General features: G+C 40.3%; 1 protein-coding gene across 1 annotated transcript; it reads right to left on the reverse strand.

The window, feature by feature from the left end:
• Window positions 1–7,879: 7,879 nt before the first annotated feature.
• DCP2 (decapping mRNA 2) lies at window positions 7,880–54,980 on the reverse strand. The gene is made up of 11 exons (XM_069595256.1): window positions 54,723–54,980; window positions 42,308–42,459; window positions 35,822–35,949; window positions 35,314–35,412; window positions 17,887–18,039; window positions 17,666–17,778; window positions 17,464–17,571; window positions 14,531–14,669; window positions 11,965–12,075; window positions 9,908–9,959; window positions 7,880–8,293 (listed from the first exon to the last, which is right to left on the reverse strand). The coding sequence occupies exons 1-11, from the start codon at window positions 54,773–54,775 to the stop codon at window positions 8,130–8,132; spliced, it is 1,272 nt and encodes a 423-aa protein (XP_069451357.1). The 5' UTR covers window positions 54,776–54,980; the 3' UTR covers window positions 7,880–8,129.
• Window positions 54,981–72,089: the final 17,109 nt, after the last annotated feature.

The following is a 72,089-nucleotide window of genomic DNA, read 5'->3' on the forward strand; positions in this document are numbered from 1 at the left end:
GTATTGTTCTACTGTATTAAAATCTCACGTTAAGGTTGACACTTAACACTGTACCATACCTTGTAATTTTTTAGATTCTTCACTTGTATGCTTTAAATGTTTCCAGATGCCTTTAGTTTTAGCTGCTGTAAAACAGCTTTGTCTTATTTGATATAAAATTGTTTTTTAAATAAAAACTCCATTTATTTATAGAGACATTTATAATATTTTACAAACATTCTTATATTCTGAATAAATAATTCTAATTCCATAATGTACTTTGACCTGTATTCATTGAAGGGTATGACTCTCCTTCTGCAATACTAACATTTAATGTCAAACATCACAGGTTTGGTAGTTACATCGAGAGCCCTCATCAGAGCAGGAAACTAGACAGACTGTACTGGTCAAGACAGCCAAGAGCCAAAGAAATCATCACCATCTGTCACTGATTTCTATGGGCCACCTTTCCAGACCTGGACTGAATAGGGAGTTAGTACCTCTCAAAGGATCCAGATCTTTTTTCCTTTTTAAAAAATGACTGAAAGAGGAAATCTAACTGTGAGCTGGAAGGTCATCCATGACTATAAAGAAGGGTGGTGAGCAGCTCTGCATGGTGTTTGTCAGATGTCAGTTCTCATCGTCAAAGCAAAGTACCTTTGACAGTTAAGAGTGTGACACACCTTGGTAACTTTCCTCTTTTACTTCTTTTGGCTGCGGCATGCAGAACGTCCCTGACCAGGGATAGAATCTGCAGCCCCTGCACAACAGGGAAGTCCTTTCTTAAAAAAAATTTTTTAAACTGCTATCATATATCTGAGATCTTTAGCAGAGAAGAATGGTATTTCTTTGACCCCTGAGATCCAAGGACTGGAAAGCATTACATTCAGAAAACCTGACTCTAATACAAATTTAAGAAATACTGGATTTTATGTATTTAGCTCACAATATAAACTTGCTTTCAAAGTCAACAACCAAACCATAAATTGAGATGGAGAATACATACCAGTTACTTTCATTTTTTGCAGAGACATTCTACCTTTTAATATTTCTTCCTATCATATAAATATCTCACATTTGTCATTTTTTATTGGTCCAAAGAGATGCAGCCAAAATATCAGCAACTTGCAACCTACAAGTATCAGTAGCAGAAGCCAGGTTAAGGTAGTAATTAAAACTGCCCAAGCAGGCAAAATTTATTGATATTGCACTACAAAGGCTCTAAATGTAACAATGTTTTTACAGAAAGCCAATATTTGAACAATCAACTGTAAAAATGTTTTAAAATACAAAGGAAACCCTCCATCATTCAAACTGCATTTTTTAAGATAAAAGGTTTCTCACTTCTCAACTGGTGTTATTTACATCACAAACTTTCAAAAGAGCACAAATGTAATGAGAGAGGACTTAGTTCATTTTCTCAGCGGAGAGTACAGCTGGCATTTCTAGTCGAAATCAAAGTGCAGTAATCCTGCAAACATTTAAACTTCCGATTTATAAACATGAGTCGTTGAAAATCCTTTACTTATGATAGATAAACTCAAGGTAAATGAAAATCAGTCCTAATCTTTTCATTGAAACTGAGGGGAAAAGAGGAAAACTACTATTCAGTCAGAAAGTAAAACTACAAGGTGTACAACAGTGTTTTGGGGTTCCTTTTCTGCTTTTCCTAAATGTTTGACAATTAATCAAACCAAGCACCAAGAACTTTATTACTACTAACAGAATTACTCCAATGGTTTACCTACACAGCCTGTCTAAACAGTAAAATGCCCTAGAAGCTAAAGTAATAAAAACAGTTTCAATTAAGGTAAAAATTAAGTGTTTCATCAATTTTTTTCTACCAAATTTTGCAGCTTCCAATTTGTTCAACATAACTTAGTCTGCTAAAACCAACTCCCAAGGGAACTGTTTGAAGACTCCATATCTTCCATGAACATTACCTAGTCTCCACAGCACCAAAGACACTTCAATTCTTGTTTTGGAACTAGACCAGGAACATGATGAAATCAATTCTTATTTCTTTTCCCATCCAAACTAATTTTGATGGTCACTTAAGTTAGTTAATACATGAACCATAATTTCATTTGACTCATCATTTTATTCTGAAAGAAGACTCTTAAATTTTCAATGACGTCAACAGGTAAAATTTAAAAAACCGAGTTGTGTGAATCAATACTCAGCAAACATTAATTTTTAAGTATAAGCTAATAAGCAAACTTTAAAAACAATTAGAAAAAATATCTATATTGTGTGTATATATACACACCAATATATGCATATGCAAAATAGTTCATTCTCCTTCCCTCTTACTAAAGAAAAAATATCACTGACTCAGACAACAACAGCAAACTCTGGGAGATGGTGAAGGACAAGGAAGCCTGGTGTGCTGTAGTCCATGGGGTCGCAAAGAGTCAGACACAACTGAGTGACTGAACAACAACATTTATAAAACGAGAGAGTTAGGTTAGCGGTCTCCCATCCTAAATTTGAAATAAAATGAACGAAAAGTAAAAGAATCAGTTCTTTGGGCTCTTGCATTTGAAATTAAAAGGTACGATCCAAACACGAACCTAAAATGACCACTAGAGACAGCAGTGCCCTAGGACAGTAGCAAAGCGCACAAAGAGGCTCTGCAGATGCTTCTGTGCTTTTGTATCAGTGCATGTCATCCGAGTAAGACAGGAAGAGCGCAAGTCCACTGCTGGTCATCTGTCGCAAAGGCATTAAAAGCATCAAACTAACCAGAATGCTGAGTAGTTACGACCTTTCTCAACTTCAGTAACAACCGACTGTGCTTTCATTTCCTGTCATCCAGTCTATTCCTAAATATCACAAAAAACACACTAAGCAATCATTTTACAAAGACCTAGCTAATCCCGTCAATTGTGAGAAATGACTAACAATGAAGATTTGTGCCCCAAATGTTCCACACCATAGCTTAAGATTGTTTTAGAACGTCAGATTCAATGAATTATAAGCACATTAAATGAAAAGGTTACATCTTACCTCCAAAAGCCCACACTTAAGAATGTTAACTAAGACCAGTCAAAGACCAGAACACTGCTCAGTTTGCCCTAGAACTACACAAAAGTTTCCTCTGTTCCCAAACCAATTTAACAGCTGTGAAATTAAAATAAACAAGCCCAGGTGTCCACAGCCCCTCCTAACTGCTCATGACCCAAGGGAATGACACGAAGGGACACTCAATGGCCTCTTTAAGGACTCAGGAACAACAGGTCTTCAAAGAACACTCACCAGATAGAGGCTAATCACCACAAGAACACCCCAACACCAAACAAGCAGCAAGTGACTATTCAGAGCCGCCTTCTTCCACTGGACAAACGGATCAAAGGCTAACAAGGGTCCACATGAAACAAAGCACAGGCCACTGCCCTCTGCATTCCATCCCTGTCCCCGGAAGGCACCTGACCGGCAACTACAGAGCCGACATGAGCGCCTCGTTGAGGCCAGATCCTCTCAGACTGTGCCACCACGCTGCCGCCCTAACTCACCCACCCGACTGCTAAGCACAGGAGACCCAAGGCAAAGGGATTTCTTTGCCGGTGATTTCCTACGGAACCCAGATTAAAGAGTCAGTTATGAACATGTTTCTCAACATTAAACTTGAATACTTCATCAGTTTTTTATTTACACTTCTCTGTACTTTTATGATAAAGTCTGAGCAACAAAACTGGTGGAAGCCAGCCCTTCATGTCCACTCCCAGGCAGGGGAGGTAGCTTTACTCTGCTCCCCAGCTACAGCCCACCATTTCAGTAATAAGCAGTGTCACGGGAAACTAGGTGGGAAGGACCCCCATCTGGGACAAGTGTACTTTCTGTCCCGTGGGTCACTGAGTGACTGTGACACGTGGCCGAGGGTGGCTGGGTGTGCTCTGGGCTGTGTCCCTGGAAGAAAGCAGTGTGTCAGCACTGCAGTGTGGCTGGAGTCCTGAAGCAGCATCAGCAGGGGCAGGACCAGAGTCTCAAACACCGACTATGAAAGTGAGAAAAATCCCTTCAGATTTTCTGGACCCCTTGGCAACCATACTTAGAACAAAATTAAACCCCGAGCCAGAAAATGCTTGGTAATGGCCACACATGAGACTCTGCTTGGGCTAGGCAATGGTCACATTTCCGGCCTCATGCCTCATGCAGCACTTGAGAATTGATTTCATCTTCTAAAATCTCTGCCTTCTGTTTTCCTTGCCCAGTAACTATAGCTATCTTCTTCCTTCAGGGCACTGTTTACTCTATAATAATAAACCTATCATGTTTTTTGAAACTGATATCCAGAATTGCTTCAAAAGCACGAGACAGAGCCTGTACTGTCCATTTGTGATCTGCCTTCTTCACGACAGAGGTGCACAAACTTCAAAAACAACTCAGTTCTAAGAAGAAAAAGATGCTGAGAAAGCCCATCATAATCCCATTTTTACAATTTTCAGCAATTGTACAAATTGACTTTAAAGTCTAGTACAAAATGAGGGACTCAAGGCTTCACCAAACTACCAAGAACAAAGTTTAACAAAACTTATTTTACTAAAACCCATTTACCTAGAGACAGGTACTTAAAACATAAAGTAGACTGATACCTTCAGACAGAATGAGTTTGTCTTGTTTATCTTTAACGTTACAGGAATACATGCAAGCCCCTTCCCCAGGCTAGAAAATACCTAATTCAAAATTGCTAGGTAACACCTAATTTTTCTTCAGTCAAAAAATGTTAATTAATCCGACCTCCTAACTATGATTAATACGCAAAGAAAATACTGTACTGCCTCAGAGAAAACAAAGACACAATAGATGTCAATCAAAACAAAAATCTCTGAACACGTAGCTCAGAGGGCCACTGGTACAAAAATAAAGATAAAAGGCCAAGAGATATTATCATAGTAAGAAAAATAACTCTGCAAAAAGCCTAATTTTTTAACTGACTTTGCTCCTTACTGTTCAAGTTAACTGTTGGAAACAAAACAAATAGCAAGGGAAATGGTAATGAAATGTTAATTTTTTTTAATGCATACATGCACTCAGACCTGAAATTTTCTAAGACTACTACAATGTATTAAGTTTTATAGAAGAATTTAATCCTCCTTATGGAGGGATGCCATTCACTTAGACTTGAGGAGTATTTTTATATTAACACACAAAATCACTAACGACTTAAAAGACAATACCAACCCAATCTCATAGCATAAAATTAATATTGCTATACATCTTCATTTGATACTTAATGGAAAAATAATCCAAGTTCAAAGCAGCGAGCAGTGACCACCATTCCTTTACAGCATAGGAAACTCACCTTTTCATAACCATGAAAATCCAACTTCACTTTCAAAAATCTTCAACCAAATTTCACCCATGCTACAAAGGCTCAAGTAGGTTCTCAGATATCTCCAAATGCTCATGTCTCAGGAGAACACCACTTCGAAATCTTAAAACCATTCATTTGCTAGTGCTGAACAAAAATATGTGACAGCATATGAAACCATACCCCTATCTTCTAGATTATAATGGTTAAGTACAAAAACAATTCATTGAACATCTTACAAATCATTACAGTATACATAAAAGCACCTAGGAAATTTTTAAAAAATAAAAAGATTCACAGTACACTGAACCTTGGAACTAAGAATACTGAAAAAATGGATTCAAAAGACCTATTTCTCTCAAAGACATAATCTATAATGGAAGCCAACACAACTGCTATTCTCATCTAGCTTCTTAAAATGCAGCACACAGAAGTAACGTATTGCATATTCAGCACACTCCCTTATCACTGGATTTCTTCAAACCATGCTAAAATTTCTCAATCAAGAAATCTAGTTCTGTGCTAAGCACGGCTCTTTCCCAGGTGACCTGAACACTGAGAATCTAACACACAGGTTCGAGGGGAGAAGTGCAGCAGACGTACATGAAACAGGTACATCCAGCTTACACACTTTCTGCATAGTTCAGTCACATCACACACAAATTTTAACTCACCTTTTAACATTTTTTAAATCTCAAACTGTTACGAGAGCTAAAAGCCTCAATACCAAAATTACCATCCCAACAATACCCTTATTTTGTCCCACCCACAGTGCATTAACTGAAGCAGCCCAATAGCAATATTTAACCAGTCAAACTACCATAACTGAAAAGAGATAATCTGTTGGTTCTTGAAAAGGCTCAACTCCGTCAGAGGCCATATTTCTGGTAACTAATCTCTTCTGCTTTAGTGTCGAGAGCTGAAAATTCCAACTCAAGGCACCAGAAAGACTGACCAAAGCACTCACTTAAACAGAAAAACACACATTCAAAATCACAAAAAATTAAATGGTTTCCAGATGGCAATAAATGAGTGAAAACAACTCACCTGCCAGACAAACTAAGTTTTCACTCCATTAAGAACAGAAACCTGGAATGCTGGGACCAACTATAAATATGGCTCAAGGAGACCCAAGCAAAGCTGCTGTACTCTTAGAAAGAGCAGTGAAGAGCTTCCAAAGCAATCTTACAATGCGTTCTTAAAAGGTCACAGAAGCATTCACCAATTTGTCACATTAAAAGATGCAGGACACCGGATAACCTAATTCTAACACACTGCTATAACTGAATTATCCTGCTTAGCACCAAGAGGGTGACACTTTTATTAATAAATAGATTTTCTCCTTTAAAATGAAGCCATTGAAAATCTAAAGTAAAGAAATACCAAGTGAACTCCTTACAAAAAAAGTCCCACAGGGTTAAATAGAAACCCTATTAAATAGACTATCTATACAGAATCAAGATTTCCACAATAAACTTTACAAGCAGAGATATATTTTGTGGATACCACATGTAAAATAGATTTTTTAAACCCATATGACAGACGCGTACACACGCATATGCTAACACTCTTCCCCCCACCCCCAAAGAAACCCCTTCAGTGAGGTCAGAAGCAGCCCAAACACTAAAGCCCCCTTAAAGCCTTGGTGATTGTCCATAGCTTTACATAGCTAAACTCCTTCTCTAAATGGGCACTGCCATCCTTATTTGGATTTAAGAATCCTAAAGGAGCAAAATACATTCTATGAGTGAATTATACATGTTGCTTCCATGTTCTGCTCCTCCCCTAGTGATGATTTATCAGTACTTAGGTAAACTGCATATCCTTCCCTTTTCAGTTCATGGTCCAGAGGCTTCAATATGCTACTAAGTTTGTCAGTCTCTGCTACTGCTGCAAATGGGAACCTAACATAGCATCAGTTTCCAGAGATCAACACTGACATGCAATGTGAAACCCAGTAATGTCAGCATTCCACACATATTTACACAGCTGTAACACAGAAGCAAGTTGCACGAGAACAAAATCATACGCTCCCCAGGGGCTGGCGGTGGGGTGCTGCAGTTGTGACAGCACGGTCTCGGGGTCCCGGGCCTGTGCTCTCCCCGCTGTCCTCTCCCCACAACCTCCCAGGCCCACTGAGAGCACTCGGCGCAACTGGAACTGGAGCCGCAGCTCTGCACCACCAGCTCAAGCCCCTCTCCAGGCTGAGGGCTTTGTCCTTTCACGAAGTGCCGTGAGTTCATTTTGAACATGAACATTATATAGCAGATTCTGACTCTAAGCAAAACCTTTCAACAGAACTCCTAGCAAGGAGGGTAAGAGAACCTCAGCGGTTAGAAGCGGAGCAAGGTGCAAAATGCCACCAGAGCAGATGCCCTGCAATCTTGACTTCTGTGACATTTCGGGTCTTGTATTCATTTAATAATTGTGTATTTTAAGTTTAAAATTTTCAGTATAAGGAAACTAGTATTACAATCACTGTAGTGGGAAGATGGCATATTCCCATTAACCTGGCTACTTAATGATGACTCAAACACTATTTCTGTGACCAGAAAACAAGATAAAAACCACAATCACAGAAAAAAATGCCCGCATAAAAAGCAACTTAAATTCATTAGCCAAACACTGAAAAGGTACATGTGTATAAAAGTTATAACCACATTTACAGTGCAAATTCATGTTTCTTTCTACTCTCTCTTCTGCACAGAGAACATCTGTTCAGAAACATCATCGTCTCCCTGCATTTCTTTACAACACCTGAGAAAGGTAAGGCTCAAAGAGACACCCACTCAAATGCAACACGCCTCTGATCTGGGGACTTCCACATGTGCTGCTATCAGAGGTCCAAGATTTTCATTATAGCATTATGGTCAAACTTGAAACTCAAAAAAGCTCGGGATGAAAAGGGGAATTTGCAGTGTCCGTTACATGCCACAGCCTGGCCCTCAGCATGTTCGAGCAACTGGTCTTCACCGGAGTGAGGCGAGTCATACACAGCATCTGCTTAGAAAGCAAAACAAATAAGCTCAGCTAAGAAATCAAATCCTGCCCTTTACCTTTTGTTAAGAAGGAATTCACATGCAGTATAATTCACCTTCCCACACTCTAAATCTAACCTAAGTAGAACCACCAAAATATTTTCCTTTCCCTAAGCTGATATTCAAAGTGAATTTCCAATCTATTCTTATTCCACATAAACATTCAAGATCTGTCTTTAAGATCCTTAATATTCACCTGCTTTCAAAAATGGGCATACCTTTATTCACCACCTATATTTATATTTTGTCAACATGAGAGCTTCTCCAGAGATCAAAATGTAAACATTATAAAGACTGTAATTACAATATAAGATCTGTACAGATTCCAATTCAGAAAAATAGAGCTGAAGGTTACCACATCTTCAGAGAATAAATCAACCTAAAGAAAAATCCAGATTTTCAAACTCACTGTGCAACAAAACTCCAACTTACCATAGCTTGCCCCACCCCATCCCTGCCCCCGCCCTTGCCTAAGTAGAACAGGAGCCTGATTGGTTTGGAACAGCAGGGTCTGGAATAGACACCAGAAGGCTGAGGTAGAAATGAAGTCTGATGTGAGGTTTCCCAAGACAATAACTCCTTTTATACTTCTCTCTCAAGACAACTCAAAATCTCTGTGTCACGCCCAACTGAGCTGGGTATGCATTCTAATGTGCCTTCTTTAATGTTCCTAAACATATGGCTTTTTAAAGGTTTTGTGAAATAATTGGTTTCTGAAGTTATATTAATTCAACTATCAGCCTATCATGTCCACACCACCTACGGTGGCCAGAGAAGTCCTACTAAGAGGACATCCTTAATTTCCCAGAACAGGGTTAAAGCATCTCATTTTTAAAGAGCTTCCATCTTGCTTACATCATAAACAGTAATGCAAGGAAGCGAGTATGATTATAATGCTGCTCAATTATTAAAGAGCTTTCTAGATGAAACCCTTAAATCTAGATGGTAAATAAATGCTTATCTACTACATGAGGAATTTCATACCATACAAAATAGCACCTAAGAAAAAAACAGTCTACTGTACTTCCGAATGACACCTATGAAATCAGAATTTACAAAGCGCTTTCTACATTCCTCACCGTTACTTTCAAATCAAATCACACACCTCCTCCTTTTCATAACTGAGGATGGAGAAGAGCCAAACGTCGTATTAGTGAAGACTATCCTTGGTACCACCTTAACGAGGGGGAGACCATTCCCTTCTGAAGTGAGCTCTCCCCTCACATATGTGTGAGGGTGAGGTCTCCTCACTATTACTTGGGTCTACTAACCGTCTAACCATTAAGCAACTATTTATTTGTTTACAATATTCACACACAGCATCAACGCCTGACAGTCACTAAAGTAACAGTATACTGAAAAGGCAAATAATTTCATCTTGATCATTTAAATAATTTTTTTTATTTTTAGCCAGTTTCCTATTTAGAGAACTTGACCGCATGCGTGAACTCTCTATAGACCATGTGCAACTCTTTCAGCTCATCTATCACAGTTCGTCACACACTACTTAAATCAAGTTTACTTCAAAACCAAGCTGAATCCCAACTGGAAGAAATTTTTTAAAAAAATGACTTGCCTGTTTCAAAAGTATCCTGAAGTTTTCGTGGATGAAGTTTCTTTTCACATTTCTATTAAAAAACACAAACATACAACATACCGTATCCAGTTATTTCACTTATTGTTGATATAAATAAGGAGATACATTATCAAATTTCTCAGGAAGAAAATTAAACCAAGAATATAATCACCATCCCCACTCGGCATTGGCATTTTAAAGTAATTTTTTTAAGCCTAAAACTGTTTTTAATTCTTCATTATATGTACAATATAGAAACACCAGGGAAAAAAAGAAAATTATTTATTAAATTTCTCAACTTGGAGATCATTAACATTACAGTACATCTTTCCAGCTTTTTTTCTATGAAGATATGTGTGAATGTACTTTCATATAATTATGTAACAGAATTATCCAGTATATGCTATTCTATAACTCCCTTTTTAAATGTAATACACTATGAACATACCCCTTTTTCAATAAACACAAATAAAAAATTAATACAAATCTACACCAACACTTTTAATGACTACAGGGTAGTCTATGGCACATATCTATGATATTACAGTTAATATCTTCTTAGATATTTAGATTGTTTCCATGTTTTCATAATGTAGAGCAATGTGGTGAACACTCTATCTTTTAGGGAAACATGGTAAGGAAGTCACACTTTCAATACCACCAAACTACTCTCTAGAACGCTGAAAGTGTTCTCAATGTATTCAGCAATACATAACTGGATATCTGTTCATCTTTGCCAATCTAACAGGGAAATTTACTCTCTTGAACTACATATTTATATGTTAATCACTTATAGCTTTCCCTTTTAAGTTTTCATATACTTGTCCTCATCATTAACTTTAAGAACTTTTTTAAAAACTTATTCAAGTTCTTCCAAATATGAGTCATTTGTGAAGTTCCCCCAAAAAAATCCATAAGTATTTTGATTGGTACTGAATTAAATCTATATATTAATTTGAGAAGAATTAACATTTATACAATACTATCATTTTAATCTGTCCAGCTTTTGTTAGGGATAGATGTTGAATTAGATTAAAAGCTTTCTGACCATCTATTAAGACTGTCTTCTTTGTTCCTGTCACTATTTCTCCTAGAGTGGAGTGCAATAATAGAGAGCAAGCAGTCCAACATTAAACATTTAACTTGTGCTTGCTTGTGGAATCAAAACACTCCAGGTTAAGTCAACGGCACCCAGGAATTCAAGGAAAACACTCTTGCTAAATATCTGAAATTACTATTATTACCCACTGTTAAAGAAGGAAAAACAGGTGAAGCTACAATATAAGAAAATTCAACATAGAGATACCAAGACTTATGGAAAAGATAAGCAAGGAAGTTTATTAGTTATGAATTACTTTCTGGAACACAGACTGAAAGAATGGAAATAAATGTCTTAAAACGCTCACAGGTATCTGTCCTTCAGCCCAGTCTAATGACTATGGCATTGGCTGTGAGTGTTTTGTTTTCGTTTTCTGAATTCTATCAATTTGAAGAAAAATAAAACAGACTGTGAAGCTATTCCAAACTTTTAACTTCATTAAAATAATACAGACACAATTTAGAAAAATAGAATACCTAGGACTCATCTAGAAGGAGAGCTGACTAACACTGTTTCCAAACTATTAACGTAAGTCTAAATACCCACATATCAGTAATTACTAAGAACCTGCAGAACAGCACGGGAGCTCTCCTCAGCGCTCTGTAGTGACCTATACAGATACAGAATCTAGAGCGGACATACGCAGAACTGAGCCACTTCTTCACCTGAGACTAACACAACTTTGTGAATCAACTACACTCCAATAAAAATTAATGTTAAAAATCGTAAACAAGCAGATAAACAAATACCCACATAAAAAAGTAAAGATCAGATGCACAACTGAATCAACACGCCAAATCTATCATCGAGCGTAGGCAGAGATTTCTTAGTGGGTGACCAGCACACACACAGGTGCATAAAAATCCTGTCAATAAAGCAATTCAAAATGCCTTGACAATGCCCTTGCCCCATTCTGGAAAGCATGAACTGCCTTAGCATGAGCATTGTTAACTCTTACCACCAAGGGATTCTGCTGCTTGGCTGGCTGGCTGTGGATCCCATTTGCTCTTTTCTTTGGATTAGGTGAATCTTGATACTGTTTTCTGCCATTTCCCCTTATACTTTGATTCTGTTTTTCCAATAAGAAATAAAATGTAAACGTACAACACAATGTAATAGGATAAAATAATATACCCCATTAGCTGGTTCGATCAGAGGTCAGCAAAACCCTCCAAAATCTTCCTAAAACACCGAAGAACCACTATCAACATCTTTTATTATAGAGAGCTTCACAGAGCAAGAATCCTCGAAAGATACAAAACAGCAAATACAATGTTCCCTAGAAATAACTTTGAAAACCTTATGACTATCAAAGAAAATCTCTCTAGGAAGGAACACTGAGGCACCCTGACTTCACTCCTTAGAGCAGGAAACAAGCACCAGATGTGATCACTGTTACCCTAAAACCTGCTTTAAACTATTAATAAATAGGGATTTTAAAATTAATAATCTTTTTATATAAAATAAAAAATAAGACTGGTTTGGCTCAGATGGTAAAGAATCTGCTTGCAATGTGGGAGACCTGGGTTCAATCCTTGGGTTGGGAAGATTGCCTAGAGAAGGGAACAGCTACCCACTCCAGGATTCTGGCCTGGAGAATCCCTGTGGACAGTCCATGGGGTCACAAAGAGTTGGACACGACTGAGAGAATTTCACTTTCACTTTTAATCCCTAAATTTAGACCTAAAACCTAAACATGCAGTAGTCAACATCTTGCTATATTGCTTAAACATGAGTTAAATTAAGTTTAACTTAAAACAGTTTTTAAACATTAATTTGGCCTTAAAGGTCTTAAAAACAGTTATTTAAGAGAACTAGCTGAAACAGTGCAAAGAATAGTTTCATTATTATTTTACAATAAATACACTTATGTACATCCTATCTACCAACAGAAAAAATTTAGTTCTTTTAAAATAGCTTGAAAACAATAACTTAAAGGAAGGGAAATAGCTTTCAGAGGCTCATGTTAGCACATACCTTTAACCCATTTCATTCCATTCTTTTCGATATTTACCTTTTTACTGTGTACCATATACATAAAACTTACCACCTGAACCACTTTTAAATGGACAGCTCAGTGGCAGTAAGTACAGCTTCAGTGGCACTGAGTACAGTCACAAAGCTGTGCAACCACCACCAGTATCCATCTACAGAACTTTTTTATCACTGAAACCGAGACTTTGTCTATTAAATACTTCTGTTTTTTCCTGTGTCTCAGCTCCGGTAATCTCAAATTAATTAGTGGAGTCATATAGTATTTGTCCTTTTGTGTGTTAGGTTCATCCATGCTGCAGCACGTATGTATAATTTCATTCCTTTTAAAGGCCAAATAATATTCACTGTATGTTTACTTTGTTTATCGAGTAATCTTTTGACACACATGTAGGTTGTTTCCACCTTCTGGCAATCATGGACACTACTATGAACACTGGTACGTAAGTTATCTCTCTGAGTCCCTGCTTTCAATTCTTTTGAATATGAACCAAGGAGTGGAACCGCTGGGTCACATGGTAATTCTATGTGTACCTTTTTGAGGAAGCACCAAGCTATCCCATGGCAGCTGTACCATTTTACATTCCCACCTGCAATACACAAGGGTTCCAACTTTTTTACCTTCTTGTCAACTCATTATTTTCCATTTTTTACTACATTCTTATTACTTCCCAACTGAGCATCTTTTCATGTGCTTACTGACCATGTAAATGTTTTCTTTCAATAAATGTCTATTCAAGCTGTTGGGCACTCATTTTTTAAATTGTTTCTTCTTTGCTGTTGTTGAGCTATAGGAGGTCTCCATATATCCTGGATATAAACCCATTAGATATGTGATTTGCAAACTCTCCCATTTCATGGGTGTTTTTTCTCTTTTGACAGTGACCATTCAAGAACAGAAGTTTTAAATTCTGATGAACCCAGTATATTTGTAAAAGAAGAAAAGTAAAGACTGGTACCCAAATAGATGGTTAAAGTAACAGACAGGTAACACCAAAGATCAGTAAGGATATGGAACAAATGGAACTCTCAAATATTTTGCAGGGGATACAAATTATTTAGAACATAGTTTGCAATATATACTTAAGAACACAGGCATATCCACTGCTCCAACAATTCTATATACTCAAAAGAACTGTATATGTTCATCAAAATACATGTACAGAAACATTCCTAGCAGTGTGATGTGTAAAGCCCCCAAGTGGAAACAACAAACATGTCCACCAAGAGTAAAACGGATGAATCAACTATGATGCAACCATACACTGAAGAACACCACAGTGTGAGCCCTTCACTGGTAGCATATTTACCAAAATCAGATGTTAATTCATGTGCCTTACTACACCGGATTAATACCACAGCTGTAAAGGTTAGCAGTCTCATCCCAGCTTCAAATCACAAACCAGGAACACAGGCGCCTTGGATGAACAACCAAGAGCTCTACAACTGTTAATCTGCAAGGCCTCAACTCAGATGCATTTCAAAATCAAACGATCTTAAATTACGAAAATCTTAAATGTATTACCACTCACCTTTGCTTTTAAAAGATCAGACATTTCGGCGTGATGATTACTATACGGTTTATGCTGCAGTGGTTGCCGGTGCTTTACCCACTGGTCACCAGGAGAACCTTCAGGAAATAACTGCTGACTGTGCCGGAATTTGGTTCGACTATAACAAGATTTAAAAATAAAATCAGAAAATTTTAATGATACTTCTTCCCAAACCTTGAGAGTTTATCTAACAGACTATAAATGTTACTCTATTCACGATCTGTCTCCTCTCACTGGAGTTTAAATTCCACAAGGGCAGAGGATTCATGTCGACTCTGTCTACTGCTTTACTGCCAGAACCCAGAAGAATGCCTACCACTCCACATTTCTTGAATGGGGTGAAAATCTATTATTTTTAGTCCCAAACTTTTCTAAATTACTGATACCAACTCCTCCTAAAATGACTGTACTTTTAAAAATCTGGGGAATTTCCTGGCAGCCCAGTGGTTAGAACTCTGCATTTCTGCTGCAAGGAACACAGGTTCAAGCCATGGATGAAGAACTAAGATCCCACAAGCCTGGCAGCCCGGCCGAACAACAAAAAAGAATCTGAAGGAAATAATTCTTTCACAAATTTAATAAATTTAGTAATGAAGCCAATAAATAAAGCTACTCTAAATAAACATATATCAGTGGAATTTTATAACAGGACAGACAATTCAACTCTTTAAGAGAATGCTTACGTATGGAATTTGACCCTGCACAGGTCAGTATGGACCCCCCATACTGGAAGATCTGAAAAACTGAGCTACGTTGTTGCTGTTGCTCAGTGGCTAAGTCATGTCCAACTCAATGATGCCATCTAACCATCTCATCCTCTGTCGCTCCCTTCTCCTCTTTGCTCTCGATCTTTCCCAGCAGCAGGGTCTTTTCCAACGAGTCAGCTCCACACATTAGGTGGCCAAAATATTGGAGCTTTAGCATCAGTCCATCCAGTGAATATTCCTGGTTGATTTCCTTTAGAATGGACTGGTTGGATCTCCGTGCTATCCAAGTGACTCTCAAGAGTCTTCTCCAATACCACTATTCAAAAGCAACAAGTCTTCTGCACTCAGCCTTCTTTACAGTACAACTCTCATATCCATACATGACTACTGGAAAAACCATAGCTCTGACTATACAGACCTTTGTCCGCAAAGCGATGTCTCTGCTTTTTAATACTCTGTTTAGAGTTGTCACAGCTTTTCTTCCAAGGAAATTAAGGAGTTCAAAATGATAGATAAGCATATTAAATAAAGATCCAGTCTCAAATACTTAACACCAAAGAAATCAACTGTAATAGTTTGTAGTAAAGATAAATTGTATTCTATAGTACCACTTACATACATTAATATGGTCCAGAGTCACTGATCCCAAGATCCATATAATAGTAAGATTGTTTCTGAATATTTCAGAATCTGTCCCCTTTTCCATTTAAAAATTGTGATTAAATTGCAGGCTCTCTTTCTTTATAGACAAAATTCAAGTAATTCATCCAAAACGTCATTAGAGTTAGTCTATATGCTAGAGAGAGACATCATCCTGCCTGAGAAACCTGAAATTTGTTTGAGAAGTTGTTTTACTATCTCCTTATTCCATTATCTAGGATCACAAACCCTAATATCGACTGAAAGATGTGGGGATCGTATCATACCACTATGGCTGACAGATTCTTAAACAGTGACACGATTTCTTTTCAAACACTATCACTATTTCATAACTTTTTATTAGTGATTAGGTTTTTTAAATCATGACTACATTCCTGTTTTTTCTTTTTTCTTCTTCAGTTATATTTAGTGGTATGTACTTTGGTGATTATAGTCACAGATTCTGAAAGGCACAAATGAATTTGAAGGCATTTAGTCCAATCTCCTGTCCTCATAAAATCCAACTAAAATGGAATATTCCCTATGTATTTAAAAAATATTTAAATACAGTAGGTGTGATTTACTCCTATTGTTTTTTTAAAGCTCTAGGATAAAAACAAAGCATCTAACTTAGAGAAAATTTAGAAAGCAACTCTCTCCTAACCTAACAAGGCGAAGTTCTTCAAGTTGATTACAAATACATATACTTATTTCAGAAAATTATATTGGAAGGACGGATGTTGAAGGTAAAACTCCGATACTTTGGCCACCTGACACAAAGAGCTGACTCATTTGAAAAGACCCTGCTACTGGGAAAGACTGAAGGCAGGAGGAGAAGGGGAGGACAGTGGATGAGATGGCATCAATGACTCAATGGACATGAGTTTGAATAAACTGCGGGAGTTGGTGATGGACAGGGAGGCCTGGCATGCTGCAGTCCATGGGGTCACAAAGAGCCAGACAGGACTGAACAACTGAACTGAACTAATTTCAGAAAATTACTTAGCCTACTCTATAATTGTGATTTGGATACAATTAAGTCCCAAACAAGAAAATGCTCTTTGCAGTTCTTATCCATGTAATAATCACTCCTTATAATATACAGTCTAGGCTAGGGAAAGGAAAGGTGCAAGCCCAAGTCTTTACACTGCTATCTTTCTGAACAAATTATATGTCAGCATCCCTCATCTCCTCCTCACAAAAACAGACATTCAACCACATACAGAAACGCAATTATTTCTAAAGTAAAGATATGAGAACACAGAACAAGCACTATGAATATATACAAAGAGAAAAAATTTTCTTTTCCTCATACTCTAGCTATCCATCTTAAAAGCTGACACTCTCTTGTGTATACTATTTTAAAATATGCCTGAAGCTCCTTTATAACTTCAATTAACCTCTCATCCAAAGACCAGCCCTCTAAAATGTCTATTACCTGTGAGACTAGTAACAAAATAGTATCTATAAAAGGAAGCCAATACCTCTGCAAACTTTTTAAGCAAAAAGCTACTAATGTATTAAAAAAGACCAAAAAGTCAAAATCCAACACATCTGTTTCTTTACCTCAATTTTTCCACAGTAGGTTTAGCTGGTGTGCTACCAGCTGAGGAAAATCCATTGTCACTATCTGAGGAATCTCCAAATCGTCGAGAAAGCCAGTCCCTTAATGGTCTATGGAGACATTAAGAATTCACTTTTAAAACTTGGCTATGTAAAAAAACTATCAGAATTGTGAAGTTTCTTATTTTAAAAAATACAAATATACCTGATGAAAGGAATGGCCATAAAAAATTTGTTTGGTGCCAAACCAAGTTTGGATTTTGGGGTCATATCATTTCTATGGCAAGGCAATTTCTCAATGGAGAACCACTCAATATTCTGAAACACAAGAAAATTAGTTATTATCAAGGAGTTTCTAAAAGCAATGTCTTACATCATTTAATTAGATACCATCCAGCAACCTAAAAATTCTTCTCAATTACATACCCGGATTTCTCTTCTGGTTTTTGGGTTAAATTTTGTATCTTTTGGAATTCCTGGAATGATGTACAAACGAGCAAGCTGATCATTGATCCGAAGTTCAATGTAATCATCCTTACAAATATAATCTTTAATATCAAAACCAGTTTCTTCAAAGACCTGAAAATAATAAATCTGGATGATTTTCAAGTTTGGCTGTTAGACCTTCAGTCCATTAATATTTGCTTATTTCAAAGTCACAAATTTAGAAATATCCAGGCAATTAAATGCATAAAAACACTATATATATATTAAAAAAAAATCACGGTATTTCAGGGTCCAGTTCTTGCTGTGTCTCTATGGAAAAACCTCCTCACACATTTAAGCCTAAGTTTTTTCAGCTATTCAAAAAAAGGAAACATATGATACTGCAATTTACAATAATATATATTTGGTCACTGTCCCCTCTTCTGGTATAAGAGCTCCTAAAGCTGTTGGAATGTCTTAAATGTCAAAAGCAAAAGTATCTTTGCTGTTTATCTAGGTCTCTCGCATTGCAGGCAGATTCTTTACCAGCTGAGCCACAAGGGAAGCCCAAAAGTATCTTTACGTCCTGTCAATTATGTGACTTCTGGAGTCCACTTCGGGAATTAATTTGGTTGCCAGGTGATCAAGAGGGTTCAAACTTTCAATGGGCCCCTCCTCCCCCACCTCTAGGAAATAAACTCAGTCAACCCCATAAAAATCAAAAAGAATGTTTCTGGTTTGAAAAGCCCATGAAGATTTGGGGATAGTGGTGCCAAAGACAGCAAGAAAGTTCCTTGCTTTTTTCTGTACCTTGCACCCTAAGTATTTATGTCTTCCATCTAGTTATTCCTAAGTTACATCTTTTTATTACAATAAACTGGAAAACTTAATACGAAAAATGTTTCTCAATTCTATGATCACTCTAGCAAAAACTAATCAAAGCCAAAGAGGGGGATCAAAAGGCACAAGTGACAACCTGGACGTTGCAACTGGCATCTGAAGCCAAGCATGGTCTTATAGAACTGAGCCCTTCACCTCTGGAATGTGATGCTACCTCCAGACAGACAGTGTCAGAATTGAGCTGAATTGTAAACCATTCAGCTGATACCCAAAACCTGCTTACTGATGCGGGGAAATCAAGCCCCTGGGCGCATGCGCGCACACACACTCCATAACTGGGTCCAAAACCCTTATTATGTTAGGATACATCAGTGGTTCCCACTCCATGGGCATAATATGAACCTCATATGGATCTGATTCAGTGACCACAAATGTACATGTATAACCAAGCTACAGAATGAAAAATGTCTTACACAAAGAAAACCATTCTTCAAACACGAAAATTGAATTGGGACTAATACTAACATTTCAATGGAGAGATTCCAAGAAAACAGCTACAACCACCTTTGTACATAGGGTGTAGTTAGCTGCAGTCACCATCTGCAGTGATTTTGGAGCCCAAAAAAATAAAGTCTGCCATTGTTTCCACTGTTTCTCAATCTATTTGCCAGGAAGTGATGGGACCAGATGCCATGATCTTTTGTTTTCTGAATGTTAAGCTTTAAGCCAACTTTTTTACTCTCCTCTTTCACTTTCGTCAAGAGGCTCTTTAGTTCCTCTTCACTTTCTGCCATAAGGGTGGTGTCATCTGCATATCTGAGGTTATTAATATTTCTCACAGCAACCCTGACTGCAGCTTGTGCTTCATCCAGCCCAGCATTTCTCACGATGTACTCTGTATATAAGTTAAATAAGCAGGGTGACAAGATTCAGCCTTAAAGTACTCTTTTTCCTATTTGGAACCAGTCTATTGTTCCATATCCAGTTCTAACTGTTGCTTCCTGACCTGCATACAGATTTCTCAAGAGGCAGGTCAGGTGGTCTGGCATTCCCATCCCTTTCAGAATTTTCCACAGTTTATTGTGATCCACACAGTCCAAGGGCTTTGGCATAGTCAATAAAGCAGAAATAGATGTTTTTCTGGAATTCTCTTGCTTTTTTGATGATCCAGCGATGTTGGCAATTTGATCTCTGGTTCCTCTGCCTTTTCTAAAACCAGCTGGAACATCTGGAAGTTCACGATTCATGTATTGCTGAAGCCTGGCTTGGAGAATTTTAAGCATTCCTTTACTAGCATGTGAGATGAGTGCAATTGTGTGGTAGTTTGAGCATTCTTTGGCATTGCCTTTCTTAGGGATTGGAATGAAAACTGATCTTTACCAATCCTGTGGCCACTACTGAGTTTTCCAAATGTGCTGGCATATTGAGTGTAGCCCTTTCACAGCATCATCTTTCAGGATTTGAAAGAGCTCAGCTGGAATTCCATCACCTCCACTAGCTTTGTTTGAAGTGATGCTTCCTAAGGCCCACTTGACTTCACATTCCAGGATGTCTGGCTCTAGGTGAGTGATCACACCATCGTGATTGTCTGGGTTGTGAAGATACTTTTTGAACAGTTCTTCTGTGTATTCTTGCCACCTCTTCTTAGTATCTTCTGCTTCTGTTAGGTGGATACCATTTCTGTCCTTTATCGAGCCCATCTTTGCATGAAATGTCCCCTTGGTATCTCTAATTTTCTTGAAGACATCTCTAGTCTTTCCCATTCTGTTGTTTTCTCTATGTCCCTGCATTGATTGCTGAGGAAGACTTTCTTATCTCTCCTTGCTGCTCTTTGGAACTCTGCATCCAGATGCTTATATCTCTCCTTTTCTCCTTTGCTTTCTGCGTCTCTTCTTTTCACAGCTATTTGTAAGGCCTCCTCAGACAGCCATTTTGCTTTTTTGCATTTCTTTTCCATGGGGATGGTTTTGATCCCTGTCTCCTGTACAATGTCACAAACCTCTGTCCATAGTTCATCAAGCACTCTGTCTATCAGATCTAGTCCCTTAAATCTATTTCTCACTTCCACTGTATAATCGTAAGGGATTTGATTTAGGTCATACCTGAATGGTCTAGCGGTTTTCCCTACTTTCTTCAATTTAAGTCTGAATTTGGCAATAAGGAGTTTATGATCTGAGCCACAGTCAGCTCCCGGTCTTGTTTTTGCTGACTGTATAGAACTTCTCCATCACTGGGTGCAAAGAATATAATCAATCTGATTTCGGTGTTGGCCATCTGGTGATGCCCATGTGTAGAGTCTTCTCTTGTGTTGTTGGAAGAGGGTGTTTGCTATGACCAGTGCATTCCCTTGGCAAAACTCTACTAGCCTTTGCCCTGCTTCATTCTGCACTCCAAGGCCAAATTTGCCTGTTACTCCAGGTGTTTCTTGACTTCCTACTTTTGTATATCAGTCCCCTATAATGAAAAGGACATCTTTTTTGGATATTAGTTTAAAAGGTCTTGTAGGTCTTCATAGAACCATTCAACTTCAGCTTCTTCAGCATTACTGGTCAGGGCACAGACTTGGATTTCTGTAATACTGAATGGCTTGCTTTAGAAACAGAGATCATTCTGAACTTAGTTCAGATCTAAAACTGCCCTTCCTCATAGTGCCTCAAGGACTGCCAAGACATGGAACCCCAGTTCCTGGGAATAAAGTGTTACAGCTAACCCTCACCTTCTCCTTCAACCAGAAAAGCCATGCTTTTTAATCTATTAAAATCCTGGGCCTCTGCTTTAAAAACCACTAGTGAGGGGGGACGGATTCACTGCAAGACTGGACTGACGCAGACACACTGCTACACCTAAGAGAGGCAATAAGGAGCTACTGCAGAGCACAGTGAACTCTACTCAGTACCCTCTAACGGCCCACATGGGAAAAGGACCTGAAAGACTGGCCAGACAGTCATACAGCAGACTCACTTTGCTGTACACCTGAACGTCACAACACTGTAAATCAATTATACCCCAATAAAAATTAAAACCATTAGTCCCCTCTAGCCTTCAATGTTCTCCTTCAGATAACATTTATGTTCTCTGGCAAGTTCCTTTCCCACTTCACCCTCAAATGAAAAAGGCTTTGGTTCTTTACTGACTAGAAACCAGTGTGCGCCTTTTACGCTGGAATTCCTCCTCTTCCTCTAGCTTCAGCACCTACCCAATCGATGGCACAGAAGACGATAAAACATGCACAGGCCTGAACCTCCTACAAGGTAAGGATGTGGCGGAGTTATTTGTGTCCATTCCTTTTGTCTCTCCCCTCCTTCTCTTGTTGGTTTAGGTACATCTTTCTACCTCCTTCAATAAGGGCACATCTATATTTCTCTCAGATATGTATAGGCTGTAACTCATAATTTAAGCTCCTCCACAACACCTAACTCATTTCTGTATACTGCCAATTATGCTAAACCTTTTCCTAATTTTAAGTACTAGGTGAATATACTCACTTGAAACTGCTCTATGGAATACAGAAAAAAGAGACATTATTTGTATTTCCTACTTTCAGAAACGACAGAGTGGGAACAGAAATACCTATGTATTACCAAAAAAGAGCTTTCTTGTCCTAAACCAAAACTATACATCTTATCCAGAATAAAATCAGGAAGGCTCAGTGATACTTTGTATCTATCCCCAGAACTTAATTTAACATTTATATACATGTGGTGTGTGCTCAGTGTTGTCTGACCCAGTGTTGTCCAACTCTTTTATAACCCCAAGGACTTTAGCCCTCCAGGCTCCTCTGGCTGTGGAGATTCTCCAGGCTGGAGTGAGCTGCCCCTGGCCTCCTCCAGAGGATATTCCCTACCCAGGGAGCAAACCCCCGTCTCCCACATTGCAGACAAATTCTTTACCGTTTGAGCCACCAGGGAAGTCCACTGTATACATAACACAATATAATTAAACTGACAATCGTGGATTTATTCCACAACTCATGTATGTTATCTGAATGCTCCCATTAAAGTCCAGATGTTAATACTTTGGTTTTCCTTTTCTTTGAAAGTAAGTCTACCCTACTCTACTGCTTGAGACATAACTCAAAAATGGTTTTTATTACAGATCAATCTGGTTGGATATCAGAATTCTAACTTTAGAAATTAGAACTGATTTACCTAAAAGTTTACCTATCAGTGACATAAAATTGATTTTCTTCATCAAAGTCTCCATTAAGAAAGTCAAAAGGGAATACATAAACCAGAAGACATTCACAATATACTCAAATCCAGACTACATTAAGAAATCCTATATATCCACAAGACAAGTAAACCAACTTAGAAAAAAGGTAACATGTAAGTGGGTACTTACTAATAGAGGACATTCAAATGGCCAATAAGAATGTGACAATGTGGCCAACATCATTAAACTTCAGGGGAATATGAAAAACACAATGACAGACCATTATATTCCCCTAATAATGGCTAGTTTTTTGAAAATGAGATATAATTAATATATTACATTATATTAGCTTCAGATACACAACATAATAATGTTTTGCATATATTGAGAAATGACTATAAATTTTTTTCCCCCAGTTTTACTGAGATATAATTGACATATATCACCGCAAAAGTTTAAGGTATACAGCATGATGGTTTGACTTACCCATACTGTGAAATGGTTACTCTTAAGTTTAGCTAATACGGATCATCTCATAAGTACAATAAAAAGAATAAGAAAAAAATACACTTTTTTCTTGTAATGAGAACCCTTAAGATCTAGTCTCTGAACTTTTCATACGTATCACACAGCAGGGTTAACTATACTCATCATGCTGTACATTACATCCCTAGTGCTTATTTATCTTCTAACTCTAGACCATGAATCCGCGCTCTTGTGAGTTTTGCTTTTCAGATTCCACACAAAAGGGAGACCATACAAAATCTGTCTTTATCTGACTTATTCACTCTGCACAATGCCCTCAATGCCCATCCACAGTACAAATGGCAGGACTCCTTTTTTAACTACTGAAGTGTATTCCACTGTGTCCATACATATCACATCTTCTCCAGCCATTCATTTGTCAATGAACATTTCAGTTGTTTCCATGCCTTGGCTATTATAAACAATGCTATTATGAACGTAAGACTGTGGATATCTTTTCAAGTTAGTATTTTCATTTCCTCTGGATATATTCTCAGAAGTGGAATTGCTGAATCATACGGTTATTTTAATTTTTTGAGGATCCGCAATAGAATTTTCCATAGTGGCTGTATCAGTTTACAATCCTACCAACAGTGAACAGGGACCCCTTTCTCCACATTGATCTGTCTTTTTGAAGGCAGCCATTCTAAGAGGCATGAGAGATATCTCACTATGGTTTTGATTTGTATTTCCCTAACAATCATAAGATGGTCAACATCGAAATCAGACTGATTATATTAGCTGCACCCAGAGATGGAGAAGTTCTATACAGTCAACAAAAACAAGACCGGGAGCTGACTGTGGCTCAGATGATGAACTCCTTACTGCCAAATTCAGACTTAAATTGAAGAAAGTAGGGAAAACCGCTAGACCATTCAGGTATGACCTAAATCAAATCCCTTACGATTATATAGTGGAAGTGAGAAATAGATTTAAGGGACTAGATCTGATAGAGTGCTTGATGAACTATGGATGGAGGTTCGTGACATTGTACAGGAGACAGGGATCAAAACCATCCCCATGGAAAAGAAATGCAAAAAAGCAAAATGGCGGTCTGAGGAAGCCTTACAAATAGCTGTGAAAAGAAGAGACGCAAAAAGCAAAGGAGAAAAGGAAAGATATAAGCATCTGGATGCAGAGTTCCAAAGAACAGCAAGGAGAGATAAGAAAGTCTTCCTCAGCAATCAATGCAGGGACATAGAGAAAACAACAGAATGGGAAAGACTAGAGATGTCTTCAAGAAAATTAGAGATACCAAGGGAACATTTCATGCAAAGATGGGCTCGATAAAGGACAGAAATGGTATCCACCTAACAGAAGCGGAAGATATTAAGAAGAGGTGGCAAGCATACACAGAAGAACTGTTCAAAAAGTATCTTCACAACCCAGACAATCACGATGGTGTGATCACTCACCTAGAGCCAGACATCCTGGAATGTGAAGTCAAGTGGGCCTTAGGAAGCATCACTTCAAACAAAGCTAGTGGAGGTGATGGAATTCCAGCTGAGCTCTTTCAAATCCTGAAAGATGATGCTGTGAAAGGGCTACACTCAATATGCCAGCACATTTGGAAAACTCAGTAGTGGCCACAGGATTGGTAAAGATCAGTTTTCATTCCAATCCCTAAGAAAGGCAATGCCAAAGAATGCTCAAACTACCACACAATTGCACTCATCTCACATGCTAGTAAAGGAATGCTTAAAATTCTCCAAGCCAGGCTTCAGCAATACATGAATCATGAACTTCCAGATGTTCCAGCTGGTTTTAGAAAAGGCAGAGGAACCAGAGATCAAATTGCCAACATCGCTGGATCATCAAAAAAGCAAGAGAATTCCAGAAAAACATCTATTTCTGCTTTATTGACTATGCCAAAGCCCTTGGACTGTGTGGATCACAATAAACTGTGGAAAATTCTGAAAGAGATGGGAATGCCAGACCACCTGACCTGCCTCTTGAGAAATCTGTATGCAGGTCAGGAAGCAACAGTTAGAACTGGACATGGAACAACAGACTGGTTCCAAATAGGAAAAGGAGTACGTCAAGGCTGTATATTGTCACCCTGCTTATTTAACTTCTATGCAGAGTACATCATGAGAAACACTGGGCTAGAACAAGCACAAGCTGCAGTCAGGGTTGCCGTGAGAAATATTAATAACCTCAGATATGCAGATGACACCACCCTTATGGCAGAAAGTGAAGAGGAACTCAAAAGCCTCTTGATGAAAGTGAAAGAGGAGAGTGAAAAGTTGGCTTAAAACTCAACGTTCAGAAAACAAAGATCATGGCATCTGGTCCCATCACTTCATGGGAAATAGATGGGGAAACAGTGGAAACAGTGTCAGACTTTATTTTGGGGGGCTCCAAAATCACTGCAGATGGTGACTGCAGCCATGAAATTAAAAGACAAGTTATGACCAACCTAGATAGCATATTCAAAAGCAGAGACATTACTTTGCCAACAAAGGTCCATCTAGTCAAAGCTATGGTTTTTCCAGTGGTCATGTATGGATGTAAAAGTTGGACTGTGAAGAACGCTGAGCACCGAAGAACTGATGCTTTTGAACTGTGATGTTGGAGAAGATTCTTGAGAGTCCCTTGGACTGCAAGGAGATCCAACCAGTCCATTCTAAAGGAGATCAGTCCTGGGTGTTCCTTGGAAGAACTAATGCTGAAGCTGAAACTCTAATACTTTGGCCACCTCATGCGAAAAGTTGACTCACTGGAGAAGACCCTGATGCTGGGAGGGATTGGGGGCAGGAGGAGAAGGGGACAAAGAGGATGAGATGGCTGCATGGCATCACCGACTCGACAGATGTGAGTCTGAGTGAACTCCAGGAGTTGGTGATGGACAGGGAGGCCTGGCGTGCTGCGATTCACGGGGTCGCAGAGTCGGACACGACTGAGCGACTGAACTGAACTGAACTGAACTGAATAATCTAGTGATGCAAAGCATCTTTTCACATACTTATTAGCTATTTCTCTATCTTCTTTGGAAAAATGTATATTCAGGTCTTTTTCCCATTTTTTAATTGAATTATTTGCTACTGAGTATATAAGTTCTTATGACACATTAACTCCTTATCAACTATATGGTTTGCTTGTTATACATTTTTAGACATTAACTCCTTATTAACTATATGGTTTGCAAGTATTTTCTCCCATTCCATAGACTTTCTACTTAGTAGATTCATTAGTTTCTCATTTTGGGGTCGATAATAGATAATAGTCTCGCTTATTTTGGTGCTTGTGCTTTTGGAGTCACATTCAAAAAGTCATTGCCAAGAGCCACATTAAGGAGTTTTTATCTTGTTCTCTTCTAGAAGTTTCATGGTTTCAAGTCTTAGTCATGCACCCACTTCAAGCTAACTTCTGTGAGTGATGTAAGACAGGGGTCTAGTTTCATTCTTTTACATGGGAATATTCAATTTCCTCAGCATCATTAAGTGAAGAGACTCTCTTTTAACCATTCAGTTTTCTTGGCTCCCTCTTCAAATATTAGTTGACCATATATATGTGGGTTTGTTTCTGGGATCTCAATTGTTTGATCTGTTTCATTCATCTGTTTTTGTACCACTGCCATACCATTTAATGACTACAGCTTTATAGTATAGCATGAAAACAGGAAGTGTGATACCTTCCACTTTGTTCTTCTTTCTCAGCATTGCTTTGGTTACTCAGAGTCTTGTGTGGTTCTATATACACTTTAGATTTTTGTTTCTAATTCTGTAAAAATAAGGCCACTGAAATCTTGATAGGGATGACACTGAATCTAGAGATGGTTTTTGGCAGTAATGACATTTTAACAATATTAATTCTCATAATCCATGAACATGGGATAAAGATTTCAAAGTCGGTAATTCTACATGTAGGCAAGGACAACAAGAAGTCTCATATGCAGGTGGTAGGCATGTAAATGGGTTCAACCACCTGGAAAACCACTGGCAACTTCCCTATGACTCAGTAATTCCATTCCTAGAGAAATGCAGGCTTATTTTCCTCAAAGGACATGTACCAGCATATTTATACCAGTTTTATCCTTAACAGCCAAAAGCTGGATATAATCCAATACATAAGAGAATGGATAAACAACTGTGGTATATTTGTACACTGCAATATTACAAAGAGCAACTAAAAAGAACCAGCTGCTAATATACACAATAACACAGATGACTCTCACAAGCATTACACTGAGAGAGAGAGATAAAACACAAAGAACAGCTATTGCAAAATCCTAATTATATGAAGCTCAGAACAGGCAAAAATAATCGATGGTAATAGAAAAGTCAAAACAGTGGTTCCTTCCAGGAAATGTGGGAAAAGCAGGCACTGATCAGAAGGAGCAGGGCTTCCCTTGTGGTCCAGTGACTGGCGGCCTGCCTTCCAATGCAGGGGATGCGGGCTGGACCCCTGGTCAGGGAAGGTTCCACATGACATGCAGCAGCTGGGCCCATGTGCCACAACTACAGAGCTGGCACTGCAGAGCCCAGGAGCTGCAATCACCAAAGCCCGAAAGCCCCAGAGGCCGCACTCCGCAACAGGAGAAAGCCCTCACTCGCCTAACTAGAGAAAGCCCACGCACAGCAACCAGGAGCCTACGCCACAGCCACAATCCAGTGTAGCCAAAATTTTAAAAAGCAGGGGCAGCAAAGACTCTTCTGAGCTGCTGAAAACATTCTTTGACCTCGATGGTGGTTTCACAGGCATGTACAAACATAAAAATGAATAACCTGACAAGTTTATTTTATGCCTTTATCTGTCAATAAAAAAAGCTTAAAAATAACTTTTACATGGTTCTTAATTCTATTTTTACAGTTATTCTCTTTAACTCTCTTCTTTGAATATCTTATAATCAGAAATTAGAATACCTACCAGTCACATATGTCTGTATAATAATTAAAAGCTATGCTAAAAATAAACTGTATAATCTAAGTTCCTGTAAGCAGACCCTATTTGTTACAAACAGAATCTAACTGAATACATGCTTAACAAAACAAACACTGAAGGACTAAGAGACTGTTTCAGATTAAAGACTGCAAAACAACAATTAAATGTAAACACAGGGCATGAGCCTGAATAGGATCCTGTATGGAAGAAGGGGTGGAAAGTGCAGAAAAGGACTATAATGGATCAACTAGTAAATCTGAATATTGAATTATCTGTTAGATAAAAGAACCTATCAAACCCATTCCTGAATTTGATAATTACACTGTGATTATGTAAGAGAACTTTCTAGTTCTTTAAACTTACTGATACATGCAATAATAGTGGTTAAGGGGCATTATGTCTACAATTTACTCCTAAATTATTTAGCAATGACAATAAAAACCACACACCCATATGTATCAAAAGTAATACAGCAAACATGGCAAAATATTAACAGGTGGGTCTATTCTTTATATTATTCTTACTACAACATTGACACAATTTTAAAGAGTAACATGTAATTAATGGTAAGGTTGTTTTAGTGTATTCATTCAAATATATCCTGTGTGCTCAGGAAGTGACAGGTACTATCCTATCCTATGCACTGATTTCAGAAATGAATAAAGCAAGCACTGCTCTTTCAAGAGCTCCATCTTAGAAAGAAATGGTAACTGCAGTACGATATACATGCCAGAAAGTGGGTGGGTGCCACGGGAACACAGAATCAGGATGCCTACCTCAGCCTTGAGGGGCTTCCCAACTGCCCATGCAGGAGATGCCAGTTTGATCCCCAGTCCAGGAAGATGCCTGCAGAAGGAAATGGCAACCCACTCCAGTATTCTTGCCTGGAAAAATCCCAAGGACAGAGGAGCCTGGTGGGCGTCAGTCCATGGGGTAGCAAAAAGTTGGGACACGAGTGAGTGCCTGAACATCAACTCAGCCCTGGGCACAGCTGAGGTGTGAGGCGTGCGCTGGGGTGGCCACCTGGAAGGCTGTCATAGGCAGGGTCCTATCCTGTGGGTACATCTGGGCTAGGACTTGAAAGATGACTAGAAGTTTATAAGACCGACAGGAAGAAAAAGATATTCCAGATAGCTGAGAACGGCTATAGCTGAAGAATTATAATGAGAAGAAACGGTGCAACATGAGGCCATTAGTGTAATGTAACAAAGGCAGCTTTGAAACCCTGTACAACCATACTTAGAATAAACATAATACAATGCTAATGCTGCTGCTGCTGCTGCTGCTGCTGTTGCTGCTGCTGCCGCCGCTGCTAAGTCACTTCAGTCATGTCCGACTCTGTGCGACCCATGGACTGCAGCCTACCAGGCTCCTCCATCCATGGGATTTTCCAGGCAAGAGTACTGCAGTGGGTTGCCATTGCCTTCTCCGATAATACAATGCAAGACTTCTTAATTCTAAAAGTGATAAAGACTGGTTCACCTCTAAAATAAGGTACTCATTCTCAACAAGCATTTACCAGGAAAAAATTTTTAATAGCTCACTTTTATGTACAGATAACAAATGTAAAACCAATGAAGGGTTAATATCCAAAATATATAAACAGCTCATACAGTTCAATATAAAAAAAAAAAAATCAAAACAAATAGTCAAAAAATGGGCAGAACCCAAACAGCCATTTCTCCAAAGACACACAGATGGCCAGTAAACACACGAAGAGAGGCTCAATATCGCATATTATTAGAGAAATGCATATCAAAACCATGAGATTATCGCCTCACACCAGTCAGAATGTCCATCATCAAAAAAAATCTACCAAGAGTAAATGCTGGCGAGGGTGTGGAGAAAAGGGAGCCCTCCCGCACTGGTGGGAATGTAAACTGATACAGCCACTGTGGAAAACAGTACGGAGGTTCCTTAAAACACTAGAATAAAATCACCATATGACCCAGCAATCCCACTACTGGGCCACTCCTCCCCCTCGAGAGACCACAATGCCAGAACACACACGTGGCCCACGTTCACCGCAGCACTCCTGACAACAGCCAGGACACGGAAGCAACCGAGACGCCTGTCGACACGTGAACGGGTCAGGAAGCTGCGGCACGCTTCTACAGGGGAGGACTGCTCAGCCATACAGGAGTGAGCCTGAGCCAGCTGCAGTGAGGTGGACGGACCTAGACCCTGGTAGAGCCAAGTAAGTCAGAAAGAGAAGAACAAGTGTCGTATGTTAACACATATAGATGGAATCTAGAAAAACGGTACTAATGAACGCAGTAGAGAAGGGTCTATGGACACAGTGGGGGAACATGAGGCTGGGACAAATTATATACAACAGTGTAGTGTTAGTCGCTCAGCCATGTCCGACTCTCTGCCACCCTATGGAGTGCAGCCCGCCAGGCTCCTCTGTCCATGGGATTCTCTAGGCAAGAACACTGGAGTGGGTTGCCATCTCCTTCTCCAGGGGATCTTCCCGACCCGGGCAGGCGTCAAACCTGGGCCTCCTGCACTGCAGGCAGACTCTCTACCATCTGAGCTACCAGGGAAATCCTATATACATGATATCGTACATAAAACAGGTAGTAGGAAGTTGCTAAATAACACAGGAAGCCCCGCCTAGTGCTCTGTGATGACCTGGAGGGGTCACCTCATGGCTGGGGATGGGTGGGGAGGCTCAGGAGGAAAAGTATATATATACACACAAATACACACACACATAACTGACTTGCATTACTGTAGAGCAGAAACCAATTCAAAATTGTAATGCAATTTTCCACCAACTAAAAAAATAAAACTTAAAGCCAATTTTTAATACCAAACCTCTTCTGAATCAAATCCATTCCTGTATAATTCAGAGTTTAACGTTCCTGATACATGGAATAGGATTAACATCTCAAATGATATCAGATAAAAATCTCTACGTAAGAGTAAAAAAATGTGCTATCCAAAGAACACCAGCATAGACAATGAAATCTCCTGCCTAAAATCTATGTCCTATAAGCCTACAAGTGGTAGAATATACCAGTAATTCCTCTGTACAAATTCTATCAAGATTAAATCACATAAGGGCACATTAAAGTGTCATTATAATAAAACGCTGTTCTGCCAAATAATAAGTAGCAACATGAAATCTCGAAACCACGTGTGAACTGCCAAGTATTCCATGTTCTCAAAAACAGGTGTTGTTTCACCACAATTGACAAAAATACACGAAGATTATCTTAATATAGCTTTTCAATAAAACCTAGGGGACATTTTTCACATCTTTACCCTACATCTTCTTCACTACTGAATAAGTGTTCAGAAATAACCCAATTAACAAAGGGGAAGCAAGTGATCAAAGAAACTACTAACTAGGGCGGCCATGAGCCTTCTACTGACGATTCCTCACAGCTTCTCCCTGAGCCGCCTGCTTGCCACTGCTTCTTCAGCCCAGCCCCCACACAGCCCTTACAGGAGGTGTCAGAGTCTGCTGTAGCAAAATAAATACTTCTACACACTCATACATGATGAAACAACACTAATACAGTTACAATAAAGAAAACTAAAAGCTATTACGCAACCTGAAATAAAACCCATGGTAGAAACCAGAGGGGAAAAAACATGGTGAAAACAAGAGAAAAGTGCTTAACACATCAGCCTAAGCCTAATGATAGCTAAAAATTAAGACAAAACTTCTCCATATATATTAATACAAGTGAAAATGAAAAGTGTAATATTGACATGAACTCCTATAAATGGAATAACAATCTTGTTTTCAACTAAGACACCGATGGTTCTCCCCCTCCGTCAATGCTGCTTCTATTGCGCTGCAGTACCACCAAGCGGCAGAAGGCTACACTGCAACTCCAGGACGGCTGGTTGAATACTTGCAACACTCAAAAATACCAACTACTGTGGACTAAACCTTCCAAAACTCTTAGGAAGGCCTAACTCCCAATATGACTGTACTTGGAGACAGGGCCTGTGAGGAGGTGGTGCAGGTTACATGAGGTCATGCAGGTAGGTCTCCAATCCGACAGGACTCGTGCCCTTTAAGAGGAGGAGACACCAGCAAACTAGCACCCTGGGCTCTCAGTCACCCAGGGCAGGCCACACGGAGGCAAGGCAGCTGACTGCAGGCCAGAGTGAGAGCCTTCACCAGGACATCCATCAAAAGGCAGCTTGCTCTTAGACTTCCCAGGCTCCAGCGGAGTAGAAAATAAATGTCTACTGCTTATGCCACCCAGTCTGCAGCGTTTTGTTATGCCAGCCTGAGTGGATTGATACAGCAATGCTACACCTGAATTCCAAAATCTGTTCTTTATGAGAAAAGCATTCACTTAAAAGGAACAAAAGTCAAAAGATTTGCCTTTATTTTAAATGAAGTCTTTTCTAAGAAGTTCCTTTATCGGCTAAAAGAGGCTATTATTTAGATCAGAAAAGTTAGAAGTTAGGATTAATTCTTATTATCAAAGGGAACATTTTTTCCCTGAAATTAATCAACTGTGGTTCCTAAGTACACCTGTGCTTTCCTCAGAGCAAGACAAAATCTTTAGAATAGGGGAGGTGAGGGGAGATTCATATTGGTCCACACAAGAGAGGTAAGTGTTATCAGGAAATAAGATATATGTACTTAAAATCAAATTTCTTCTGTTTACATCTGTCTATGTGTTTAGAAATTCTCACCAATTTACAAACATTCCTGACTGCCTATATATTAAATAGCAGCCAAGAACATGAACTCCAGAACCCAAATACCAGGGTTTGCGTCTCTGTTTTGTGCTTACTGAATACTCAACAGCTCTGTTTCAGTTACCCACCTGTAAAAACAGAGACAACTTCCCATAAAGGCTGCATCTTCCCCTACAGGATTCTCCATTCTCCCACTCCCCCGGCCCCAAGAATAAATTTTATTCACTTTCTTACAAATTATGGTGATTCGCTGGAATCAGCACCACACAGACAGGACAACTTTTTATCTCAGTATCCCAGAGGAGAGAACAAAGAAGAGAAACCAAGGTGAAAACTGTCCTGGTTCACAGGTTAACTTTCTCTTCTTATCCCAAATACCCGATTTCTGCATCATCCCGACTCTTTATAATATCGTGTTCAAAACTCATGAGATGGAGCGTTCCAGCAGTAGATGCAGGCGGACCCCTTGGGTCTAGGGTCCTTCTTCAGTTTTCCAAGATTAGGTATTTGATTCCTCGAAAAAGATCCAATTATAAAGATAGCCCATACCACCTAATTTAGCCTAAGTTTCTGTTACTGCAGGTAATATTTCTTTCTGGACCTGGCTAACTATCTCACTGCTGTAGGACAAGACTACTCCATGCGTAAGGCGTATGGATTAGCTCCACTGAGTAGGACAGCATGGCTCCCATTCTGTCCTTCCTTATAAGCAAGACGACTACAAAAACTGAAGACAGAAAAGGGAAGACGTTTTAAGTATTCCATTTCATCTCCTGCCATCTACAGAAAAGAAAGGAAAAGCTCTTCAGAGGATGTGGCATTTCCTCACCTGCTCCCTAAAGAGTTTTCAATTTTAAAGGGTGGGCATAAAACTTCTTTGCTATAAGCTGTTGCAAAATACTTGCTCAGATAAGCTGTTCCATACTCAATTTAAAATGCAGCATTTTCACTCCCTTTTTAAAATCTTACTCCAAAGTAAATAAGCATTGATATTTTTTCTACAGTAAATAACCACTAGTGGTTTTTAAAAATTTTAACTATTATCCCTCACTAATAAACGTACTCGAACCAGGCAGTGAACATCGCTCCAGAAAAACATAAAAGCAAAAAAAACAAAGAGAGAGATTCAAATAAAATATGCTACAAAATCCATACTGCCCTCTCAAAAAAAAAATCTCAAAATTCAATCACTACCAGTTTAGACTCTATAAAAATATCACTTCTAGTTATGAATATCTTGTTTTTAGAAATGGAGTCCTTGAGTTGACTCCTAATAATTTTATATCTTACAGAGATTTGCCCAGTTTCTCTAGGCTATTGAGCAACATATACTAAAACTATACTGGAACAAAAACCTTTCAACTCCTAGTGCAGTTCTCTTTCCATTTTATCCTATTTCCTCATAGCTCAACTTCTCAAATGTCAAGGACAAGGTGTACTGTTGAAAACCGATAAAAAAGAATACCGTATACAATGTATCACAATGTATTACTGTGGCTACAGCCAACTGGTTACATTTGAAAATAAACAATTTAAATAAGAGTGAACATCCTCCTTTTAAAAATAAGAAACTAAGGCCCAATACAGACTGCTAGTCTGTGGCAATCTTTTGGGGGAAAAGTGACCCAGTCTGGAAAGATACCCAGTTAAGATTTGAATGGGCAAGAGAAGAGAGGCCTTTCCAGGTAGGAAAATCACATAAGCAAAAGCTTAGTGGATGAAACAAATCAATCAATTCAGAGGACAAAGAATAAATTCTTCTGACTAAGAACGCTACGCTAAGTCGCTTCAGAGACGACAGCCCACCAGGCTCCCCCGTCCCTGGGATTCTCCAGGCAAGAACACTGAAGTGGGTTGCCATTTCCTTCTTGACTAAGAATAAAGACAGACACATTTAGGAATGGCTAAGAATTAAGCTTCACCCTACAGGCAGAGGGAAGCTAGAGTGAGTTTTTACCAATAAATGTAAATGTCTCAGAAATTGTGCGTCTGGAAGCCCAGACTATAAACATAAAACAAAGGTCATAAGAGCCAAAATATTTAACCAATCTATTTATTTAATACAATTAAATATTTAATCCAATTCTAAAAGGAAAAGTAGAAAAGATATTACAAAAAAGGTTAAATAATACAATTTAAAATGTACACTGAAGGAAAATGAAACATATGAGAGAAGAATAAATGGCAGAAGTGGACAAACAAATTACCAGTTACATAACAAAAGATATCACTCCACACAGGCAGTCAAGCTCTGGAAAGAGGATTAAATGATCCAAACAAGTCCAGTCTCCAAAGCTAAAACACTCAAAGCACAACCACCAAACATTACTGTTTCAAAATGCAGTAACTCACCTCTCTAGCAGCACAATCATGAGGAGCTTCTTCTTTGTTTACTTTTCCTTTTGGAAATCCCCAGCCTGATTTTGCTAGGTACCCCTGAACCAGCAGTACCTGCAAAACAATCAAGACGTAAAAATAAAGCCTGCTCTCCTTTCCCATATTCCTTCCTAAAAGCCAGAAGTGCTTTTCTCCCTACTTCAGATAACTGTTATCACCAATAATCTTACTTGGTTAACTATCTTCCAGGAGGCTAGATACATTACTTTTCCTAGGAAGAAAGGCATTCTGCCCATTTTAAAGTATTTCTTCAGCAATCAAGTTCCTTTACAATATGCCATACTGCAACAGGTATAAATTACTAAGACCCAGAATGCAGACAAAATATGCAAATTTTGGCCTTGCAGCGCTAAAAATCTAAGTATACTTTTAAAACCTCAGTTCAGAACATTATAGATGTAACATTAGGATGAAAACAGCTGATTACCATTTCACTTAAAAATTCTGTATTACTCTCACTCACATTTTCAAGTGTCTCATCAAGAATAATTGCACCATATGTTGGCACTCCCATTTTATATTCCTTCCATTCATCCAAAATTTTTTCCACATCTTCACCTTGAGGCAGCAAAAATGGACAATGATTGAAGAGTACACCATGTGTTAAGGAAGCCATTTACTTTCTCCCTTAATACAGTTTAAGCACATATATACAGAAAGAGATCTTTTTAAATGAATTTTGTATTTTATACAAAATTACTCACATCTTCACCTCACTTAAATGTATCCTTCTTTTCACATTTGTTTTCTCCTGAATAAAACATTTCTAACTTCTGCATTTAGCCTAGGCACAAATCAAGTAAACTTTGAATACACATACTCTGGCACCCTAAGTTAACACCAAAACACTCAGGGCCACGCTAGCACTTCCAATCACTAAGTGTGTCGACCGTATCACATTAAGAGTCGACAGATACGAAACTGACCGCAAGAAACACAAGCACGGCACACACAGTGAGAGCTCGGTTCCCCGGCAGTGCCGTGGCTAGGACTGCTTCCACTGCAGGGGGCACAGAGTCAGCCCCTGGCTGAGGAACTAAGATCCCACGAGCCCCTCAGCCACCCCTCGCCCCCAAAACAGAAGCAGCGGAAGTAGCTGACTAACTCTGGGAAGCAGAACTAGAGATGAATGAAGCATGCCACTCTACAGGGCTGAATATTTTTCTTTACCATGTGCATGTATCGCTTTTATAATTTAAAACATTTTAAAGATGAAGATTTATTAAGGATTATAGAGAAAGGTAAATATAAGTATTAAGGAGAGTATGGCCTGTTTCAAAAGAAACTGGGTATGCCTCTCCAAAACTGGGCAGAGTAAAATAATTTTTTCTAAAGTAAAGAAAACCTACACCTGTAAAGTATATCCTCAGGCTTCCAATACTCATATGCTACCAAATGCCTCATTACAACACTGTTAATTATGAAAACTGTAGGGCAAATTATAATTTATGACAGTGTTTCTCAAACAGACATTCTCAAGGGTTTTCAAGTTCTCTGTGAAAACTTCCATATTCTGTCTTTTCATTTTTATGTTATTGTAAGAAAGGAAGGTTTTGTAACAGATAAGGCAAAGAAAGGTGCAGGGAAAACTTGTAGTAAACACACGTCGACATCCTCTAAGAAGTCAGCATTATATTCACATTAACTACTGAGTTAAACAAAAACATCACATTAAATTCATTTTATGAAAACTAATTTTATGAGCTGTACCTTTTTTCTGTTTAAAAATATGCTTTGGTTTTATAACTGCAGTAAGAAATAAGGTTCTCAAAGAGCTCAAAAAAGGCAACCATCTATAAAACACTGTATTAAATAGGCAAGCACTATATAGGCAAGGTTAAAAATATTCTTTGCTTTCATTTAGGGAGAGGGGAAATCATGTGGATATAATATTAACTATTCCATAAAGCTCTATGGAAGAATTTTGGACGATTCCAGCTTCCTATAATTCTGAAAGCTATTTCCCATTAAAAGTCTGGCCTGAGACATTTAATAAAAATTCCTTATGTGTTTTAGGTCACCACAGATTTTTTTTTTTAATCTAACTATATCTTTTAAATAAATGGATATTTTTTCCATTAAAAATTTAACCACAGGGGGAAAAATATGAAAATAACCCAGGAATAGAAGTAACTTCAAATAGCATTAAAGAGGAAGTGTCAAAGAGGAAGACACTTATCTCGTCTTTTTCCTCTCTCTTCCTTCTCCCTACAACATTCTTAATAATTTCACAGTGCATTAGTGTCTCTATAATGAAGTTTTATCTCATCTTTATACCCATTAAATAACTTCCTCAAAAATAACAAAGATTAGCAAAACAAATTAAAATCAAGACATAATCTTGAAAATTATCTATACTCTTAATTTACCCATTTTTTTTCCTACCCCAAAATCACCATAAAAAGAGTTGATGAACCAATCAACTGCAGACCAAGATATATTTGGAATTAATGATGAAAAGTACCTGCTCAAGTCCACACAATTAGCAAATACAGAACCCAATCCAAAGTGACATCAATTTCTTCACTGAAGACAACTCTTCAATCTTCCTCCGTATTCAAAAGTACATAAAGTAATTCATTCCAACAATGGAGTGCAAAGTTTTTTGTTTTTTGGTTTTTTTGGAAGTGGAGAGTTTTTAAATACCACTTTTATTTAATGAGACAATGTACTTAACTCAAAAAAACCCTATGATATGCTCTGAGTAATGATAATTATTTTTGAATTTTTACTACAATTATTATTTGTATTATTATTATTATTATTTGCCTTATTTTCTTAACCATCAAACCAAATTATTTTGCATCTTCAATCTTGGCTTACTGGGCCTTACCAACATTTCTAAGAGAAAGACTGAAGATCACACTGATTAAATAAAGAATGGAAGAAGCTTTAAGCCCATACGTCTACTTGTATTACACATATCCCCTTTCTTAACAATTCAGTGATTCTTTAGTAGACTCTTTTCAACATTTCTGCAAAAACATGAAAAATACACTCTAACTGTAGACAGTCATTTCGCTAAACTGCCATCCAAAATCCTTCTGTTACCACAGATGACGTCAATTTCCTCTCGGGACAAGCTCCAGCCCCAGTTCCTTGGATTCCTGGTCCTTCACCTCCACACCCACTTCTGGGACCAACTCCCACAGCAACAATCGGCACCCTGCCATCAACAGAACTATTACTGTACTTTGATTAGAATAAAACATCTTGGCCATAATTTTCTACAGCAGTCTTTTAAGGAGTCACAATATATGGCTATTCTACATCAATTTTTGACTGTTCTCCTGTCTCCATATTCGCACCCTCTGGCTTTTATTTTCTTCTCTCCACAATATGGTCCATCACTTTAATCAATGTCTTAGCAATATTCAAAATTCTTTTGCCACAGTTATGAATATAGCTCCCAGGCAAAACCTCAAACCAGAAGCAAGTCCAGGACAGTCAACCTATACCACATACTGAGGTATGTAGTATATAACTCAGGCAAGTACTACTGGCACATACTCAGTTAAGTGCTATACCTGAGTAGCCACTAAAGAAAAGTCACAGGATTATGCACAATTAACAAAAGAAAAAAAACAGAGTCACAGAAAAGGCCTACTATTTGTCCAAGGTTGCATGGCTGGTAAATGGCAAAGATGGGATGGTAACGCAAGGGATGTGGCTCCAGAATTCATTCTATTAACTTTTGCTCTAGTCTCACAGGTACCGCAAATCAGTGTGTCCATCATGCCCCCACAAAATTTCTCCTTTATTTTTCTACAAATGGAATGGCACACCCATCCACTCAATCGCTCAGATCAGAAACCTAGATACCATCCTTGACTCCTTCCTCTACCTCTCCTCAGACACTGAAGTTAAGACAAATTTTACCTCCTAAATATCACTGAAATTTAATATCTTCTATTCACTTCTATCAGAAGTTTCCATTTCTCTCATAAATTAATGAAACAGCATCTTAACTAGGTTTCCAATCTGATGTTCCTCCCATTCACTGCCTGCACGATCTCAGGAATGGTTTTCAAAATGTCCCTAGAGAAATAAAGCAAATGCGGCAAAACGTTAACAACGGGCAAATACACAGAAAGAGCGTGATGGCACTTGATTTGACGTTCTTTCCACTTCTAAGTTAAGCTGTTTTCCCTGAAGCCTTTTTTTAATCTCCTGCATTATTACCCTTATGGGTAAAATCCAGACAAACACGGCCCACTAGACTCTGCCTCCAAAGAAGATTTTTATCTATTTTCAAATTGGAGTGGGATTACTCGCTTCACTATTTCTAATGAACCCTAGGCTACTTTATCAAAACCTATGAGACTTCAGTGTAATCATGTCCTTTCCTGCCTGTTATCTTAAAGACAGCAACCAAATATACCTTGTTCACTATACAATGCCAGGCACAGAAGAAGCACTCAATTATTTAATGGAGTCTACCACATTAGAAGAAGCTTTTTCTTCCACGTAAGTGAATTAGAAGAAGAAACTTAAATAAAACAGGAGTGCTTTTTTTTTAATAATAAGGAAAGTTTAAAAAATTCATATATATAAACACAGTTGCAATTGTGTTTTAGGAAAAACTGCAATTCAGGACTCTGGGTTAGGAAGATCCCTTGGAGAAGGAAATGCCGACCCACTCCAGTATTCTTGCCTGGAGAATCCCATGCACAGAGGAGCCTGGTGGGTCACAGTTCATGGGGTCAGAAGAGTCGGACATAACTCGGTGACTAAACCACCACATAAGCACAAAATCTTACCCAGAAACCCAAAATATGTACAGTTGCTCTTGTAGACCCCCAAGTCTATGCAAAACAGAAGACGACAGCCTTATTTTATCCATGTTTCTCCAATTAGATTATAGCTCCTTAAAACAGTGTTCTGTGATTTCCTCATAAAATCTGCCACCAAGACTCTAACAAAGATAGTGCTCCACAGTACTTCTATTCCTCCTTTTTTCATTTACTTCTCCATACTTGCTGAGAAACTTTCAAAGGTTAACAGCTATACAGAATAAACAGTTTCATTCATTTTCTGCAGAACCCTAAGGGGTTCCTTATTTCATGCAGCTAAGGGAAAGCACAGGGAGCTGAGTGTGAGGGTTGTTTTAAATCACCTATTCCTGCTCCCTCCAGTGTAGTACAGTGAACTTACGGGTATAGCTCCATGTCAACACATGGTTTATGTTTAAAAAGAATGACCAAGAGAATAAAAATCAGAGCATCTGGCTCAAGATTTAAAAACTCACAAATCCCCCTACATAACTTCCATCCCTATCTCCTCTTGGATCCCTGTAAGAATCTTAGTAAAAATTTACTTTCCAAGGTATTGCTTATCATTTCCAACTCCCCAATTTTGCTCCATCCCTTTTCTTTATCTGCAGTGTATTTCCCACTCCAGCCTGCTTACAGGAAATGTATAGAATGAAAATCCTACATTCCCTTTAAAACATAGCCTTGCTTAAACTTGCATAAAACTCTCCACCTTCTGCCAAATTCTAAAAACAGTATCAAGAGCATTAGCAATTTACCGGGGTTTTGGCCTTGTGACATAGCTTCCTTTTATAATCTTAAATATTTGCGTGAATCTTTTATAATTATGACAAGTTTCTATCTTATTTGCAAATAAGGAGGAACTAAGGGTTCTCAGAAGGCAAGGTATCTGCCACAAAACCAAAAACTGTTTTGAACACAGGAAGTATTCAATAACTACTTAAGAATATCTATCCCAGAAAGGTAGTAATCTCGGTAAAGATCATTCAGTTAACTGGAACAGCAAGAGGAATGTAAAAAAAAAAAAAAACAAAAAAAAAAACAGATCAGTTCTAGAAACAAGTTAGCTATATCTGAAAGAAAAGAAAATCTAATTTATTTCTAATTATCACTGCACATTTTAGGGGGTCCTCAACATAAATAAAAGTACAGTTGTCCCTCCAGTATCGACAGGTGTTACCAAGTCCAAGCTCACTCTGCTCACTACCTGACAGGCCAATGAATCCGAGACACAAGGTTGAGGCAAGGAATATGATTTATTCAGAGGGCCAGCCAACCAAGATGGCCAACTAATGTTTCAAAATTATCATTTTACCGGGGTCTGGATGCCAGGTTCTTTTAGAGAGAGAGATGGGGGGAGGTGAGGAAACAAAGTAAAAAGACTATTAATCTTGCAAGTTATCTCCTAGAATGGCTAGCCTCAGGCAGGGGGGGTGTGTTCATTTCTTCTTTCCTGCCAGCTACAGGTGGAGGGGAGGAGGGGAGGTTCTGAACAAAGGCACTTTAAGAGGCAGAGAGGCAGGTTTCTTCGAGGCAGGCTATCATGTGTGACTGTAGTAATAACAAAAGCAATGGAAAGCAAGTTCAAGAAACAGTTTCAACATGGAGTCGGAACTGACTTCTCCCTGCAACAATGTGTGACCCACAGATAGTGGGGTTGACTCTACATGCCATTTTACACCATCAAAGAAACTTGAGCGGGCTTTCCTGGTGGCTCAGCGGTAAAGAACCCTCCTGCCAATGCAGGGGACGTGGGTTTGATCCCTGGGTCGGGAAGATCTCCTGGAGAAGGAAATGGCAACCCACTCCAATATTCTCACGTGGGAAATCCAATGGCAAAGGAGCCTGATGGGTTATATAGTCCATGGGGTCACAGAAAACTGGACATGACTTAGTGACTAAACATGGAACATCTATGAATTCTGGTATCCTGGAGAGAAGGGGAGTGGTCCTGGAACCACCCCCATGAATATCAAGATACAACCCTACTATCAAATTGTGCCTACCACCATCAGGCACAAACCATATGTATATGCTTTATGTATTTGACAAATTTTAGAAATCATTATGTTTTATTTAAAAGATTATAAATCTCAAAGACAAGCAAAAGAAAATTTGTGCTACAACATCTTATTAACAAGAATGAAAGACAGTCATTATAGTAATAAAAAGGATATCAGCTTTAGCAAAGTCTCTTATCCCACACTGAGGTAATCCTGGTGTGTTCTGCATGTAGAAATCCAAGTAAAACCAATGGGCAAGTTCAATCTGAAAACACACTCGGATAGCATTGTCTCTTTCCTCGCTGGGAATATGCAAAATAAATCGGCTGTCAAAAACAAAAAACATACAAAAATTACATTTACAAACCATAACAATTTATTTTAACCTTTTAAATTGCTTCATTCCTGACCCACCAACACAAAAACAGACCAAAAGCAGTACTGATCAAGGAAGCGAAACTGGCAGGAAAGTGAAAGTGTTAGTCGCTCAGTCTGTCCAACTCTTTGCGAGCCCATGGGCTGTAGCCTCTGTCCACGGAATTCTCCAGGCAAGAATACTGGAGTGGGTTGCCATTCCTTTCTCCAGGGGATCTTCCCGACCCAGGGATCAAACCCAGGTCTCCTGCACTGCAGGCAGATTCTTTACCGTCTGAGCCACCAGGGAAACCAGGGAAAATGAGTTATGAATGAACTCATTCATAACATAATTTTTTTAAGAGGCCATCTATCCTCTGTTCACAAGTACAGAGATTAAGAGCTCACTAACAATAAATTAAACATGAGCTAGAAAACAAACTTGTGGGACTTCCCTGAGGTCCAGTGGTTAAGACTCCATGCTTCCACTGAAGCGGGCACAGATTTCCTCGCTGGTTGGGGAGCTAACATCCCGCAAGCCACGTGGTGTGGACAAAGAAAAAAAAAATCACTAGGATTCCCTCCCATGTCTGGTAACACTTTCAAAGAATATATGCAAATAAATTCATACACTCAGAAAAGATATTAGCTGTTTAATCTCTATATTTAAAGTATTACAAAGAAATGTAAAAGAAATCATTAATAGACCAGACTTCCCAAAGAGCTCACCTGAAGAATCTGAGTTCAAAATAACTTTCAAATACACTCACTTAAAAAAAAAGAAAATCTAAGCTGTCTTTTCCAAGTACATTCAGAGGCAGGAAGAAACAGTTGATACATAATATAAGTGTACACTATATTACATATACAAATGTGTATGTATGATTAAGATAATGAACCCCTTTCTTGTGCAACAAACCAATCGAAATTTATGTGATTTACAGGACACATTAAGCAACCACCATTAAGCTTCTTCTGTGCTTAACATTTTCTGTAACCTTTTTCTCGTGACTTTTAGAGACAGAATGAATTACATGAAAGAAATCCACTGGTGTCTACAGTCATTTTTTTAAATTAAAAATAGCATCACCCAATTTGATCACCTACACGAGCAGTCCACAACCTCTCTGGTACCAGTTTCACGGAAGACAATTTTTCCATGGACTGGGACAAGGGGGATGGTTTGGGGATGACTCAAGTACGTTACATTTACTGTGCCCTTTATTTCTATCATTATTATGAAATCCGCTCCACCTCAGATCACTAGGCATAGATCCCAGCCTTTGGGGCCTCTGACCTACACTACTCACTAGTTGTGGTGATAAATGTTCTTTGCTATTTTCAAATTTCAAATCAAATCTCAAAACAATGCTGTAAAAATTATAAAAATACATCATTCCAATAGGGAACTGGATAAGTAGAAGTTAAGACAAATGTATGTACAATAATCTAGAAAAACAATGGGCAAATGAGCTTAAACCACATCTCTATTAAACAAGACAGGTAACACGCAACGCTGATAGCATTATCTAAGACATAAAAATCTCTTCCAAACGGCATTTAAGATCCAGTGCCTGCTCACCTGCACAGCCCCTATCACTCTGTAAAGTTCTTTATACCCAGTGACACTTGTTTCTTACAAATGTCCTAAATCGCCATCCACATACTATCTCTCCTCTCCTTTTCTTGTAATTCATTCCCCATGACTTACCTACAGGTCCTGAGGAATGATTTATGAATTACCTACTTCATTCACTTCTTCTAACTCATTCCTCATGACTTACAAACACTGCATCTCCTACCGTGGTAGGTATATCAGACTCCTCCGAATAGATTTATAAGCTCTTTCAACTCCTACTCCATTAAAGCAACTATCTGGTTTTCACTACTGCGTGCATGCTCAATCGCCAAGCTATGTCCAAGACTTTGCGCCTCATGGACTGTAGTCCGCCAGGCTCCTCTGTCCACAGGATTTTTCAGGCAAGAGTACTAGAGTGGTTTGCTATTTCTTTCTCCAGGGGATCTTTCCAACCCAGAGATCAAACCCATGTCTCCTGCATTGCAAGCCAATTCTTTACCACCATTACTGTCCATAAACTGTTCCAAGTTAGTTCACTGAGATAAGGTGCTGAAATCAGCCCTGAATATGCATTGGAATACCGATGCTGAAGCTGAAACTCCAATACTTTGGCTACCTGATGCAAAGAACTGACTCACTAGAAAAGACCCTGATGCTGGGATAGATTGAAGGCGGGAAGAGAAGGGGACAACAGAGGATGAGATGGTTGGATGGCATCACTGACTCGACAGACATGAGTTTGAGTAAACTATAGGAGTTGGTGATGGACCGGGAGGCCTGGTGTGCTGCAGTCCATCCGGCTGCAGAGTCGGACGCAAGCAGTCCATCCGGTTGCAGAGTTGGACGCAACTGAGCAACTGAACTAACTGATCTTTGTATATTTTTACTCCTATAGTCTAGCAATTGTCTGACACATACCAGAGTGACATACTGGCAGTTATAATTTATATTTGAAATATAAGATGAAGCAAGCGCACGCCACTGTGTCCTTCCCACAAAATGCAGCTATAAACCCTGAATGAAATACACAGACCAGCTATTTGAGGACTGTGAAAAGTAAACAGCAGCAGGAAGATTGAGGAGGATGACAAATATCTGAATTCACCATTTTTCCACCCTCCAGTATCCCTGTAAGGTGGACTGGGGGTAAGAAGTGAGCTCCAGGAGCCCTCAAGTTCTGCCTCAAGGCTCAAGACAGGAATCTAAAGGAATCTCTCCAGGCTTAGAGACAGTGAGGGAAATTCCCCCTCTCTCTTCTCCATTCTCTCACGCCACAGTACCAAGCAATGCCATACTGGTTAGAGCTGGCAGCAAGTGACTGTAACAGGGATCCACAGAAGTTAAAACTTTGTCGGACAAGAACCTTCCTCTCCGATCACAAGAACTGTGCAGTCCCAACAGGGTAGGGCCAACATCCATTGCTTATTTTTCTTCTAAGCCTGCACGCCTCAGCCAGAGTGAGCCCGTGCACAGCAACAAAGACCCAGCACAGTCAGAGCAGAAACCTGAATCAGACCGCCAGCAGTACACCACAGACTAGTCAACTCCACTACGTCCAAGACACACCAGGCCTCCAGCCTCAGACTAGCTAGTGCACGATACAGAAAAACTAACGGCACACAAAAACTAGACTCATTTTTATCTGATTTTAATAAACTTACACCAAGTCTCAAAAGGGGCTTCTCTGTGGCTCAGATGGTAAACGAATCTGCCTGCAATGCAGGAGAGCCAGGTTTGATCCCTGGGTCAGGAAGATCCCCTGGAGAAGGGAATGGCAACCCACTCCAGTATTCTTGCCTGGAGAATCCCATGGACAGAGGAGTCTGGGGGTCACAAAGAGCTGGACAGAGCTGAGCGACCAACACTTTCAAGTCTCAAAGAAAAGATAGAAAAGAAAAACCACTTGTCTATTATTTCTTCATCTTCTCAGTTCGGGACATTTTCTATTGAATTCCATTATGGAAGATGAAGAATTAACTCTATCCCTTCTCCTCTCATTCTACACACCATTCTCCTCTCTCCATCGTCCCAACGCACGGCATCTTAGTTTACTCTTGTAACTCCAGCACTACTGGTATCTGGAGCACGTAACTCTATGTTGAGAGGATCTGTGCTGTACGCTCTACATGTTCAGCAGCATCCACAGCCTTTGCTTATTAGGTATTAGCACTCTCCACAAAGCTGCAACCAGAAAGATCTCCAGTCACTGCCAAACGTCCCTCGAGAGGAGCAAAACTCAGTCCCAGTCTATAACCACCACGTTAGATCAGCATTCAAGTCTTCACACTGCTGCTGCTACTGCTGCTGCTGCTGCTGCTGCTGCTGCTGCTGCTAAGTCGCTTCAGTCATGTCCAACTCTGTGTGACCCCATAGACGGCAGTCCATCAGACTCCTCTATCCCTGGGACTCTCCAGGCAAGAACACTGGAGTGGGTTGCCATTTCCTTCTCAAATGCATGAAAGTGAAAAGTGAAAGTGGAGTCGCTCAGTCATGTCAGACTCTTCGTGACCCCATGAACTGCAGCCCACCAGGCTCCTCCGTCTGTGGGATTTTCCAGGCAAGAGTACTGGAGTGGAGTGCCATTGCATTCTCCGAGTCTTCACACTATGATTCTGTAAATACAATTCACAACTAAGCCGTATGATAAGCCACAGTTTTTTCCCATTGAAAACATTACTTAATTTAGCTGCGCAGGGTCTCAGTTGCAGCACACGGGATCTTTTGGCTATAGCATGCAAACTCTCAGCAGCAGCATGCAGGGTTCTAGTTCCCTGACCAGAGCTCGAACCTGGGCCCCCTGCGCTGGCAGCACTCTTAGCTGCTAGACCACCAGGGAAGTCCTTGTTTTCCCTCTTAAGCATAATCAAAAGTTCTCCCACTAATTAACAAATGTCTTGTCATTGCTTTACTTTCTCTGTATCTGTCAGCAACTCAATCTTTCTAAATCCTAATTTCTAAATTTCTAAATTCTTCACCAGTTTTCTAAATTCTTTTCTTGAAGTGCTCATTCAGACACACCAGTTTCATCTTGAAGACTGTCCCTGAGCCTTCTCATCTGTTCCAATCTGGAATGACTGTCACTGCATCTAACACACATCTGTCATCCTGTGCTGTCCGTTCACCAGCATCCCATGGTTCCCACGTTTCCACCCTACACTAGACCTCATGTTCTCACATCCTGTCTTCCTCCTGATTAAGGTACTTCCTTATTTTCACTTAGTACCACCTTCCATGCCTTCTGGAGAAAGAATGCAGCAGAGATAAATATGAAGACGTAGTGAATTTGAAAATAGCTTTGTCCTTACACTTGACAGTTTGGCTAGGTGAAGAATTCCAGGTTGGAAATCATCTTCCTTCAGAATCCTGAAGACAGTGCTCTTTCCTGCCAGCCTACAATGTTGATGTGTGGACTGAAGCCACCTCAATTCCTTCGTCCAACCTTTTTTCTCACTGGAAGCTTGCAGCTTCTTCCTTCTGTCCTTCATGTTCTAAAATTCTCTAGCTGTCTCTTTTCCACGGCATCACTCATTCGATGGACTTCATCTACTTGGAAACTCACCTCCTTCAGTACTAAAAGACCTCGTGCAATGATCCTTTGATTCTCCAATTTTCTCTATTATGTCCTACCTCTAGCTTCTAAAACCCTTACTTTCCGGGAAACAGTCTCTTGCAAGCCACCGACTGGGCTTTTTGTTTCTACTCTCATATTTAAAATTCCAAAGGCTATTTTTAATTGCTTAAACTATGCTTTCATAGATTATTCTATTACATGACTGTAAAAACCTAGCTCTCTAAGGAGTAGTTTTGGGGTTTTTTCTTCTTCTACCTGCACAGTTTCATTCTTTCCAGTTGTTTTTCATTGCCAGTTTTAAGGTCTACATTCTGCGTCGAGGCCTATTTCAGATATTCACACTTAAAGCAACAGACCACAAAGCTTTTTTAGGAGGCTTGTCAAACATGAGGGACCATGACAGGGGATTAGGCTGAGCCATTTCATCAAGGACCTTCCAATGTCAGCATCTTCAGGTGTTTCCTCATGGGCTGGTCAGATCACCTAGACAAAAACCTTGCGATCCGTCAGGAGGCAAAGGCCAGGCTGCCACTTTCTGGGAGCCAAGCAGGGGAAGAGGGACGGCTTCCGGTCTGTGCACGGTACTCACTCGCCAGCTCACCCCTGCCACCGCTCAACACCCTCTCATTCTGGAGCAGAGTGACCACTACAATATGCGCTCTGTCACAAGTCTGTCAGCTCTGCTAAGCCACACGCCACTTCCACTTCTGCTGTATAGTCTCCAAACTTTGTGGCTCATCCCTTCATCCATTCTTCCCTTTCTTGTGGGTTATACATTTGGAATTGTTTACCTTTTAGTGGAGTAGATGCTTGTGCACAATCTACTATCTTTAACTAGAAATTCATATGACAAAAAATTTCTAGAGAATACTAACCACAATCTAAAATGGGGTACAAAAACACCTAAGACAGAGAAATTCAATCCTATTCCCATCCCAATCCAGAAAAGTCCTGATGATAAACTGGACGATGAGAATAAGAAAAGTTTTTAAAAGGCTAACATAACAGCAAAGTCTATTAATAGGAGAACATCCACACTTCTTTCACTCCTGACAGTCAGGAGTTTTCCTACAAAAGGTAGGCGAGGGAGGAACACCACCCAAGACTCTTGGTTTGAGTGTTGGCACACCAAAACAAAACTCCTGCACACTGGCATTCAAGGCCTCCCCACCGTTTAAGAGCCAGCTCCCTATCTATCCTCATAAAGAAGCCTAGCAACACAAGCAAGTCCCTCCACAGCCCCATCTCAAACATCTTAAAGAACCACCCAACATGTAAGGAAAACCTAATTCACGACAAAGAAAAAACTAAGCTCATTTTAAAAAACTGGCTCTGAAGAGAAGTGTTGTCAAGGATATCTCCCGGAACCTTGATACGGCAAGTGTGGGCCCTGGGCCACCTGGAAACCTAGCTGTGAGAAGAGAAACATTTCAGACATTTCAGTCCCATGCAGGCTCAGAAAGCTGGCTCCCTAATGATCCCCTCAAAGAAACAACTTTAGAATGTAAATCAGCAGAACAAGAATGAAAATAAAGAAAGCATAAAACAGATGATTCAAGAAAGAAGAGACACAACCCGGGAGAGCTGGGAAAAGAGAATTCTAGGACAGTGCAGGTTGGACTAGACAGTGAAGATCTCCAAGACAGCATTCTCCAGGAAAAAAGGATTCATTAGAAGAGCAGACGGTGTAACTGAGAGCAAGACCAAGGATATCTAAGGAGCAGATGAGGGTGTGATGGTGGAAGGCAGCTAGAAACTACAGGCATTTTGAGGGAGAAAGGTATATGTACAAGAGAATCACAGTCCAAACACGAAGCAAAAAAAGTTAGAACAAAAGGGGGGAAAATATTAAAGAATAGCTAGAAGGAACCAGGCGATAATGAACAAAGCATATGCATCTTTATCCAAAAGAAAAAACTAAAAGGTATCATTGAGAGCAATTTGTAGAATATAAGAAAGAACAATTTATTTGGTCATTCTCTCTCAAGATTCTTAAAAAAAGGATCTTGACTATGTTCAGAATCCCAGCCATTGTAGACTTGCCTCTACTATGGAAAGTATTTACAGTCATGATGTGTAACAAATGCCATTATTATTGTTCACCCCCTGCAATCAACCAGTAGCAGAATAGTTAAGATTTAATAATGTTACAAAATGTAACATAAATAAACTATCAATCTTAATTTTTAGGTCACCTGCATAGAAGCTGAGAGAGTAGGTAAGAAAAGAAATGGAAGAAATGATAAGGCACTGCCTCACCCTACCAAATACAGACTCAATAAGACACTGACGTTCACAGGACAGAAATAAAACTTTTAAGCATAGTAAAGTCACAAAGATAAGCAGTGGAACGATTTACAGTAGTAACATAACTGCACTGGAAGGACAAGTAAGTGTAAATTAAAGTGCCTACCAAGACACACTAAATCCTCATTCTAACATTGATAGAAACGGGTACAAGTAAACTTTCAAATACTGAAATAGCCATCAGAAAACTTCACAAAAGTCTGCAGAGCAGAACTAGGATGAAAGGGGTAGGGCAAGAGATTGCTGCTTTTCAGCTCACAAAGTCATCTGTTTGATTTAAAAACAAAAACCAAAATACCTGACAAATGAGTACATTTTAAAAGTTAAAGGCAAACTTATTAGAAACTTTTAAGAAAATTAATTTTACACAGGAAAATTAAACTTCAATGCTTTCATTCCATGAATGTTTGTGATCTGTTTTATATATTTAAAAGTGTGTGTATATACATACATGTGTATATTTTAAAAGCTAAAGTAAAATGCTTTTCACAATATTTTGTTATGGGAAAAACTTCTCCACCTCACAAAAAAAAGTCATCTTTTCAGTGCTTCCACAGATAGAAAAAGCATTAGCGCAAGGACTGAAATTAACACAAAAATGTTTCAGGTGAAATGAACACTTAAATGGTTATTTCATTAACCTATGTGATCACCAAAATAGCAATAGTAGCTACCAGAGTATACCTTCCTTCTTTTAACACAGGAGTGTCCTTACCATTTAATTCTTAAAGGGACTTAAATAAATAACTTCAAACTTTTCTTTAAGAGGAACAACTTACCAAACTGCAGTTTTCAGTTTTTACTTTAAAATCATGCTTTCCAAATCTTTAATAAGATTATTTAAATAGTACTGAAAAACATTTTTAACTTTTAACATTATAAACCATGGTGCACCAAAGGCGAATACCACCCACCATACAATGGTGCTGATTCACTTCTACATTCGCAAACATACTGTTTCAGAAAGCAGTTCTGGTTCACCAGAGCATTTCAGACAAGTCTTCCTTGCTGTCCTCCAACTCCCCTTCACCCAGAAGTTACCAGTTTTATCAGTTTGGTGTATATACTTTCAGAATCCTGTGCATGCACAGAAACATGTATTCACAAAAACGTGTAAAAATTTTAACAAAGAGCACCAAATGACTAGTTGTTACACTCAGTAGTATATTGTGTACATTTTCAAGACACAAATACTCTCCTTTGGTTTACTGTTTGCTAACTGCCTTAGGAATTTCTAATGGCTGCACAATATTCCTGTAAATTAAATACCCCATATTCAACTGCCTGAAAACTAACATTCCGTTTCTCAGGTAAGCTGTCTCATGGTCATAAAGTCATATCCTGAAAACTTAAGTCTCTTGCTCTAATTCCTCACATAAAAATCACTCTCAAATTTTACATTTCCCCAAAACGTATTAATATATGGTCAGTAACTAAACTAGACATGATTAGCAGGACTATGTAATTTACCAAAGATCAAAATAATAAAAGAAAAACCTTAAAGATACCAATAAAGAAGAACTAAAACTGGAGAAAATACAAAGGGAGTGAAAACAAGAGTCAAGACCAAACTTATAAATCAAGAGGCACTTTAAAAAGTACAAAAAAATAAAAAGTAAAAAGATGTTTAAAAAGTACAAAAAAACTAAACTTTTTCAATTTAAGCTTTATTTTCATAGAAAATAAGTGTGAAATTTTCTGATAGAGCCCATAAGCAAAAGCCAGAATTGTTAATATTAAAAATCTTTAAATTAATCAAAGATATTGTAAACATTAACTTGAAAATGGTATTACTTTTAAAACCTGAAGTTTTAAGAAATGGTTATTTGGTTCTGAAATGGAGCAGAAGTCATCAAGGACATCCCCACCCTCTCTCCCTCACCTCCTGTTTAAAGGAAAATTTTAGCCTCCTAAGCTAAATTTGATTCAGAGAAGCAAGGAAATGCAGAAAACTAAGGAAAGCAGTCAAGCAAGACAAGACTGGCTTAACCATAAAACAAAGTCAAGGACCTTTAATTCCTGTGCAAAGCCTGTAGGTAGTATCCTGAGCCCTATCGTTCAGTTGTTCTGTAAAAACTAAAACCCTCACCAGGTGGAAGCCAACTGCATGCTAACCACCAACAAGCAGACCTCAGACCCTTAACACCAGGCTGATAATTTGAAATTCTATAAAGCCACCCTGTTACCTCACCACCACATAATCAGAAAGAGGTCCATGAGCTGATGACTCACCACGACCCTGTCCCTCATCTCCCCTTTGAGTCTGTCTTTTAAGCATGACCTGCCATTCCTCCTTGCAAGGCCCAGCAGTGGATGCAGCAGTACTTCCTCTTACCACAATTCTCTACCAGTACAGGCTTTGCTGCATGTCAGGCAAGTAGGCCCAAGTTTGGTTGGATGACCATTTCCTATTAGTTGATCAATTTTTAAAGCCCTAATTTTTAAACACATCAACCATGTGGGTCAGAAAAACAGTAACTACCAATAATTTCCTTAAAGGAAAGTTTTCTCTATTCCCAAAGATCTGTATAAAATAGTTTAAATACACTAACCAGAAAACCAAGTAAGAATCTTTAACACGTAACAGATGTTTAACATGAAGTCTACAAAACACTATTATTTTCAAGTAGGATTACACACATCAAATCACCTTCATAACGGTTGATATGACTCCTTTAAATGATGCAGTCTTCAGTAATATGCAATATAAACCCAATACTAATGGCACAATTGGGCGTCCCTCATAGCTCAGTTGGTAAATCATCTGCCTGCAGTGCAGGAGACCCGGTTCGATTCCTGGGTCGGGAAGATCCCCTGGAGAAGGAAATGGCAACCCACTCCAGTATTCTTGCCTGGAGAATCCCATAGACAGAGGAGCCTGACAGGCTACAATCCATGGGATCGCAAGAGTCAGACACAACCACCACCAATGGGACAATTAGTTTCGAGGCCTGTAAAAAGTATAAATTACCTATCTTCTCTAAACCACCTGTATCCCTATTAATTCATACACAACTATTGCTCATCTTTCCTAATACTACTCATATTTAATTTTTCTGACTATAAAATGTACATCCTCTAAAAAAATTTTGGAAAGATGAATCAGAAAAACCATAATTCCACTTTTGACATGTTCTCCCAGTCATTTAATCTAACAAACATCAAACCTTTTTCTTAAGTTATAACCGTATCATCACTAAAGTACAGTGACGGTTAATTCTTAGTGGTTGAAGAATTAGTCTCTTTACTTACCTACATGTATTTTTGTGAAGTAATAACATTAGAGAGGACTTTCTATTTTATCCAGCAGTGTTAAGTAAAAAAGACAGGCATTAGAAAGAAAAAGGCCTATATTTCAAATCTTGATTTTCTAAATTAAGATGAAAATGACCTTGTATAAATTACAATGTGAGTCTGACAGACGAAAATGGAAAAAACTGCATCTACCAAACAGGGTTATTTTGAAGATTAAATGATACATGTGAAGAGAGCAGCCAGTGTCTGGTTGGCGCTCAGTAGTAACTCCACCAGTATCAGTTCTTCCTTTCCCCTTAAAATCGTGAATGCCACACAAAGATAAAAAGCCAGACTTTAGACATAAATACAGTGAAAAGTGGTCGTTTTAATCAAAGCTTGTATTCACTTGTAATTTAAATTATTTCACAACCCACTCACACCAGCGAAAACTCAGGTTATTACTACACCAAAAACATTTCCTTTTCCTGAAGTAAAATTTTAAGTCTATTTTACACATGCTTGAAAGTACACTTGCTTGGCTATCTGAAATTATAGCCAACAAGAGAGAAGAACGCAGAAAACTTCTCTTGTAAAAGGATGTTGCTGCTAAGTCGCTTCAGTCGTGTCCGACTCTGTGCAAACCCAGAGACGGCAGCCCACCAGGCTCCCCCGTCCCTGGGATTCCCCAAGCAAGAACACTGGAAAGGGTTGCCATTTCCTTCTTCAATGCATGAAAGTGAAAAGTGAAAGAGAAGTCGCTCAGTCGTGTCCAACCCCTAGCGACCCCATGGCCGGCAGCCTACCAAGCTCGTCCATCCACGGGATTTTGCAGGCAAGAGTACTGGAGGGGGGTGCCACCCAGCAGCTGAGAATACCGTTCAAGAAAGATAATTAAGAGATGGAGGAAAAAAAGCAACTCTTTTCTTTTTTCTTCCCCTCACTCCCAAGAGTAAGTTTAGGGATGAACAGAGAGTAATTTTTCACAGCAATTTAGAGAGAACGCCACGGACATGTAAGAATACCCCCCACCCCGGGGGGGAGGTAAATTTGAAAACTGTTCTCTCCGAAGGTCCGAAAAGCTGGGACTCCAAGACTTAAAAACCTTGGGATCTTTCAACAGAACTGAGGAATGAGATGGAGGGAAGAGAGAGTAAAACGGTCTGCAAGAAGTCAGTCAGAAAAAGCAACGGGAGGGGGAGGGGCAGCCCCCAAAATGCCAAAGACCCAGACTTTAGCGAAGCTGCTTCGCTTGCGGGAAAGCAAAATAGTTAAGTAACTAAGAAAATGAGGAAATTCCAGCGCTGCGAGAGGAATGGAGGAGAGTGCGTGAGAAACAGGGAGGCAGAGCGGAAAAAGAAGGTTGGTGTCGTCGGAGATAAGAGTCGACAGGGAAAGGGAGCAGAGGCGGGACGGGAAAGCGGGGACAAGGATGTGGACCAGGAGAGAAGACGCGGAGGTTTCCGGGGTCGCGGAAACTGAGGGGGGGGGGCGGAAAAGCAGCGGACGACAGGGGGCCGAAGCAGCGCGGGGTGCCACGGTACCTGCAGAGATCGTCCAGGACGCTGCCGGGAATCTCCACCCGTTTGGTCTCCATGATGAGGACCCACAGCAGGAGCAGTGCATCCCGGCTCCGCGCGGCCGGGGACCGAGGGTACTGCAGGAAGACTCCGAAGAACACGCAGCAGCGGCAGCAGCAGCGGAGGTGGCTCCTACGGAAACGAGAAGGGGAAAGGGGCGGGACTCGCTCACTTCCTTCCGGCTCCCTCAGCCCGGGACCCCGAGGCTGGGCCTAGGCGGGGGGGCGGAGTCCCGAGAGTCACGCCCCTGCTCTGCTTGAAAGACCCAATGGGAAGGTGGAGAACTGGGACCCTGAGCAAGCTAAGCCAATGAGGCGTTTGTTTATTGGTCCGTCGGCTCCAATCAGTCTTCAAGCTGCTCAGTTACCACTCAGTAACCAACTTCCCGCCGCTGATTCTGGGCCTTGGGTGGATGGGCGCATGCGCATCATCCCTCTTTGCCACTACTAGGAAGTCTGTAGGGTGCTGGTTTTCGCTCTAGGTGGTATTCCGCACAGTCTCCTCGTGACTGAGCAGGCGCTCCGACCTTTGCAGAGCAGAGCCTGTGGGCGCATTCAGCACTAGTGGTTTCTGTCACCAGATAACCCGCACACACTCTCACCACCGCCCCCACCACCTCCAAGCTGTGTATCCTTTCACTACAATCCCACGAAGAGAGTTGTCATTTTTGTGGTGGCTCACCTCGTTCACTCTGCAGGCGCCCAGTCCTAACTGTGAAGACAAGGGGTTTTATCCCAGTATTTGACACCCTGTGAGAGTTCCAGAAAAACATCTATTTCTGCTTTATTGACTAGGCCAAAGCCTTTGACTGTGTGGATCACAAGAAACTGTGGAAAATTCTGAAAGAGATGGGAATACCAGACCACTTGACCTGCCTCTTGAGAAACCTATATGCAGGTCAGGAAGCAACAGTTAGAACTGGACATGGAATAACAGACTGGTTCCAAATAGGAAAAGGAGTACGGCAAGGCTGTATATTGTCACCCTGCTTATTTAACTTCTATGCAGAGTACATCATGAGAAACGCTGGGCTGAAAGAAGCACAAGCTGGAATCAAGATTGCCAGGAGAAATATCAATAACCTCAGATATGCAGGTGACACCACCCTCTTGATGAAAGTGAAAGAGGAGAGTGAAAAAGTTGGCCTAAAGCTCAACATTCAGAAAACGAAGATCATGGCATCTGGTCCCATCACTTCATGGGAAATAGATGGAGAAACAGTGTCAGACTTTATTTTTTGGGCCTCCAAAATCACTGCAAATGGTGACTGTAGCCATGAAATTAAAAGACGCTTACTCCATGGGAGAAAAGTTATGACCAACCTAGATAGCATATTCAAAAACAGAGACATTACTTTGCCAACAAAGGTCTGTCTAGTCAAGGCTATGGTTTTTCCAGTGGTCATATATGGATGTGAGAGTTGGACTGTGAAGAAAGCTGAGCACCGAAGAACTGATGCTTTTGAACTGTGGTGTTGGAGAAGACTCTTGAGAGTCCCTTGGACTGCAAGGAGATCCAACCAGTCCATTCTAAAGGAGATCAGCCCTGGGATGTCTTTGGAAGGAATGATGCTAAAGCTGAAACTCCAGTACTTTGGCCACCTCATGCGAAGAGTTGACTCACTGGAAAAGACTCTGATGCTGGGAGGGATTGGAGGCAGGAGGAGAAGGGGACGACAGAGATAAGATGGCTGGAAGGCATCACAGACTCAATGGACGTGAGTCTGAGTGAACTCTGGGAGTTGGTGATGGACAGGGAGGCCTGGCGTGCTGGGATTCATGGGGTCGCAAAGAGTTGGACACGACTGAGCGACTGAACTGAACTGAACCGAACTGAACCATTTACTCTCCCATCTTTTCTCTTAACAAAATACCCACTGCCTTTATATCAAGTTCACATTAATTCTCCACACTAGTCCAAGAGCTGCCTAACCAGTACCACCTCTGCCTCCATTCTAAGCCTGTATAACTGCCCAAGTTTTGTTTTGTCCAGATATGAACAGATGACTATCTTTTCAGCTTCTGATGCATGTCAAGCTCAAATTTTATATAGGAGCCACCTTACCATCTATTTTACTCTGTTTTCCATCTTTATCCTTTTGCTTTTTATTGGAAGATTCATCAAGTTTGTTTTCTAGCCATCTGTAGTTTTTACTTTTCTAGAATTTTCTTTCATTCGTCAAGTGTCTCTTAGTCATGGTGTCATAGCCATGATTCATAAATTTCATATTCCTATGAGGATGTTAATACATTTAAAAGCTTTCTTCTTCCTGAATAGTCATTTATTCATCTCAGTTGCTTTTTTCTATTAATTTGGTCACCACCTATCATATCAGAAGTTTTCTGGTGATGCTCAACTATTCATTCATACTTAAGAGTATGAAACTAAAAAACTGGAGTCAAGTGCTATAAAAGCTAATTGGAGTGGAGTTTGGAGGAGGGGAGTTCTGGGGAGAATGGATACATTTATATGTATGGCTGGTCCCTTCGCTGTTCACATGGAACTGTCACAGCATTGAATCATCTATGTGTGTGTGTGTAAAGTCGCTCAGTCGTGTCCAACTCTTTGCCACCCCATGGACTGTAGCCCCCCAGGCCCCTCTGTCCATGAGATTTCCCAGGCTAGAATACTGGAGTGGGTAGCCATTTCCTTTGCCAGGGGATCTTTCCAACCCAGGGATCAAACCTGAGTCTCTTATGTCTCCTGTATTGGCAGGCCACTATTTACTGCTGTGGCCACCTGGGAAGCTATGCCCCAAATACAAAATTGAAAGTTAAAAAAGAGCTGACTGGAAGCTCCCAGCATGTGGGTGGGACTTGTGAGCTTCATAGTAGGATGATCTGACTGGGCTGTTGGTTGGGGAAACATGGCATTGGAATCTGTAGGTCATTCTTTCTAGCTGGTCAGAGTCCCTAAAGAGAAAATCCTTTCGGGTCAAACTGAAGTATTCGGGGAGTCAAGTAGGGAAGCACAGGCTGGAATATTCTGTTTGCTCTCTTCAGCCCTCCCTGCCACAGTACTAATCTATTTTGGGTTTAGTAAGAAATAGGCCCTGAGGCCAGAGAAGGCAATGGCAACCCACTCCAGTACTCTCGCCTGGAAAATCCGATGGATGGAAGAACCTGATAGGCTGCAGTCCATGGGGTCACTAAGAGTTGGACACGACTGAGCGACTTCACTTTCATTTTTCACTTTCATGCATTGGAGAAGAAAATGGAAACCCACTCCAGTGTTCTTGCCTGGAGAATCCTAGGGATGGGGGAGCCTGGTGGGGTGCTGTCTATGGGGTCGCACAGAGTTAGACACGACTGACGCAACTTAGCAGCAGCAGCAGCAGCAGGCCCTGAGGCAAGGATTTGAGTGCAAGTAGTTTATTTGGAAGATGATCCTGGGAAAGACTTGTGGCAGAGAAGGGAGGTGAGTCAAGAAACGGAAGAAAGCAGTGAAAGGATTTTGGTTAACATAGTACTGTGGGTTGACTGGATCTAATCCCACTGGAGAACTCTGAAGGCCTGCATGAAGCACACTTCAAGGGTTATCCTACTCAAGGGGTGAGAAAGATACTACTGATACTAACTTCCATCAGATATTTGTTCAGGACTGCCCTGGGGGTCATCACCCCAGCTTGCCACATGGGCAACAAGGAAGGCTCTGATGACCAGAAAAAGCCTTCATCAGATGGAAAAAGTTAATTACATGATGACCAGATGTTAGTCTTGTAATGGCTCAACCTCGAGACCAAAAGATCACCCTGGAGATGGCAACAGAAGCATCAGTGTTATATTGGACAGGAGGATCTTACACACGTGACCCTGAAATGACCCTACCACGTGCAGCACATGGTAGGTAGGACATGACAGGAGGCAAAGGAGGCTACCATTTGTAGGTGAATTGACATCAGGTGGGCTCAGTGACTAATTAAAGCCTATATTTAAGAAGATTGGACTGTCGTGTGAGTGAAACAGAAACTGGACAAGCATGGGATGTACAGGAAGCAAGAGAAGAGCCATCTTAAACAGTCTGACGATGGAGGCGTGCAGGTAGCTTGATAGCTTGATAACGGATTGAGGATGTTGGAGAGCCGCTTCAGCAGGTCCGTCTTGCTGGGTGTGCATTCTCTCTATCCTGCTGTCACCCGAAGGACCCCACGAGGCCTTCCTGAGGTAGACGCCACTCTCCATGTCCTCTACTTGCCTCTTTCTGTAGAAAAACTTTAGCCAAAAATTAAATTTAATCTGAGAAGTAAGAAAATGCAAAAGCAAAGGAAAACAATCAAACAGACAATAATTTAGCCATTGAACACAGTTAAAGACTTCTAGTTACTCTTCAAGGGCTACAGATAATATTGTGAGCTATATCCTTTGAGCTGTTTGTAGATACTGAAACTCTCATCAGGTGGAAAAAGCTAACTACAGAACGACCAGACTAGTAATGACAAACTTCTCCATCTTACACAATTCTGAGAACTGACTTCAAAGAGATGGGAACAATCAACCCTGGAACTGAAGATTAACTGTACTTAAAACGATCAAGATGACACTGATCAGACCACTGTGTGACCAATTTCAAGGTGACTGTCAGAGCTGACTATGCTGTTCTGCACATGGCCCCCTCTCTCCACCTATGCACCCCTAAAAGCTCCCCTTTGAAAGCTCAGCAGTTAGTAATTGGCTTTTAGACACATGTCTGCCTTCTCCCCAGATTTCTGGCCTCCTAAATAAAATTGTCTTTCCTTTCCTACCAACACTTGTCTCTCAAGTACTGGCTTTCAAGCAGCGAGCAGATAAACCTGATTTCAGAAACACTAACTGAACTTCTTTTCTCTGTCTGGGGAGCACCTTGGTGGCTATTTTTCCTAGCTGTCCACTTGTAATTCAAGTCTGGCTTTTAGAGTGCTCTAAATGACAAGTGACGTCAGTCAAACCATGGTGGAAGGCAAAGAGGTGTTTATCCCCAAGTGGCCAATGGTAGAAAAGCAGTCAGGTTCCCAGCCCCACTGAGGAATCTAGAGGAACTCTTCCTGCTCCCCTATTTCTTTACAGTCTCCCAACTCAGAGGCAGCTACACAACTCCTTTTGGACTTTTAGGCCCGAAGAAGTCCCCAAACTCTCACAATGCTAAATTGATCTTCCCCACAAAGAATTCCAGCAATGTCTGAAGGCACACATCTTCCAAGTTACTTTCCTGCCCATTCTCCAGCTCGTCCCTGCTTCCTCTTCACACACTCCTCGGAGCTGGGCTCCTGCACAGTGCAGCAGCCCTCTGAGCTGCGACTTCCAAAGAACGCAAGGCCTCATTCAAACCAAACTGTCCACAGCAGTCTGTGGCTCGAGAGTGGAAAATCAACTGGAGTTTGCAGCTAGGGGAAAGGAAGATGCTAGCGTTCTTAACTTATAATACTGATGTGAGAACTTCCCTGGTGGTCCCAGTTGCTGAGACTCTGCGTTCCCCATGCAGGAGGGCCTGGTTCCAATCCCTAGTTGGGAAACTAGATCCCACATGCTGCAACCAGGAGTTCACATGCCACAGGTAAAAGATCCAAGGACCACAACTAAGAAAAGATCTCACACGCTGCAAAGAAGATCAAAGATCCCACGTATTGCTACTAAGACCTGGTACAGCCAAATAAATAATTAAAATATTTTTTTAAAATACTGATATGATGTTTAAATAGTTGGCTTAATCAAATATTTATGGTTTTAAAATATGCTATCTCATTTAGTCTTTATAATGACAAGGGATAGGCAGATAGCAATGAATGAGGCTTATAAAGGTTAAGTGACTTAAAAAGATTAAAGCATGTAATGGAGGCAGGGCTAGAATTCAGGTGTTCAGAACTAATTAGCAGGAATTCTGCTTCAAGCAGAATGACACAATAGTAATTACTGATGTCTGTACAGCATACTATAATAGAAAATTATTTCCAGGTACAATAATCCTCACAACAAAAAAAAGCTTGTTTGTGGAATTCTAAAAATAATACTGAACAAGCTTACTGGCCTCTCTCAAGTCAGCCGAGCCCCTGACAGCTCTGTAGGTCTTCCAGCTCTGGCCCACTCCACTTGTTAACTCAGGACGTTGGTGAGTTGGCCCTGGTAGTCCCAGACATCGAATCCTGATCTGATGACACTCAATAAAAAGAGGAGAGAGTGAGAGCTGCCAGGTGTCAAAGTAGCCAATTAAACCAGCAAGCCAGAAATGACGAGCTGAGCCTTTAACCGTTACTGTGACAGTGTGAGAAAGAGGCTAAACGAGACCTTTCCATTTTCCCATGGGACACAGCAATGGCCAAGGCCAGGCGGATTAGCTCAGATCCATCTATGCTGGGGGTGGGCTCACTGAACAGAAAGCTCCAGCTGTTCTACAGACCCTGGGGAAGGAAGACTAGGAGGAAAGAGTTAGGAGTGAAAAAGTGTTCCCCCTTCCTGGATAAGGAAGTGTCAGCAGAGGTGTCTTAAAGATTAAAGAGACCTCGCATGGAAGGCCTTGGAGCTAGGAATGCACAGAGAGAAGCCCAGGAGTCTGAGGCCTGAAGCCTTGACAGTAGCCCCCTCTCCCAGACTGCAGGGCATTGGCTGTGCACCACAAAGTGGACATTCCCCATGACGCCTGCCAGGCCAGGCGATACATAGGCCTGAAAAATCCCACGTGGGTCTCTAACTGTGAGCCAGACTCCTCAAGAACTGCGGAATTCCGTGAACCCTGAAGCCTGTGCTACCGCTGAACCTACATGAACCCACACATATCTTTTTATTTCAGCCAAGGCTTTCTGTTACATGGACCCAAATCCTTTCAACTGATATGTTCCACTAGCCAGCCAGAGGCTCAGACCAGAAACCCAAGAGTGAGTCTCGAATCCTGCCTTTCTCACCATTTCCTGTCTATCAGTGAGTCCTGTCCAATCTACTTCCCAAACCTATCTCAAACCCACCCTCTTTACCTACATATAACTGAACCACTTTACTGTACACTTGACACTACACAACATTTTAAAGCAACTGTATTTCAATACAAATTGTAAATAAATAAAACCCATCCCCTTCTCTCCAACCTCAGCTTTCCCCACCTCAGTCCAAGCCACCTCATCTCTCACTTGGACAACTTTGATGGGCTCCCAACTGCTCTCCTGTCTTTCGCTCTTGCCATCTTTTAATTCGGCCTCCACGTAGCAGCAAGAGTGATCCTCTTAAAATACAAATTTGACCACATCACTCTCCTGCTTGACCTCAGAAGAAAATCAAATTTTCGTGGCATAGTCTAAGAGACTCTGTAAGGTGGCGCACCTGCTTATCAGTCTCACTTTCTCGTATGTCCCATTTTCATCTCATTACACTCCAGCTGCCCTAGTCTTCTTCCAATTCATAAAAAACCCCAAACTCTTGGGCATTCCCTGGCAATGCAGTGGTTATGATATCATGGTCTCACTGCTGAGGGCGTAGGTTCAATCCCTGGTCGGGAAGTTAAGATCTCACAAGCTATGCGGTCAAGAAAAACAAAACTCGAAAACCTTTCTGCATATCATGCCCTCTACCTGGAATGTTGCCCACTCCGTCTATAATTCCCTCCTTTTCATCCTTTATGTGCAACTTAACCGTCCCCTCTTCAGAAATCCTTCCCTGCCCGTCGTAACTAGTCTCCACCGCTATTATCAGTCTCCTTCTCTTCTTTCCTTTTATACAATGCTCCTCAATGTGATTTTTTTAACTCGTTTTTTCCCCTCCCCAACTCTATCATAAGTTACAGGAAAGCAGGGATCTTTTCCATGTTATTCATTGAATCCCCAGTGCTTAGAATGCTTTCGTTACGTGGCGGGCACTCTATAAACTGTTGCTAGTCAAAAATAGGCGAATGAGTAAGTTATCACCAAGTGTATGCCGAGACTACTGAGGAAGAAGCGATGAGATACAAAATCTTAACATGAGTAAGTGTGAATCTCCTTAAAAAAGTGCATCTCTGCCTAGAAATCTGTTGGAACAGATGAACTCATTCTAGCTCAGATGGGTTTTTGATACTTGTACCAAAGAATTCTAATCAAGGCAGAGTTCACTTGCTCTCTCTTCCTCTATGTATGTGTATATCCATATTATATATATGTATATATTATATGTAATATAAATATATGTAATAGATATGAAATATAATATACAACATAATATATAATACATGCCTATGTGTGTTAAACATAAATATATGTATAAATACATATATAAAGCAACTTTTGATGCTAGAACGCTAACATATTGCCCTTTACTTTTGCCCTTCCCTTCCTGCTCCTCTGTCATGTCTAACTTCCATGCCCTAATAAGTTTGCCCAGAATTGTAGGAGGCAGTTTAAAAGGAGAAAGTAAACTTACCAGATTCAAATCAAAAAGCTCTACTCTGGTGGCAAACAACCTTCTTTTTGTATGAGGATGGCTCAGGAAAAAGAAAACTATTTCAGGATTTTCCAGTTTTAGAAATAGTTTCTTAATTTTTTAAAATCAGAAATATAATCTCTGTAAGAGTTCTTAAGAATTTTCTTATTAATTCCCTATCACTGATGAAGGGGTTTTTTTTTTTTTTTTTTTACTAAAATTTCAGAAACTAAATTACTAATAGACCCTAATTATGGTGTTGATTTTTTGAATAAATTTTGTTGTTGAGTAAGCGGGCTGGAGTCTGTTTTGTTTTTCTTTCTTTAACTGATCTTTGTAAGCATCTTAACTGGGGAAAGCTGTTAGTCTCAAAACATCTCACATTGAATTTAAAAGAAATTTTTGTTGAAACAACAGCATGCAAGTCCTAAGTACTCCTCCAATCACTCATTATCAAAATAATCAGCTCAGTTGGGTTCCATCTCTGTTCCACATGGTCAACGTGGAGCTCATGGTCCAGAGTTGGTCCATTAATCTCCCCAGACAGAGGCCCCAGCTGGGATAAGCCTGGGAAGCCCTAACTGTTCCCAGAAAACACAAGGAAAGCAGAATCCGAAACACCAGAAGTCTGTATTATCTCTACCACCAGTGAGTGTCCATTCCTTTTTCCCATTTCTAAAGTTGATATCAAACTGCCTTCTCATCTTTTTAGCACAAGAGCTGGACTTGAAAACTGAACCTCCACTTTAACAACTTCAGATAATTATATTATTATCTGGTTAAATGATTCAGATCTCTAAAAAAGCCCTTTCCCACATAATAAAACTCCTGTCTTGAAGTTTTATTAGGCTTCCCTTCTCCATTCTGTAGGCGTTGCAGCGTTGCTAAAGGGTGATACACTCTCACTCTCGGCTGTAGTTTTACATTTTTTGCTGCCCTAACACATTACCAGACTTGGCTTAAACAGTACAAATTTATTATCTTATGAAGTGCAGGTTCCTCAGTCATGTTTGACACTTTGCGACCCTCTGGGCTGTACAGTCCATGGAATTCTTCAGGCCAGAATACTGAGATCTTCCCAACCCAGGGATCGAACCCAAGTCTCCCACATGGCAGGCAGATTCTTTACCAGCTGAGCCACAAGGGAAGTCCAAGAATACTGGAGTGGGTAGGCCATCCCTTCTCCAGGGGATCTTCCAGACTGAGGAATCAAACCCGGGCCTCCTCTATTGCAGGTGGATTCCTTACTGAGTCATCAGTGAAGCCCATATTATTATCTTACGGTTCTGTAGATTAGAAGCCCAATACAGATCCCACCGGGCTAAAATAAGGTGTTGACAAGGCTGTGTTCCCTACTGGCAGTCCTAAGGGAGTGTAAGTTTCCTTGCCTTTCCCAGCCTCTAGAGACCACCTGCTTTCTTTGCTTCATGCTTCTCTTCCTCCCCTCTCATGCCAGCAATGTTTGGTCAATCCTTCTCACATCACATTACTCTGAACTTCTTTTACAGTCCTCTTTGCCAGTGACTCCTACTTCCTCCTCCATTTTTAAAGAGCCCAGTGACTGCAATGTGCTCACCCAGATAATCTAGAACACTCTCCCTATATTAAAAGCAGATGATTAGCAATCTTAATCGCCCCTTTCCAGTAACAACATAGTCACAGATTCCCGGGATTAAAATGGACATCTTTGGGGGCATTACTCTGCTTGTCACACTCTATAGGTATCCTTGCTTTACAGCTTTTCTCTATGGCTACCCACCCCCTTACTTCCATTTCTAGGAACCATTGACAAATGTCATGGTGCCTGTAAATTGCTCAGTTCAGTTCAGTTCAGTCGCTCAGTCATGTCTGACTATTTGCGACCCCATGAATCGCAGCACGCCAGGCCCCCCTGTCCATCACCAACTCCCGGAGTTCATTCAGACTTGCCTCCATTGAGTCAGTGATGCCATCCAGCCATCTCATCCTCTGTCATCCCCTTCTTCTCCTGCCCCCAATCCCTCTGAGCATCAGGGTCTTCTCCAGTGAGTCAACTCTTCGCATGAGGTGGTCAAAGTACTGGAGTTTCAGCTTTAGCATCATTCCTTCCAAAGAAATCCCAGGGTTGATCTCCTTCAGAATGGACTGGTTGGATCTCGTTGCAGTCCAAGGAACTCTCAAGAGTCTTCAACACCACACTTCAAAAGCATCAATTCTTCGGCACTCAGCCTTCTTCACAGTCCAACTCTCACATCCATACATGACTACTGGAAAAACCATAGCCTTGACTAGACGGACCTTAGTCGGCAAAGTAATGTCTCTGCTTTTGAATATGCTATCTACGTTGGTCACAACTTTTCTTCCAAGGAGTAAGCGTCTTTTAATTTCATGGCTGCAATCACCATCTGCAGTGATTTGGGGGCCCCCCAAAATAAAATCTGACACTGTTTCCACTGTTTTCCCATCTATTTCCCATGAAGTGATGGGACCGGATGCCATGATCTTCGTTTTCTGAATGTTGAGCTTTAGGACAACTTTTTCACTCTCCTCTTTTATTTTCATCAAGAGGCTTTTTAGTTCCTCTTCAGTTTCTGCCATAAGGATGGTGTCATCTGCATATCTGAGGTTATTGATATTTCTCCCAGCAATCTTGATTCCGCTTGTGTTTCTTCCAGTTCAGCATTTCTCATGATGTACTCTGCATAGAAGTTAAAAAGCAGGGTGACAATATACAGCCTTGATGTACTCCTTTTCCTATTTGGAACCAATCTGGTGTTCCATGTACAGTTCTAACTGTTGCTTCCTGGCCTGCATACAGATTTCTCAAGAGGCAGGTTAGGTGGTCTGGTATTCCCATCCCTTTCAGAATCTTCCACAGTTTATTGTGATCCACACAGTCAAAGGCTTTGGTATAGTCAATAAAGCAGAAATAGATGTTTTTCTGGAACTCTCTTGCTTTTTCCATGATCCAGCGGATGTTGGCAATTTGATCTCTGGTTCCTCTGCCCTTTCTAAAACCAGCTTGAACATCGGGAAGTTCACGGTTCACGTATTGCTGAAGCCTGGCTTGGAGAATTTTGAGCATTACTTTGCCAGCGTGTGAGATGAGTGCAATTGTGTTTGAGCATTCTTTGGCATTGCCTTTCTTAGGGATTGGAATGAAAACTGACCTTTTCCAATTGCTAGTTTTAGTGAATTGAAATTATGGAGCTTTAGCTCCTTTATTCTATGGTTTTTCCAGTAGTCATGTATGGATGTGAGAGTTGGACCATAAAGAAAGCTGAGCACTGAAGAACTGATGCTTTTAAACTGTGGTGTTGGAGAAGACTCTTGAGAGTCTCTTGGACTGCAAGGAGATTCAACCAGTCCAACCTAAAGGAAATCAGTCCTGAATATTCATTGGAAGAACTGACGCTGAAGCTGAAACTCCAATACTTAGACCACGTGATGCAAAGAACTGACTCACTGGGAAAGACCCTGATGCTGGGAAAGATTGAAGGCAGGAAGAGAAGGGGACAACAGAGGATGAGATGGTTGGGTGACATCACTGACTCGATGGACATGAGTTTGAGCAAGCTCTAGGAGTTGGTGATAGATAGGGAAGCCTGGCACGCTGCAGTCCATGGAGTCACAAAGAGTTGGACTCGACTGAGTGACTGAACTGAACTGATTCATTGCACATGGGATCACCTAGCTTCAAAACAGTTATTATTTAAGGGTAAAATAATGTCTGGGATTTGCTTTATTTTTTTTTAATTTTTTTTTTTTGGGGGGGGATTTGCTTTAAAATAATCCACCAGGGGGAAAATGTTGCAAGGCAAACAGGTAAAATATGGTAAGCAAAAGGGTGATAATTTTTGAAGTTGGGTGGTAAGTACATGGAGTTTCTTTATAGTCTTTTCTTTTGTATATACTTTCAAATGTTCATAATTTAAAAATTGAACATTTGAGCTCAGTTGACCTCCTGATTTTTTTAATATTTGTGTGGGAAAAATTGATAAGAATAGCCTAAATTGCATACTAGGGACTTCTCTGGTGGTCCAGTGGCTAAGACTCCACACTCCCAAGGCAGGGGCCCAAGTTCAGTCCCTGGTCAGGGAATTCGATCCCACATGCTGCAACTAAGAGTGCATATGCCGCAACTAAAAAATACCCCACATGCTGCAAATAATGTCCTGCATGCTGCAGCTAAGGCCGGCGCAGCCACAGCAATCAATCAATATTTGTTTTAGTTGCATACTAAACATATCCTTTTTAGTGCACTAACTGGAAAAGCAGCTAACTTAAAATTTTTATTGAGATATAATTTACGAGATGCAGCGAACTTTTGTAAAATTAAACCTTTTATTTTGAGAAAACTGGAGATGCATATGCAGTTTTAAGAAGAGACCTCTGATATGCCCTTTACCCAGTTTCTGACAATGGTAATATTTTATAAAACTGTAGCAGGATATCACAGCCAGGAGACTGAATCAACAGTCAAGGCACATGTCTTCATAACCTTAAGGATCCTTCATGATGCCCTTTTACAGTCAGCATTTTCTGTGCGGGTGACAGGTGTTTATTGAGTATTACAAATGAAGACCCTCCCATCAATTTTACTCACCTTCCTTTCAACTTTGCTTAGGTACTTAACTGCTGCTGCTGCTTCTGCCGCTAAGTCGCTTCAGTTGTGTCCGACTCTATGTGACCCCATAGACGGAAGCCCACCAGGCTCCCCCGACCCTGGGATTCTCCAGGCAAGAACACTGGAATGGGTTGCCATTTCCTTCTCCAATGCTTGCAAGTGAAAAGTGAAAGTGAAGTCGCTCAGACTTGTCCGACTCTTAGTGACCCCATGGACTGCAGCCTACCAGGCTCCTCCGTCTGTGGGATTTTCCAGGCGAGAGTACTGGAGTGGGGTGCCATTGCCTTCTCTGGGGACTTAACTGGCAGTTGCTTAAAATTACCAAAACCTATTTTTCAGAGCTGTTAAACCTGCTGCCTGTTATAACCCTAAAATTGAACTGGCCAAATTTTAGGAACCATAATTAACAGACAGCAAAATATGAGCTCATATAAGGGATTGAGAGCAGTGCACAGCATAGTGGAGAGGCACCCTGGAACTCCAGTATCAGAGCAGCGTGGTGGGGCTGCAGAGCAGCTGCGATCACCACCCGGATGGCCAGGAGTCACCAGCCGGGCGATAAGCACTGCTACCACCAGCAGCCTCCGCCAACATCCAGGCTCCCCTTCCCCTTCAGTTAAAGCACTCACCTAGGAATGCGTGTTGGTGCAGCCACTACGGAAAACAGCATGGAGGTTCCTCAAAAAACTAAAAATAAAGTTGCTGTGTGATCCAACAATCCCACTCCTGGGTAGATATCTGGACAAAACTATAATTCAAAAAGATACATGCCACCCCTATGTTCAGAGTGGCCCTCTTCACAATAGACAAGATATGGATGCAACCTAAATGCTTGATGACAGATGAAAGGATAAGGAAGATGTTGTACATATATACAATGGAATCATAAAAGAGAATGAGATAATGCCGTTTGCAGCAACATGGATGGGCCTAGAGATTATTATACTAAGTGAAGTAAGAAAGAGGAAGACAAATATCACATGATATCACTTATACGTGGGGTCTAAAATATGACGCGAATGAACTTACCTACAAAACAGAAATGGACTCACAGAGGTAGAGAATTGAATCATTTTGCTGTACAGCAGAAATTAACACAACATTGTACATCAACTATACTTTGATTTTAAAAAATTAAATAAAAAAATTAAGGACTCATTTAACTGTCATTTCCTGGCTCTTCTCACAGCTATATGTGATTTGATAGAGCAACAACATTTGGCCAAGAAGATGTATGCATAGGGTAGTCTAGGACGTCAATAAATTTTCTTTAAAAAGTGGCAAGCTCTTCTTTACACCTTCCTGTGGCCAACAACTGACCCTGTGGTCAGAGAAGTAAAATAGAAGATGCTATGGACTCTGATGAATTGAAGCGACCAAATCAGACCTGGAGTACCTCTCTGTAGTACTTTACTGAGAGACAGAGAGAGGAGAGAGAGAGGAGAGAGGAGGCGAACTTATATCGTTAAGCCATGATATCTACCGGACTTTATTCTCTTACCTGCAGACAGTAATCCAAACTGACATAAGCAATCTTCTCCTTATCTAGAGGCAAAGGTTGTTTTCATTGGAGTCTGGAGGCTGCTGTTTTGATTTTGAAAAACAAAATACTTCAATAGGCTTTTGATCATATGAAATTAAAGGCCTGAAATGACTATAGACAGAAAAGTTTGAAACAGTTGCAAGGTAACCAGCTCTGTGGAATGATGCAAAATTTTCTCTTCCTTTGAGCAGAATTGAGCCTCTACAGAAAAAGGGTTACAAAGTTTGTGGAAAGGATAAGGAGCAGAAAAGAAAGATTTCTTCTCATTTTAGAAGAGGGCAAAAAAAAGACATGTAGTTGAGGGCCTGACCCTGGGTCGAATTTAAGTTCAAGATTCCCAAATCTAGCATCTATTCTCTCAAAGATGCTTCTGCTACCCAGGGGCCTGAGGAGAGTGACAGCTGGTGGGACAGCCTCCTGCAGAGATGGATCTGGGAACCAGGATATCAGTATGCACTAATTTTAAGATAGATTTCTTTTTTTATTCTCTGCTGATGTCCAAATGTAGTGAGCATCTGTCTTATCTTTTCTTTTTTTCTCTCTCTTCAGAATCCATTTTCTGTCTGGTAACATGAAGCTATGTTTTCTTCAGGAGTACCTCCTCCCCCACCTTCACCCTTGTGTTTTGGGAGGGCTTGATTCCTTACCCCCAGCCACTTCATCCTAGTCCCCAATATCCAAGAGTGTCTGTCACAGTGATTTCTCAAGGGTTAAGCTAGGAACAAAGTCATGCTCAGCAGACCCAATGCTATGCCATTTGGGGGACTTAGTGGGAAAGGAATGCCTTTTTTCTGCTTTGCTTGTTAAAGGGCTCAGAACGTAAGCCTGGAAATTCAGTGCCTTCTCTGCTATCATTTAGGAGGGCCTGCCAGAGAATGAAGCCAAAACAGAGGAAACAAGGATATGAGATGGAAAAAAACAAATTTCTGGTCACGTTGTTTGAACCCTGGAATACAACTGAGCCTTGAAATACATGTAGCCCCTGGACTTTTCATTACCTTAGCCAGTACATTCTCTTATATTTATGGAGGTGCTGTTACTCTAAAACCAGTTTGAGATTGAAAGGTTGTTGCTGAGCCGTGAAAGACACCGGGATCCTTGGCCTCCAGAGGACAGGAATTCAATCCAGGACCAGTGACGGGTTTGATCACTCAGAGCTCTTGTGTAATTAAGTTTTATTAAAGTACAAAAGAGATTGAGAAAGCTTCTTACATAGACATCAGAAAGAAGTGCCCCCCTGCTAGTCTTTAGCTGGATGTTATATAGCTACTAGCAGGCTGCTAATTGGAGAAAGAAAATGTCTCAAAACTCAGAGACTGGCACCAGGCAGCTCACCCACAACATGCATTCTGAGATAACATTGGCACAAGGTGAGTGGTCCCCCATAAGAAAAACGCATTGATTAGCTCAAGGTTTGAGAAAAGACAAGTTCAGGTGGAACCAGGTGTCATCATGGCAACACAGAATTTTAAGAGAAACCTCCTCTTTAATTTGTATAGAGATGGGAAAAAAATCTGACACTTGGAGTTCGTTTTCTCCTGCCGCTTAAGAGAGATGGAAAGCATCTGACACTTGCAGCCTGTTTCCTCTGTTTGGAGACCCCTAGCCTTCCCGCCTGGAGAAGGCAGTGGCACCCCACTCCAGTACTCTTGCCTGGAAAATCCCATGGATGGAGGAGCCTGGCAGGCTGCAGTCCATGCTAAGGGTTGGACACGACTGAGCGATTTCCCTTTCACTTTTCACTTTCATGCATTGGAGAAGGAAATGGCAACCCACTCCAGTGTTCTTGCCTAGAGAGTCCCAGGGACGGGGGAGCCTGGTGGGCTGCCGTCTATGGGGTCACATAGAGTCGGACACGCCTGAACTGACTTAGCAGCAGCAGCCTTCCTGTCTGTTACCCTCTCAAGATGAGTGTCTGTCTCTTACAACCCTGAGTCCTGACTGACGTACACAGCAAGTCTGGTCTTCCTGTATTTGGGGGAATCAAGGAAGAAGTGTGTGCCTATATGTGGAGTGTATGTTTATTAGGGGAGCAAAGCAGTGTAAAAAGAAGCTTAAGAGAGCAAGAGAAGTGGCAGGAATGGAGCAGCAATCCAAAAGCAAATGTGGGGATGGAGATGAGAGCTTCAACCCTCTACTTTGACACTCAACAAGAATGACCTCTGAAACCTGGAGAACTTGAGAGCACTCTGATTACACCAGTAAAGTCAATATATCCTAAATGAAATATGATATATGTGGAAAACTGTCTCTTATGTCAGGAAGAGCTGAGTCAGATGGTTGGCTATTATTCACATCTCCAAAAAACAGTGAGTCAACAAAAGGCATAGAGAGGAAAGCCTGAAAGAAATCTGAGATGCAGAATTTGACACTGCCTCCACGACTGAAAATCCCATGGATGGAAGAGCCTGGTAGGCTACAATCCATGGGGTCACAAAGAGTCGGACACGACTGAGTGACTTTCTTTCTTTCTTTCCACGACTGAGCAACTTCACTTTCACTTTTTACTTTCACACATTGGAGAAGGAAATGGGAACCCACTCCAGTGTTGCCTGTTCCCTGGAGAATTCCAGGGACAGGGGAGCTTGGTGGGCTGCCGTCTATGGGGTCACACAGAGTCGGACACGACTGAAGCAACTTAGCAGCAGCAGCAGTTCCAAGTCCTATAGATTGGATACATGCTGAGTATCCAACTTGACCATCTGCTTGGCAGGATAATGGTTGTGATGGGACCTTCAGCCTTAAAAAATTACTCAGCTTAGGTGCTATTTCAATTCAACATTCTTCCAGCAACCTAAGATTACAATTTTATGTTGCTTGTAGCCTTC

This window comes from Ovis canadensis, chromosome 7 (assembly GCF_042477335.2).
Source record: "Ovis canadensis isolate MfBH-ARS-UI-01 breed Bighorn chromosome 7, ARS-UI_OviCan_v2, whole genome shotgun sequence".
Classification (NCBI taxonomy): domain Eukaryota; kingdom Metazoa; phylum Chordata; class Mammalia; order Artiodactyla; family Bovidae; genus Ovis; species Ovis canadensis.

What these genes read in the sequence shown, in the direction of transcription:
- DCP2 (XM_069595256.1), bottom strand. Translation starts at nt 54,775, where the DNA reads ATGGAGACCAAACGGGTGGAGATTCCCGGCAGCGTCCTGGACGATCTC. An exon ending in AAGAGACTTTGCTAAAGCTG is followed by an intron (nt 35,950 to 42,307) that starts ATATCCTTTTTA and finishes CACATGGTGTAC; the next exon opens with TCTTCAATCATTGTCCATTT. An exon ending in CTGATCTTTTAAAAGCAAAG is followed by an intron (nt 12,076 to 14,530) that starts GTGAGTGGTAAT and finishes TTGGAAAAACAG; the next exon opens with AATCAAAGTATAAGGGGAAA.